This window comes from Melanerpes formicivorus, unplaced genomic scaffold (assembly GCF_026170545.1).
Source record: "Melanerpes formicivorus ecotype bairdi unplaced genomic scaffold, bMelFor1.0.p_v2 SCAF_2, whole genome shotgun sequence".
Lineage (NCBI taxonomy): Eukaryota > Metazoa > Chordata > Aves > Piciformes > Picidae > Melanerpes > Melanerpes formicivorus.
Genome location: NW_027142354.1, coordinates 25,893,686 through 25,965,774, shown reverse-complemented (window position 1 = coordinate 25,965,774; position 72,089 = coordinate 25,893,686). Strand labels below are relative to the sequence as shown.

At 40.2% G+C, this 72,089-nt stretch overlaps 1 protein-coding gene across 1 annotated transcript; it reads right to left on the bottom strand.

Moving 5' to 3' along the window:
- Positions 1-17,068: 17,068 nt before the first annotated feature.
- Positions 17,069-70,157, bottom strand: FAM120B (family with sequence similarity 120 member B). Its single transcript, XM_068153751.1, has 11 exons — positions 70,120-70,157; positions 67,268-68,310; positions 65,418-65,598; positions 58,840-58,935; positions 52,722-52,894; positions 48,761-48,853; positions 29,527-29,733; positions 25,713-25,821; positions 24,352-24,465; positions 22,084-22,162; positions 17,069-18,961 (listed from the first exon to the last, which is right to left on the bottom strand). The coding sequence occupies exons 2-10, from the start codon at positions 68,282-68,284 to the stop codon at positions 22,101-22,103; spliced, it is 2,052 nt and encodes a 683-aa protein (XP_068009852.1). The 5' UTR covers positions 68,285-68,310; positions 70,120-70,157; the 3' UTR covers positions 17,069-18,961; positions 22,084-22,100.
- Positions 70,158-72,089: the final 1,932 nt, after the last annotated feature.

Genomic DNA, 72,089 nt, shown 5'->3' with positions numbered 1-72,089 from the left:
GGCATCTCTATTGTGCACCTCAAAGCATGCTCACAGCCCCTGAAAGAGAAACAGGCCCCAAACTACTGAGGCAGATCGTATGACAGGATTACTTGCTTGTTGTTCCTCTTTCTTTCTTTTTTTCTTCTTTAAAGGACTTCTATTGGACTACAGGAAGGAATTACGTGAGGGGGAGACCGTATTACATAGTGACAGCTGGAAAACTGAGAATTGCAGACTAGTAACAGAGCTGGGTTCCTTCTGTGCTGGCTGGACACCTACCTAAGGCATCTTTTAATTAATTTGTGCAGAGAGTGATCTCCAGAGTCTCAGCAGTGCGGAGCAAATCCTCATGCAACTGATGTTAGTGGCAGCCTGCCCCCTGCACCACAGGGAGGACAGCATTTTTTCACAACACCACACACAACCACTCTACTTTGCAAACTTCAGAGAACAGTAGTGCAAGCAAGTATTTGTTGTTCGTACAGGATCCAACCATACAGATTCAGGAAATGTGTTATAGACATGATTAAGCAGAGTTCTGAATCCCTAACACTCCCGCCGCAACAGTGATCAAGTTCTTGGCTCTTAAAACCCAGTATTTCTTTAATGATGTCAATAGACATTGACTGGCTGAGGAACTTCCTTGTCAGCCCAACAGTGTTTCTGTAACTAGTTCTAAAACCTCCATCTAAGCAACATTAAACAGGCAATTTACATCTGCCCCTCTGCTTTTTGCAAGCCATGGCCATGTGTACACGTCTCACAAACCTGTATATGTGCTTGCAACAAAACATCTAAAGTTTGCTTTCCAGTACTTTAGACAGGCACAGCAAGTACTTTAGACAGGCACAGCACCATGGACTTTCACCACCATTTAAGAGCGCAGTAACCACTACATAGCTAGTCATGAAGGCAAGGGCACTGCTATCTGGAATTCCAACATGACCCTTAGCTGCTATACTCCCCTAGAAATGGGCAAACACCACAAATTTCTGGTAAACTATGTGCATAAGCCTTATCTCAACTTCTTAGTAGCTTCTCAAGGCTTTGAAACACTTTAATTTGCCACTCTCATTGTTCAAGTACCACTCTGTAAAGTCATACTGAAATCTATCTTGTCAGCCACATGTAGAAATCAGTGTAATCATTTCAGCTGCACAAAACATGCAGCCCTGTCCTGTGTGAAAATATCACTCGGGAGCTGCAGAACCTGCTGGAGGCTGGGCAGATAGTGGCTCATGCTACCACTTTTCCTTCGTGTTTTTTGATTGAGGGAAAATCAAGTTGCCTGATCTTAAAGCAAAGTGTTAAAATCCTCATTGTTTTGAGTCAAGATGCATGGTATTCAGGGCCCGTAAAGACAGCAAAATCCCCAAGCTCTATGGCATTCTTGGAGGGGAGAAAATACTTGCCAAATTTTCACCTACATACCGGCACATCTGCACCGTTCTGGCAATGCACAAGGACACCAAAGTAGATTTAAAAACAGACTGGCATGAAACAAGTTGCCACAAGAGAGAGCATAAATGTTGATTGCTCAGGCTCCACTGTGGTAGTTGCGATAGACTGCAGATAAATGCTTTTATCATAACCACAACAAAAGCAAGGTAAGAGGCCAAGCTTGCTCCTCGGAAAAAGCACACACCACAGAGTGAGACCCAACACTCAGACACTCACCACAAAGCAGATGAGGCAATGTAAATCGCTGGTTTAGTGGTAATTTGTTCTCATACTCATCCCCAGGGTAAATAAACCCAGCTTATTGTGCCAGAACATTCTGAAATAGCAGAGTATGATGAAGTTGTATATTATTATTAACACCTACAATTATGTCAATGTGCTACATATCTTATCCAGCTCTACCACACACATCATGTAGTCTCTGAGCATGCAGCATTACTGTACTATTCAGTCATTTAATTAAAAGAATAGTTGATGAAAAATAAACAGCCCCTTTTCTGAAAAGTTCGCAACATAGTCTCATAGAAAGATTGGTGTAGATGTCTGACAGGATACGTTAAAAAAAAAGGGAAGAGGATTTTGGTGCTAGGAACAGAAGAGATTTTCAGTAACATGTCAAGCAAAGGCAGCTACCAGAAAGGTCAGCCAGAGTATGATTGACTGGCCAGGCTACAGGTATGATTGTCAGAGGACTGTGGTAGGAGACAGAAAGGATAGGCTAAAAAGTTCTCTTTTACTACCTAGGGACGGCACAGGTACAATATACCTGAGAAAAGATTTTGGGAAAAGATGGAAGGGGCAAGGTTGGACCGAGGAAAGTAGAAGGGTGATGGGAGAGTCTTTGGCCAAGAGACAGGGGCTAAGATATCATGTAAGTGACTTCTGTCATCTGGGGACCAAAACCCCAGAGTAAAAGAAGAAAACACCAAGAAATGACAGCACAGAAAAAGGAGAGACCAAGACATTCCAAAACTTTAGAGCATTTAATCATACTAAGCATCCAGATTTCCCACATCCTAAAGACCATCACTTTTCACCCTAGCTTTTGTAGTCGTCTTCATCGACAAAGTTCATTTATCAGACACTGCTCTATTCCTTTCACATATAAGATGGAAACAACTACAGGACACAGTCTACTTGGCTCTCACGTCTGGTATGCAGCTCCTCTTGGCACCATGGCTGAGCTGGGGCTCTTGGTGTGTAACGAAGGGCAATATGGTCTAGTGATCTCAGCAGGCAAGGACTGGGAGGTGTGGGCATGCTGCACTTCTTGTGCCAGCTCTCACACTTTGCTTCTCTGTCTTTAAAATGGGAATACCACCTGCCAGCCCCACAGGCTTGTCATGAGGATTGATTAACGTTTGTAGACATTTTTAAAAGAGGGGGAAAGATCACCAGACAAAGCTCCAAAAAGGCTGCATGTGGACAAACGGTTTTATTATCACTGCTGTGGCTTTCGCTCCACAAACTGAGGCCTGCCATAGAGGCATGGCTACATTTGGATTCAGTTATGTCTGAAAGGTTTGTGGCTGTCAGGCACAGCTACAACACACAGCAATTACAGAACAAGTGACACAAGGGAAACATTGCCCAGCTCTTGCCTTTTGCTTGGATCCAAAAATCCCCCTGGTCACCTTACACAACTTCATGTGTTTCTGTGTAATTCAGTCTCATCACACAACCTTTCTAACAGCCACCACACATGCTCCCTTGACCCTGGGCTCCCATCAGAAATTGTGCTTGCTCCTGTGTCCATGCCTGTAATGCCAAAAGTTTACCACAGGCATGTTAATTCTGCTGCAGGCTTTTACATTTGCCCTAAAACTTGTAACTCAAATTTTGACTGCACTCCCCCTGTAAGCTGAGGGAAAAGGCATGGCTGGGGTAACCCACACCACAGCGGGGCTGCCATTCCAGAGCACAGATAAAAGTGAAACCTGAGCGGAAAATGTTTGCAGTGCCACTGGCAATCAAGGACCGGGTTGTCCCAGCAACGGGAACACTTCATCAGCTCAGCTAACAGATGGTCAGTGAGCAACAGGCAGCATATGTTTCAATAAGCACTGACATCAGCACAGATGGAGGGTGGGCAGGAGGCTGGCCCTGAAACATAACCTGACATTTCCTTCTCATTTGGTGCTGCATTGTTGTAACTCACACAGGAAGATTAGCAGGGAAAAGTGAATAGCATTAGGGAATCTGCTCAGGAACCGATTACTAACACTTCACTGCAGTTTTAGATTTTTACTTAACCAGAGTGCAACATTCAGGGGCAGAAAAAGAAAATGCAGTGAGTTTTAACGATGAGGCTTTATTTTCATCACATCTTGGTTTTCCCAAGAATGGTAATTAACAGATTGCCACCTTCCAGGACTCTAGATCTCCAGTTCTACTGATTTCTACAGCTTTTTCTTTTACTCCTTACAGTCTTCCTCCAACAGAATGCACCCAAATACCCCACAGGATTAAATAAAGCCCCACAACATGTTGTCACAAAGGGTATAACTTCCCTTAGCTCACAAATGAACTTTAGTTGTTGCTACAGGAGATAGAAAAAACAGCCACAAAAGGAAATAAAAAATAAAAATAAAAATCAAGCTTATATCCTTGCTGACAAGCATTCAGTAAACACTAGGAACCAAAGGAGACTATAGTCCCTGAAAATCAACAACAGGTTGATTTGGGACACAGGCAATCAGTATGCAAACAAGATACACACAGGTTCTGTATTTATAGACTTGAACTGAAGATAATGGGAAAGCATGCTGGACAGCTTCAAAATATCTCTTTGTGACAAACAGGAACATGTCAAGTAGATACATCCAAATGATGTAAGCATACTGCTCTATCACAGACAAATATTAAAGAAATGCAAACTATGCAGCAACAAAGTTCTGTTACCTTCTGAGATACCTTTAGGAGTCTCTTCCTTTGCTAATGTGTGGGAAAGTTAAGCAGGCACCTCCCTTCAATGCTAATGGGATTTGTATGTACATCCATCTCTTGTGTCAGCAGAAGAAGCCTCCAGTAAAGCCAGGTTACAGTTCTGGGAGACTGTCAAGTTGTTTTGGGAATGGAAAACCCACCTCTGTCCTCTGTGCCTTTCTTTGGAAAGCATGAATTTCATCAGAGATTTGCACCCTGGATAGCCCGCTATTTATTCATACCATTTCTTCTGTGAAGCTTTGCCTAGGTACTATGCAGTCCTATAGCCTGTTCACATAAGGATCTGCCCTCCTAACTATAATCTCTGAGAGATGAATATCATCCCTTCTCTTTTAGCAGAGAGCAGCACAGGCAGTCAATTGCTATTTTCAAGTGGTTTCTAGTTTTGCACACCTCAGCATCTGGCCTCAGCATTACAGAGTTATCAGGGGTACTGTTCAATACATTTATCAACAACCTCTGACAGCAATCAGCACCCAGTGGAGCTGAGCTTCACAGAGACTTCTAAGGTGGCAGGCTGTACTCCAACAAATGATAGTTGGTGTCAGAAGTTACTTTGACATGGTCACAGTTAGTAAATGACAAGTCTAGAAGGGTGTAGAGGAACTAGTCAAGTTTCCTAAGTCTGTCCCTTATCCTATCAATTAGACAGAATCCTCCTACTGCAGGCCAGTTTAGATACTCAGCAACTCTGAAAACATGTTCAGTGAGAACTCCCTATAAAACAATGCATGTCAATAAGCAGATAGATAATCACACACAAACTGCAGATTTCTACATCAGTAGCAAGCGGTCTCAAGCACATGCTCTCGTTGTTAGCTTCCAGAGGCTAGCGCTGCAACTTTAGTAAAGCCATTCAAGAACACTTTTAACTTGAAAAGACCAGGTAGCTGAACCATTTTGATTAGTTTCCAACACAAGGATGCCAAACTGCTGAGAGGTGCCCATTTTATGCTCTGGGCTTTATGTGTTACACTATCTGTGACTTTCAGTGTGTCAAAAAGGCAACCTGGAATTGTGGGATTATGCTGTCAGAAACCCAGCTATTTCAGTGCTGTTTGGGGGACACTTCCACTCATAAAAGATGTTTAGTTTCTTTCTTCCACCATATATAAGCTAAACTTGTACACACTTACAAGTCAGGATCCAGAAGGATTGGTCTGGTTCTGTATAATGTGCTCTTTAGCAGAAAAAAATCTTATGTGCCTCTATCTCCACTGGATAAGTTCCAAAATATGAGGCAAGTAGGCCATTTAGTTATCCAACAAGACAGGCACTAAGTGTGCCCTTTCTCTCCATGTATGTATCTGTATGACACAGTATGGACAGAGATAATTCATCTAGTAAAATCAGCAGCCTCAGGTGGTTAACACTACATAGATCTCCAGAAGATCCCTGCCTCTGTGTACATTCATTAAAGAATCAACCTGGCTAAGGTACCTGAACACTCCCTTCCAATGATTTCCTTAGTTCTCTAGAGTAGTATGGATAAGGGCTTGTGCAGATGGGTAATGTGAACAACAAAGCAGAAAGAGGGGAGCTTATTTCTACCTTTCCTTCACTCTGCAACGTCCCAATCCTCAGAATGAGCAGAACGTTGCTGTTTATTGAAATATTATTGAAAGCTTTCTCTCCTGTTTGCTGCCTTCATTCTGATTCACTGTAGCCATCAGTCATAAAGCTAGGCACACCTGTCAAAGGTTAATCTATATTTCTGAAGACAGCAAACTGGGTGGTGAGATGGATATGTCAGAAAGGAGATAAATCTTACAGAAAGACCAGGACAGGCTGTTAGAGCATGCTAGCAAGAACAGTATGAAGTTTAACAAAGTCCTGCACCTAGGCCAACATAACCAAAGTGCCCAGTACAGGCCAGGATCTCTGTAGCTGGAAAGCAGCCTTGCTGCAAGGGACCTGGAGGCCCTGGTGGAAACAGGAGTCAACACTGCACTGCTGCAGCAGCAAAAGTAAACTGGATCCTGGGCTTCATCCACAGATGCATTGCTAGCAGAGATAGACATGATCATCCTATTCACCACTTGTCAGGCCATGCCAGGAATACCATGTCCAGTTCCAGTCCTTATATTTCAAGAAAGACAGTGACAGACTAGAGAGGACCCAAAGAAGGCTGTGAAGGTCATTAAAAGAATAGAATAGAATAGAATAGAATAGAATAGAATAGAATAGAATAGAATAGAATAGAATAGAATAGAATAGAATAGAATAGAATAGAATAGAATAGAATAGAATAGAATAGAATAGAATAGAACTGAACTAGACCAGGTTGGAAAAGACCTTCAAGATCATGAAGTCCAACCTATCACCCAACACCATCTAATCAACTAAACCATGGCACTAAGTGCCTCATCCAGTCTCCTCTTAAACACCTCCAGTGATGGTGATTCCACCACCTCCCTGGGCAGCCCATTCCAATGGCCAATCACTCTTTCTGTGAATAACTTCTTCCTCACATCCAGCTTAAATCTCCCCTGGCACAGCTTGAGACTGTGTCCTCTTGTTCTGGTGCTGGGTGCCTGGGAGAAGAGACCATCCCCCCCTGTCTACAACCTCCCTTCAGGTAGTTGTAGACAGCAATAAGGTCTCCTCTGAGGCTCCTCTTCTCCAGGCTAAGCAACCCCAGCTCCCTCAGTCTCTCCTCACAGGGCTTGTGCTCCAAACCCCTCACCAGCTTTGTTGCCCTTCTCTGGACACGCTCCAGCAAGTCAACATCTTTCCTAAACTGAGGGGCCCAGAACTGGACACAGTACTCAAGGTGTGGCCTAACCAGTGCTGAGTACAGGGGCAGAATGACTTCCCTGTTCATGCTGGCCACACTGTTCCTGATCCAGGCCAGGATGCCACTGGCCACCTGGGCACACTGCTGGCTAATGTTCAGCCTACTATGAACCAGTACCCCCAGGTCCCTTTCTGCCTGGCTGCTCTCCAGCCACTCTGACCCCAGCCTGTAGCACGGCATGGGGTTGCGGTGGCCAATGTGTAGAACCTGGCACTTGGATGTGTTAAATCTCATGCCCTTGGAGTCCACCCATCTGTCCAACCTGTCAAGGTCCCTCTGCAGAGCTCTCTTACTCTCTAACAGATCAACACCTGCCCCCAGCTCGGTGTCATCTGCAAATTTACTGATGGTGGACTCAATGCCCTCATCCAGATCATCAATAAAGATATTGAACAGGATGAGGCCCAGCACTGATCCCTGGGGGACACCACTAGTGACTGGCTGCCAGCTGGATGTGGCACCATTCACCACCACTCTCTGGGCTCAGCCTCCAGCCAGTTCCTAACCCAGCTCAGAGTGCTGCTGTCCAAGCCATGGGCTGACAGCTTGGCCAGGAGTTTGCTATAGGGAACAGTGTCAAAGGCCTTGCTGAAGTCCAGGTAGACCACATCCACAGCCTCCCCCACATCCACCAGGCAGTCACCTGATCATAGAAGGAGATCAGGTTGGTCAGGCAGGACCTGTTCTTCCTAAATCCATGTTGGCTGGGCCTGATCCCTTGGCCATCCTGTAAGTGCTGTGTGATTACACTCAAGATGACCTGTTCCATAATCTTGCCTGGCACTGAGGTCAGGCTGACAGGTCTGGAATTCCCTGGCTCCTCCTTCTGGCCCTTCTTGTGGATGGGCATCACGTTCTCCAACTTCCAGTCATCTGGGACCTCTCCAGAGAGCCAGGACTGTTGAAAAATAATGGAGAGAGGCTTGGCCAGCTCATCTGCCAGCAATCTCAGCACCCTAGGATGGATCTCATCTGGTCCCATTGACTTGAGGGGATCCAAGGCTGAGGAACTTACACTATGAGGAAAGACTGAAGAATTAGGTCTTTTCACCCTGGAAGAAAGAAGGCTCAGGGAGGACCCCATCACAGTATTCCAGTACTTAAAGGACAGATACAATGAGGATGGCAGCTCTCTCTTAACAAAAAGCCACATGGAGAAGACAATGGGCAATGGGTACAAGTTACATTGGAAGAGGTATTGTCTCATTACAAGAAGGAAATCCTTTACAGTAAGAACAATCATTCACTGGAACAACATTCCCAGTTATGCAGTAGGGTCCTTGCCACTGAAGGTTTGCAAGATGAGACTGGACAGGGTGCTAGATAGTCTCATCTAGTCTCCCTTTCCCATGAAAGGTTGGGCCAGATGGTATTTCAAGACCTCATCCAACTTGGTCTGTTCTATGATTCTCTATGTCTCACTGCTTAAAAAATAATAATAATTTTTAAAAAATACAAACAAACAAAACCCCCCCAAGCCCCCCAAACTTTTGGGAAGAGAGGCTGGGCTTGCCTTCGTGTGGAACAAGTCCTTCCACTAAAGGGAAGGTCCTGTGTTCTCTCACACGTTCCCAGTTACCAGTTTCTGCCTCTTATTTGTGCTGGCACAAGCTTTTGAGCAGCCACAGCTGACAGATCAAAAACTTGTGTTTTAGTTTCTTGCGCAGGTTAGCTTTCAGTGAAGCCAGATGTGAGACTTTGTAAACAAGGCATGAGCAAAGTAAGTCTGTGGACAGTAGTTTTCCATTTGCTATAAAGTAATCCACTGGAAATTTTCAGGACGGAGGACAATAGTCAGCTGACTTAACTTCTGTGGACAAGTGGCCACAAAGACATCCATTATTCAGTGGCAGACACTGGGCAGTGTGGGTCTTGTCTTTTATTTTAACCACTGACGCTGCAAAGTCAAGACCTATAGCAGACGTGCTATCCCTACAAGTAAAATCTCTGACGGGGCAGAGAAGTGAAACCAAGTCAGATCACCAATGGCTTCCTGAATATTTGCCTTTGGGACACAGAGAGCAGGGTCCATGAAATACAGAAGAATGCTTACCAAGAACAAATCCTGAAGGCTATGAAAGAGAGCCCAGCAAACGATGTAGTTGCTTCACTTAACGCTCCCATCAATAAGAGGACTTCAGTGATATGCTAAAACATTGCAAATAGAGTGACACCAGAAAAATTTGCTCCGAGGAAGCATAAACGGAGGAGTTCTAACGAAGCTTATGCAATGCTAGGAGCATATTTGTGCAGAGACTGCCAGTGCTTTACAAGCAATTGCAGGTGCCTGATCTTAATGTCAGCAACCGCTTCTTTTTGTCTTTACTGTAGCCAGGACTTGTGAGTGTGAGAGAGATTGAATGCTTTGTAATGAAGGTATATTGTAACATTTCTCTCCAGGTGGCACTTTGTTAACAACAATTAGATCCTGATTGATCTTTGAAGGGCTAATTCTTATGTGGTTTGCAAGGGTCCTACAAGGAGCAAGTGTTGAGTGGGGGGCACTTTAAAAGTATTAGTGAGAAAAAAAAGAAGAATAGTGCCATAAGAAATTTGCAATACAATGCCCTAGCCTCTTTTGCACCCCATAGTAATTTGTTCTTATTCCTGTTATTATCCCCTCGGGCACTAATGGTCACTTTATTAATTAGTTGAAAATTGCATTCTAGGTCAAATGGCAGCTTTTTTCCCCTCCCATTGTTGCAAATTGCTAGTGGTATGGCCCTGTAAATGGCAGTGTTACTGCAAAATGGGAAAGATCCTTTGCTTTTCAAGATAAAGCCCGTGGACCAGCTGCACTTTCCATGACATTTCTAAGCAGAGCGTTTCCCTAGGCCTGCTTTTAAGCATTTAGAAATTAAACAGATCTCACTGTCATTGTTAAGATTTCTAATCATAGGCTGTTACTGTATTTGCTCTCACTCTCTTCACCCTCCCCCCAGCCATTTTAATTCCAGCTAAGTCTATTTTCTAAGGTGCATCTCTGCAGTTCTTACGCCCATTTTTCAGGAAAGTACCCAGTGTGTTTAGGTGCCTTCGTTTCTGGTGCTCTAATGGGAACACTTTAGCGACATCTGCGTTAGCAGAAGAGGGCAGATTCTTAGCCATTTCTGAGAAATAAGGTCCTGTCTGTAGCATCTGAAGTTAGAGATTCAAATCACAAATCACTCTTGAAACTATTCGCTGGCTACTGAATGTAGAAGTAGAGCAACCCACAGTCTCAGAAAACAAAACGGAAAATCACAGATTCTGTGAAAGTTTTTAGTAAAGAAAATTCTTAGTGAGGACAATAGATGTTTAGCCTTTAAACCAGAGGATCAGCCCACCAGAAGTGAACATCAAAGCAGTCTATTTTCCATTAACTACTTTCTGCAGCCTACTGTGCTGGATGCAATCTGTCATGCGAGTTTGTAGTCAAGCAGTCAGGAAAGCTACCAGCAGTCAGAAGGCCTGGGCTAATTTCCCAGCACTGTCAGGGTAACACATCTAAAAGGGTTCAGTTGCACAAGCCATCTAAGAAAAAGCACAGCCCTTAATTTCTATTTTTTCAAACAGTTCTGGCCACATATCCTCTTAATCTTCTTCTGTAGAGTTACCACTAAATTGATTTACCTCCTTCTGGGGTGGGCCCAATTAAAAACCTACAGAAATGGGGGGGCGGGGGGGGGTGGGGTGGGGGGGTGGGATCCTTCATAGATTTAAATGAAGTCATTTTTTTACAACTTCATAAAGGAAACTTTTTGTACGGGAAAAAAATTCCACAGAGTCTCTTACAGAAATTTCACACATGCTACTCTCACATATCTAGAAGCACAACTGTTGACACTCTTCCCTTGGATGGATAGATCATAGCCAGAGAACGGAAAGGCAAATGCATCTTTATCCTCCAGCAGGCTGGATGCTCATCCTCTTGAACATTAGAAGCTGCAGGCTGGCATCAGCTGTAGCCCTAAGTGAGCCTTATATAGGGCACTTAACCCCCTGAATCACTGCACTCCTGGAGCATAAGCAACAGAAGACAAGCTTCCCCCACTAGCCCCCGGCCATGGCCCCATTCTGATTTCTGAAACAACCTATCAGCCTTGCTAAATTGGGCTCTCCCTACAGACAGATGCGGGGTGTTTATCAGGGAGAGGGATGGTGGATTGATTAAGCAATAATACATTAGCGGGGAAAAAAAGCAAAATGACAAATTTGGGATCTTTTCCTAGTCCCAACAAGTCAGCACTAGGACACATAATCCCACTCCTATTAGCACTTAATATTTTTGTAGTTTGATGATATTTTTTACTGTGCTTGGAGCAAAAGTTTCTTACACTACTATTTGTTGCCAAGAATTCATACAGTAATCAGCAATGTAAAGAAGTATAAGAATTCCCTCCTAAAAGGATGAATTTGCAGTTTATTATTACTTCTTTTGTTCAAGTACTTCAGGAAATCAAAATGTAACATTTATGTAAAGCATAAACCACAATCCCTGTCTGAATTTGCAGAGGCACCACACACAGTTGCAAAATAAGCCAAGATACGCAGATAGTAAAAAAACCCAACCAACCAAACCCACCAAAACCCAAGCAACCTGCAGGAAGTGTGTTACAACCATGATGGAAATACTGTGTGCTCTAGTTTTATTTTTTGAAACTTAGAGCTCTTGGCGTAGATGCACTGTCTGCCTTCTTAATGCTCTGTGCTGCTGTGCGTCATCTGGGTAGCTGCTCTCCCTTCTTTAGAAATGTGTCATTGCAATGGGATCTTTTTTAACGTCTCCAATTAGGTTGGATATTAGAAGAAACCACTCCAGCTAGGTGGCTGAATCCCCCATCCCTGGAGGTGTTTAAAAGACACAGAGATGTGGTGCTGAGTGGCATGGTTTAGCACCAGAATTGGCAGAGACAGATAATGGTTGGACTTGATGATCTTAAAAAGATTCTATGATTCTATTTGCTCCTTTGTAGAGCCTCCCCTCTGCATAGGGAAGGTAAAGTAGAAATTAAATCACACCTTAACACGGAGGCTTTGTTAAAGAGAGAAGTACTGCAATTTGCCCAAAGATGGTTAAGATTCTAAGCCAGCCTTATCACCGTATTTAAATGCGTTGATCTTTCCTATGCAAATTACATAACAAGAGGTCTGCTTTATCACCAGAATGCATCAAACCTGGATGAACTTTATTCAAATTGAAAACCCTCCAGCAGAATGCAGATCAGAACTGAAGGATCTGATGGGTAATTAAACCAGAGGGCAAAGATGATTATCGAAAGACAGCACATTATACATTGACATCCTTTCAGATGAGCTGCATCATCATCACAAATGAAAATTATTCTCAGAAAGTAAATACAGAGCCTGCTGAGTCTCTGCCATCAACAAACAAAACAAACCTTTGCCTAACATAAAGCTGGATCTGATAAAGCTAATCCCTTGACTTAAATTTTCCAAATGCCATAAACAACAAGAAAGTTTCTCACATTTCTAAAAATTATGACTGCTTTCACTGAACAACCTTTTGAACTACCTACAGCATAATCAGAAACCACATCCAAGCCCAGAACAGTTCTTACAGTACAGTTTTGCTCTTGTTAAGAGTCCAAAGGCCAGCTGTATACTTGGCTAATTTTTCAGACAGGAGGCATCATTTTCTATTGAAATTCTTTCAGTTACCAAGCATTTTCAGAGGGCTTATATCCAGGATTGGTTTCTGTGTGTAGCATTTGTTGCATCTTGTGGCATAAAAAAGAGAAGATTAATGCATTTGAAATATCAACATATTTCCTATCAAAATTAATGCCTAGATTAAATATATTAACATTGAATACATCCCTTTTATCTATACAATCACTGCTAATAATTGCTCATTCAATATGTGATCTAATGACTAACTGTGGAAGAATAAAAAGAAAAAATCATAAAGATAAAAGCCTAAAAATATTGAACGTTGTAAGCATCCTTCATATTCTGTCTCCTCTTTGCTTCCCTAGACCATGTAATCTTGAGGTTTGTGATGGTATGAGATTAGCACACTAAGTAAGCAGTAGTTGCAAACACAATCAAGGAGGAGAGGGGAGTCTTTTGGTTACTTGATGAAACACAATTTTGATAACAAATATGAACACTCAGGGCAGGATGCAACATTCCATGTGACTGAAATTCAGCAGAGACCTTTTGCCCCAGTTAAGTGTATACAGATATGGGGAGACAGAACTTGAATTTACTGGAGCTGTTTGCCTGCCTGCACTACAATTTCAAGTGTGTTAGTTTTCAGTTGTGTACTATCATAATTCCTACTCATGCAATGAGCAGCACTCAGTACAAGATTAGGGCCAGTGCTTGGTTTTGATTCCTTACCTAAACCAATGTCTATGACTGTTAAGTTGTTTTTTTCAATACAATAAAGATATATTTTCCAGATGACACAAGCAAACCCAAACATTAGTCCTTAATTTTGTAGTAAGATTAGGATGTCCCAGGACAAACCAAGAAGTCAGACTGGCAAGGCTAGGGCAGAATCAGCAAGATACCGGACTTGAAACACGCAAGGTCCAAGGGCAAAGGCTCAGGCTTAAATGTAGATTTCAAGACAAAAGACCTGCCATGAGACATTCCACAAGTCACTCACATCTGTTCTTTCTCGCACACCAGCTGGATCCAAGCTCACCCAGCTGCAGGCAGCCAAACCCCTTGGGGGCCAGGAGAGGCTGGTAGAGCATTCAGGTTACAGGCTGTCAGGCACCTCTGCAGCTGGGGCAGTAGGATACACCAGACCTGTAAACTCACCATCACTGATCTCTGTCCTGAGCAACCTCAGCAAGTCTGAATGACCTACATTCAGAAACAAGCTTACCGAGTCATCAAAATATATCTAAGAGGGCAGCCTCAGCAGCCTAAAAAACGTCTGGTATCCCTAGACTTACAAGGATGCTATATCAATGTGTCAAAGAAGGCAAGGTTTCTGTTTATTTACAGGACTGCCCATGATCCTGTATCACCAAAAGATGCTCTCTAGAAAGCAGGCTCTGCATTAAAGAAGAATCTCCCACCGACTTTCCCAGAGAAGGAGCATATACTAGCCTATTCCCCAGCTTAGCTGAGCAGAGAGAGATGATGTTTAAACATGGACATGTAAACTTTTGACCCCCAACATTTAATTAAGACTAAATTTTCAAAAGAATGCCACATGTCTGATTATAACTTTGCTCAGACAGCATGGAAGAAAAAGATTTAAAGAGCTTTAGCACTGCTATTTCCCTTTGCTTCAGCACTGTGTTTGCTAATGTAGCAAAGCAACAAGAACTGTAGTTTCCTGCTTTATAAAACTGGCATCACCATGCAGCAAAGCAATGAAAACTGTAGTTTCCCACCTTACAAAACTGGTATTTTGATACAGTACCACAGCATCCCAAGATTAACTCAGTGTTTCAGTGTTCTGTAGTTCAGATTCAGATGGTATCACAAATTATCAAAGTAATGTAAGATGAAGAATAAAGAGGAAAGCGCACAAGTGTCTTCTTGTTGATCACTATCTCTCTCACAATGACCATGTCTTAATTTCTGTTGAGTCATAGTTAACTCAGTTATTGATGTTTGTCGATGTTCTCTGAATTGCCTTCCAAAAGAGCAATAGTAAGGCTAATAAGTAAATCCACAATTGCAGTGAGTATTTGATGAAAGGCAGACATCCAGCACACAGGCTAGAAAAGACAGTCAGCAATGTAGCCAAGCAAGAAATAAGAATGCTTTTCTTCACAGACATAGGTTCATAGTTTCATAGTTTCATAGTTTCATTCAGGGTTGGAAGGGACCACAAGGATCATCTAGTTCCAACCCCCCTGCCATGGGCAGGGACACCCCACACTAGATCAGGCTGGACAGAGCCTCATCCAGCCTGCTCTTAAACACCCCCAGGGATGGGGCCTCGACCACCTCCCTGGACAACCCATTCCAGGGCTTCACCACTCTCATGGTGAAGAACCTCCTCCTCACATCTAGCCTGAATCTCCCCACCTCCAGCTTCATTCCATTCCCCCTAGTCCTATCACTACCTGAGATCCTGAGAAGTCCATCCCCAGCCTTCCTGTAGGGCCCCTTCAGATACTGGAAGGCCACAATTAGGTCACCTCGGAGCCTTCTCTTCTCCAGACTGAACAGCCCCAACTCCTTCAGTCTGTCCTCATAGGAGAGGTGCTCCAGCCCTCTGATCATCCTTGTGGCCCTTCTCTGGACACGTTCCAGCACCTCCACATCCCTCTTGTAATAGGGGCTCCAGAACTGGACACAGTACTCCAGGTGGGGTCTCACCAGGGCTGAGTAGAGGGGGAGGATCTCCTCCCTCGACCTGCTAGCCACACTTCTCCTGATGCAGCCCAGGATCTGACTGGCTTTGCGGGCTGCAAGTGCACACTGAGAGCTCATGTTGAGCTTTTTGTCCACCAGCACCCCCAAGTCTCTCTCCTCCGGGCTGCTTTCCAGCCAGTCACTGCCCAGCCTGTATTTGTGCCTGGGATTGCCTCGACCCAGATGCAGGACCCTGCACTTGCTCTTATTGAACTTCATGAGGTTGGCCTGTGCCCACCTCTCCAGCCTGTCAGGGTCCCTCTGGATGGCCTCCCTTCCCTCCAGCGTGTCTGCTGCACCACACAGCTTGGTGTCATCAGCAAACTTGCTGAGGGTGCACTCAATGCCACTGTCCATGTCACCCACAAAGATGTTGAACAAGACAGGTCCCAGGACTGATCCCTGAGGGACTCCGCTTGTCCCTGGCCTCCACTGGGACATGGACCCATTGACAGCCACTCTTTGGGTGCGGCCATCAAGCCAGTTCCTTATCCATCTAGTGGTCCACCCATCAAACCCATGTGTCACCAGTTTGGAGACCAGGATGTGGTGCGGGACAGTGTCGAAGGCTTTGCTCAGGTCCAGGTAAATGACATCAGTCGCTCGCCCCTCATCTATTAATTTTGTCACCTGCTCATAGAAGGCCACCAGGTTGGTCAGGCAGGATTTGCCCTTGGCAAAGCCATGCTGACTGTTCCCAATCACCTCTTCACTATTCTTCAAACTCACATTTGGTTTTCCTCTGCCCAAGGAAACTCTATATTAGACTGCCATCTTTAAGGTCAAGTTCTTGTGACTTCCTTCTACAGTCCATAAACTTTATGATACTATATGATACTTTATGACCAATGTTAAGTTCAATGTAAAGTGACACAGGAAATTAATGTGTCTGTTTTCACTCTGTGATTCCTGGTGGGGAAAAATAAAATCTTTTGGATTGGAAATAATAAGAAGCAGCTTTTGCTTATGGTCTAACATTAGGAGGAAAAAAGAAAACCTCACAGAAAAACTAACAATTCTTCAGTAGTCAGGGTAATTATTACTAACAATTCACAACATACCACAACAAGCACAGCAAAACTTCCACTCTATCTGTACTTGTTTACTGAGGTGAGCAGAAATCTTTTCTCATATTAAAGGGCAGGGGGTGGAATTACCAACACATTCTGGCACACAGTTGCATTCTTTTAAAATACTCTATTACACGTTATAGAATGGTAAGGGGTAGAAGGGACCTCTGGAGATCATTGAGTCCAACCTCCCTGCCGAAGAAGGATCACCTAGGGCAGGCCCACACAAGAACGTGTCCAGGCAGGTTTTGAAAGTCTCTAGAGATGGAGACTCCACAACCTCTTTGGGCAGCCTGTTCCAGTGCTCCATCACCCTCACAGTCCGGGTGTTTTTCCTGATATTGAGGTGGGACTTTCTGTGTTCCCACTTGTACCTGTTGCCCCTTGTTCTATCACAGGGCACTACTGAAAAGAGACTGGCCCCTTCGTGAAACCCACCCTTCAGATATTTATCAATACTAGTAATATCCCCTTTCAACGTTCCTATATTCCTCTTAAGTCACCAGTCCCTTGTTCCACATACTGTGAACTTCTTTCTTTGGTGTATGTTTTTCAGCAACTCTTTGATCATCCATGCATCTTATCTCATCATGAGATTTCTGAAACCTGGGAACTTTTCATAAAACTCAGACCACATTATTCTAAGAAGTTTATGAGGAAAAGAACAATAAAGTGGTAGTGCAATTACAATCAGTGACAATACCAAAAGAAAGCAGGAAAGTCCCTATCATGACAGGATCCCTGGAAGACAAATCAGACACTGTATTGTGTAAAAAATGAACTAGAAATCCTGTATTGCTGACAATTTATTTAATCTGTACTGTTGCTATATAGAGAGTATAAAAGATAGATTTATTGGGTTACAAACAGAAATATACATGTGAGGAAATTACAGTGTTATGTATGTCTGACAACGCCATTCACTTTGAAATAATTTTTATACTATATAGGAACTAATTCTGCTGACAGTTAACTCAAAATTGAGTTACCTGCACTAGGCCTAAGAGATACTATTAACTGAACAATAATGGACTAAACCAGACAAACAGAATTTAAATTGGTAATCACTGTACCATAAAGGTAACTGCAAGCAGTACAATAGCTACAGTACTTCTTCTGAAAATAGATTTCAAAATTAGGGGAACATTTTCCTTCTGAAATATAAAAACACTGCTTTCTCCTCATGCTAAACACTTCTAAAGACATTTAGTTTCAAGTGTAATTATGTACACTTTATATTCTAAAAACACATATATCTCCAAAGTAGTAATAAAGTCTGTGTGATGAATAATAGATCAGTAAAAATTAGCAGAGGAGATGGCCTGCTGCCCTACCTGTATGCTGCCCATTTACTTAAGATCTCTTGAGACCACTTTATCAGTATGTATCGAGTGAAACCATGATGACACTAATATCTGCATAAGATGCATCTATCATGTCAACAGGGAAAAATTTTACTCTCTGTGATTTAAACAATTGTCATGTAGGGGGGGGAAAAAAAGAATGCATACAAAATGTCTGTTACTTTCCCTCAGATTTAGTATTTCCTCCAAAATCATACTGGCCATAGGCTTACAGGATAAAAAAAAGAGGATAAAAATAGATGAATAGATGTAAAGTTTAGCATAAATTTTAAATGTTTCATAAATGACTCACTATGTATGGAGGAAAATACAAGGAATTTCAGAAGAGTTATTCCAGATTTGACTCAGATCTGAAAGGCCCCAAAATAATAGGATATTAAAGCTGTAGCAGTTTTGTACCAAAAAACCCCTCCAAAACAAACACACAACCAAAACCAAAAAATGATGACTTTCTGGGATGTTTAGCTACCCTTTTATCATTCTCTGAGAAAGAGGAACTAAGAAAGTAAGCTATGACAGCAAAGTAGTATTTTTTATCCATTATAAGATTTAAACACTTCAAAAGTACCCTTTCTTGCTCAAGACTGGGCACTCTCAGCTTCATAAAGGTTTAACAGAATAGACACAGTGTTTCTCACAACAGAACCAGATGAATTAATTAAAATTTTCCAGCCTTTCTCAACAGCTAGGATTGACTTAGTTTTTTTAATGATTGTTTTTCATAGTGATGTAAACAAGTGGTCCAAGCAATACTGTCTGGAACCTACAAATTGTATAACAACTGCTTCACAACATACACAACTTAATTCCCTAAACTAAAGGCTAGAAACCATAGGGATACAACATCAAATGGAATTGAAAATTAGGTATGACGTATTTCTGGTTACAGCCTTCCCACCATTTTTAAAATGCTGATGAAGTTCTTATGATCTTCAGCACACAGCATTTTGTAGAAATGTGTCTTGTTCTCTTATCCATTTTCATCCACTTCCTGTAATGAATAAGGTCACCTGGGTGATGTAAAAGACAGACAGTTCTGATAAGCCAAACACGAAGCATGAGCATCAATCAACACTGAAAGAATTTCAGAAGTTATGGCCTGTTGCAGGGTAAGATTTTGTGATCTGCATTATGTAGGTGATTAAACTACCAGAAAGACACATTCCGGGTCTATTAATTATCCAGATCAGCACTTACGTTTTGAACCTTAAGTTCTGCAAGTCTTAATGCAAGCATTAAGTTTTACAGCGTCTCCTACTCTCTGTTAGTATGAGCTGTGAGATAGTTTTCAGACATATATTTGATTTTCAAATGCTTATAAAAATAAATAATCCTGGCAGTACTATAATTGGGCAGAAGCCCAAGACTGATATACAGCTTCTGTATCGGTAAAACCTGGAATGATGAGATCTGCATTAACAAGACACTAATCCATAGAAATCAAAGCAACAAAGAAGAATGATCCAGAAGCGGTGACTTTCCAGCACGATAAACATTAGGGCCACAGTTTTCTGTGTAAACACAAAGTTTTGTCCACATGCAACACTGCTGACTTCACTGTTTGGAACAGCCATCATCCTCAGGATCTAGACAGGCGTGTAGTAAAATCTGCAAACTGCATCAGTTTTCAAAATTTGCTCTAAGCATTTTGCCTCTGTCTTTGGGTATCTTCTTTTTTCTGCTGCTCAGTCTTTTTTGAGAGCAGGAATGGGATATCAGGATTTCATTTCTCTCTCATCATACACTTCCTTCATGAGAAGAAGAGAGGTGATTATATAACATCATGTACTGAAACTGATTAAGTAGAGAACTACAGATACTTTAATTCCACAGCACATAGACAGATGAAAACTCATCAGCTCCATAAGCATCCAGTTAAGAGAGCCCCATTCAAAGTCTGCTAGAAACCTAAGAAAAGCATGAAATTGCTGAAGGTTGCATAGATGGAGACAATTTTCTGTTAGGTTGAAATGTAGAGGAGTAAACATGTAAACACAGTTCTAAGTGTGTCACCCACTTTCTTTGTGACATAAGAGATGCTGACACTTTTTTCCTCTACTGCAATTTTTACACTTCATGATTTGAAATTAGATTTCTACAGAATCCCTAGTCAGTAATTAAGTAAAGTACCTCTGATTATTTTTAGCTGAATGAGTATGCAAATGGAAAACATAAGAACATTGTTGTAATCTCTAAACCAGCCTGTTAAAAACCACAAGCAATGACTTGAACAGGGGCTTTTATGGTACCACTTTACCAACACATGACCATATGGCACTGTTAAAAATCACATGTGCTGCCCAGGGAGGTGATGGAGTCACCATCACTGGAAGTGTTTAAGAAGAGACTGGATGAGGCACTTGGTGCCATGGTTTAGTTGATTAGATGGTGTAGGGTGATAGGTTGGACTGATCTTGAAGGACTTTTCCAACCAGGTCTGGTCTGGTCTGGTCTATTCTATTCTGTTCTATTCTATTCTATCTCTTTAATATTCTTTATAGTAGCTCTGTTTAAAATCAATTAATTTTATAATTAAAGACACACAACACTGAAACTGAATCACAAAGTCAAATACATAATTTTAAAGAAATAATTCTGAAAACAAGTGTTATTTAAAACACTTCTCTTCAGAATTACTGGACAGGAAAAATACTTAGTTCTCATACGTATTATTTATTAATAAAGCATGGCAGATTATTTCTCTCCTCATCAGTGATGTGGTTCACTCCACACAGTCAGCTGAGAGAGAGAAGCTGCTTAACTAGAAGTACCAGAAGCAACAGTAATTTTTGGGTCTTGTAAATTCACAGAATCACAAAATTGCCAGGGTTGGAAGGGACCCCAATGATGATCTAGTTCCAACCCCCCTGCCATGGGCAGGGACACCTCACACTAGATCACGTTGCTCATTCCCAGATCCAGCCTGGCCTTAAAAACCTCCAGGGATGAGGCTTCCACCACTCCCTGGGCAACCTGTCTCAGTGTCTCACCACCTTCATGGGGAAGAACTTCTTCCTAATGTTTAATCTAAATCTACCCTTTTCTATCTTGGTCTATAGTTCCCTGGGTTGTTCTTCTTTCCCTTTTTGAAAATGGGAGTTATGTTTCCCCTTTTCCAGTCAGTGGGGACCTCCCCAGACTGCCAGGACTTTTGGAATATAATAGAGAGCAGTTTAGCAACCTCATCTACCAGTTCCCTCAGCACCCCTGGGTGTATCCCATCAGGTCCCACGGACTTGAACACTATCAGGTTCTTCAGATGGTCACGAACCTGATCTTCACTGACCATGAGCAGTTCCTTCTTCCAGTCCCTGCCATTATCTTCCATTATTCTGGGAGTGTGGCTGGAGCCCTTGCTAGTGGAGACTGAGGGAAAGAAGTCATTGAGAACCTCAGCCTTCTCCATGTCACTTGTCACCAGTTCTCCTATCTCCTTTCTGAGGGGGCCCACACCTTCCCTAGTCTTCTTTTTACCATTAATATACCTATAGAAATTGTTACTGTTCCCCTTGATCTCCCTGGCTAGATTTAATTCTAACAGCTTTAGCTTTTCTAACCAGGTCTCTTGTTGCTCAGGCAGCTTTCTTATATTCCCCCCATTCCAGCTGTCCTTTCTTTCACTCCTTGCAGTTTCTTTCTGTGTGACAGTGTGTCCAGGAGCTTCTTGCTCATCCAGGCAGGTCTCTTAGCATTCTTTTCTGCCTTCCTCTTTGTTGGTATACTTTGCTCCTGGGCACAGAGATAATCCACAATTAAGACATAAACCACAATTTAGCATGGGTATGCCACATTATTCATGGTGAGCAAACTCTTGCAATATACACAACTGCAACAACAATACAGAAAACTTACAGTTTAAGTCTCAAAACACTTCAGACTTTCCTGTGTCAAAACCCAGCTATACTGGTATGCTACTGTGTTTCAGATGGTATCTTTCACTTGAGGTTTAGTGACTCTGGACTCATAACAAACTTAGACCTAACATGACAAGTTATTAGCACACTGAATACCACAGCTTGGAGTGATTTCCTGCACCATCACATCATCAGTTACTCTGTAAAGTTCATAAAAAGAGTCTCTCATAGACAAAAAATATTTCAACGGTAATTATCCTGTCATCTCAGCTTGCTACCTGGGCATATGCACTCATTAGTGAGGAGGAAGGTGGAATCTTCTCCTCCAGTCTGGATGTCTCAATCCATATTCTCTACCTGGAGGAAGTAGGAGAAGAATTTAGCAGTTTTACTTAACATTAAATCAATAAAACAAGAACTTATTCAGATAGTCTGTGGGAAAGAAGTGTATTTATGCATCTTCCAAAACCAGAACAAATATGGAAATAATGGCTAGTATTTTGAGGCATTGGAGAATAAAGTTCATTGTGCCATTGTTCTTCTTAAAAGCTCTTGGACCACTGTAACTTTTGAAACCTTGTCCAATGGTTTAGGATAGTGAATCATACACTGGGGTTGGCAGATCAGACTGTGCGAATTCAGGGAGGGAAAATTTAGAACCAGACATAAGCTACATTAACAAAAACTTTGATACTAGTTTAAGTCTGCCTATGTCCAATAATGCTGTAGTTACAGATTCCTATAAACAAAGCAGTACTCAAACTGTAAATGAAGTATTTTTTCAGTACTGAAGTGCTATGAAATCCCACCTGCATTACAGTTCTATCAAAACCCTGTTAACTGGAAATATGTTTGAACACAGAGTATGCAACGTGACTGTGGAAGCCCTGATTAAATACCTAGCAAATTAAAACTTGCTGCAAACTCAGTTCCTTCAGTGTAGTTGTATTATGTTCAGCTACATGGTTTACAGTGTGTTAAGACTGAAGTGAATGCATCCTTTTGATGCAATTGCATTCTAGGAAGAAATGGGACTCTGGGTAATTCCCTTTTGTTTTGGACAAGAGAGCTTCTGTTGAGTGATACATAGCTCCAACAATTCTGGTTTTCCCATATAATTCCCTGACACTCATCTTTCCTTTCCCTTGAAAAACTGCTTTCAATTTTCCATGAAAGTTTTTCTTCCAGACCTTGTTTTTAAGGAAAAATAAATCACTTCTGAAAATGTGATTTACAAAACAAAAGTTTCCTATTTCCTTTTTTTTTTTCTCCTCCAGTAATGAGATGGAAGAAAAACAAGGCAAAGATGCATGGAAATAAAAATTTTCTTAGGCAGAACATAGTTGATCTCCAAATCTAACAGCTTCTAAATTCAAGTATGAAACTGTCAAAATGCTTCACATTTTGTAGAATGAGGTAATGATGTGATTCCAACAACATACTAGTGGTCTTAACTGTTAATTAATGAAGTTTGGTCTACCAATAGGCTATATGGCACATGATGTTTCTGCCACAAATCTGGAGTCCATTAAGTCATGCTTTATGACAGAAATTTCTCCTACCTCAGGCAAGATATTAAATGCAAAGCACATAGAGTGCAAATACCTGGCATATAAATTTCATATCTCAATAACAGAAAGCTAATCTTAGATTTAAATTAGATACCTACAATCTGTTTAACAAGCATCAGAATGGACAGACACTCAGAATGGGACACACAAAAGTTAGCATGTTAAATAAAAAGTCTTTTACATTAACAAACAAGAAACACTGAAGGAAAATCTATCTCCTGGTGATGCTCAGATGGCCTGCTCTGAGTTACATGGACACATAGCCAAGATATTTATAACAGAACCTAAAATAAGTAAATAAAATCAAACACAAAAACCCCACAACCTCAACAACAAAACCAAAATCCAAACCCCTAAAACCCCCACAGCTGAATTCCCCCTTCTCAAAATACAGCTAGAGGATGAGAAGTTAATTAGAAGAGATCAGTGGTTAGTATTCACCAAAAAACAAGGGATGCCTAAGTTAAATTATTTTTCTGCCTGAGGGGATTCAAATCATCATGTCAGAGAAATACCAGTGCTTCTTAGGTTTATGCTTTCTGGGTAGAGGCACTCTTTCCTCCATAGTGAGACATTGTCATGGAATTCTTAAACGTTAACTGATAAGAGCGAGCAAAGCCTGACTAATCATTAGGTATACTCCTGTGGTTACTGTTCCATTACTTTTTAATGCATTTTATCCAATGATTTATATAAAATATGCAAGAGCAGGAAACATAAGAGTATACAAGGAAGGTATACAAAAGTTGGGATGGATAAATAGGTATCAGTAATTTGATTTCAAAATTTCATCATGTAAGTCATGCATTTCACCTCAACTTGCAGAGTTAGTTTTTCTAATGGTAGTACCCAGCTATAACTGCTAACATGTTTTGCACTGACTGCTGTGGCCACAGGGTAACAGCATATGGACACAGTGCTGTGATACTGTGATAGGGATGATTCTAAATACACACACATGCAAACATTTTTTACCTTGTGGTTGAGGATTTCTTGATAGGAAACCTCTTGCCTGATTATGATATGGAGGAATGAAAGAACTTTTGTGTGTTTGTCGGAACCTGGGATTAAATTCTCTTTGTTGTGTTCCTGAAAAAAAAAATTGTTTACTAAGCAACTCTGACTATACATAAAATGAAATAAAGACAAAGAGAGACATCGTGTTCTTTTTTGGGAAACAACATTCCCTAGTTTTATGCCAAAATACTTATGTAGAATTATGATTTTCCCAAACTATACTAAGTCTAATAAGCATGGTTCTTGTCTTCATTTCCATCTATGCACATTATGATTACAAGCTGTTAACAAGTGCATTTAGAAACCAGATCAAAATTTTATGACACAGATTTGGAGACTGCAGTCATTAAAACAAAACAGAAAACCTGGCCAAATTGGAATTACAAATTATAATTAAAATGGTTAAATACAGCTCTCAAGGAATAGCAGATGCTAACAAGGTCTGGTATCACAAATCACCAACAGATACCCTTAGTTTGGCATGTCCAGCACCAGTATGGTGTAGTATCACATCTAGAAGTATTGCTATCACGTAATGCAAAGTACTGAACTAGCAGGAATTCATTCTGTCTGTTGTCATTTTCTCAAGAAATTTTGAAGCAGTAATTTTTATCCTCACTGACATTAATAACTGATCAGATATTAAGCAGGTAAAAACCTTAATATCAGTATAAATGCTAAGATTCAGCATGAATTATTTTAAAGCCTCTATAGCTGCAACATTCAGGCTGATCTGTGAGTGATACTGAAAACCTTTTAGATGTTGTTTGTTTTTTACCCTGAAAGTGAAGTATATCTGGTGGGAAAACAAAAGTCTTTCGCAAACCAAGCCATAAAGTTGGAGGAAAAAAGCACATGGACTTAGGCAAAAATCCCTACCACGCTGCGGGTCGCCCAAAAGCCTTCTTGTATTTGAACTCTATCAGTCAATCCAATCAGGAGTATTCTCTCTTCAATGCCTCACCCAGACCTACCAGCTATCAACATTAAAATAGCCCCTCTGAGTCATCTAATTCCTTCTATAAGAACAATTTTAGTCACTGAGTAAATAGCAGCAATGTTTTTGTCAATCAATGGTATTTTTACTGCATATATCTTACCATGCAGCTTGATGGAGACATTATCCAGACTTGCATAATCAAATTCACATGAATTCCTAAAACCCAGATATATTTTCTAAGACCTCTCCTTGTTTTCTTGGAAAAAGACCTTACAATTTACTTATCTTGATGGGCACCCTATATAAACAGCTGTTGCTGAAGGATAATTGAGCTCATCAATATATAGACTTTATTGAGAAAAATTAACACAATGCCAACCTGTGATAAATCCATTCCCTCTTGGTCTGCTCTGTATTGTTCTTTTCTTAGCCATGCAAGCATTGCAAATCAAAGTCTTCAGATTCTGGAAGGGTGTGTACAAAGACTCCTGGAGACAACAGGTTTAAAAATCAATGACTGTTTTGCTTTTCTCTCTTCAGATGATCAAACACATATAACACAACTAAAAGACTTACACTTACACACGTATTCAGGAAATTAAGTTCAAACATTTCATATTAAAAGTGGATCTTTGGAAGGCTGAGTAAGGGTACAGAAGGAATGTTTTCCAGTTCCTCGGTATTTTGTTTTGTTTCTCTGTGCACATCTACAAATCACTTTCTTTCCCATTCTGTTATCTTCCATCTGTAGATTCACTTAACTAGACTTCTATCAGCAATACCTCAGGCAGCAATGGTTAAAGCCTACAGATGAGGACTGATGAACTCATGGAAAGCACACCAGTGAAAAATCAAAGTATCTTAATCTCATATATTAGGAACAAAACTTAAGTGAATAGTGTTAAAGCAAAATTTCTGGCTGATAAAATATAATCAAGTCTAAAGAGAAATGAGGAAATTAAAAAAGTATTTACCTTGGGTAATTAAAACTTCTGCTGTCAAAAGGACAAGCTAGAGCTATCTAAAGATGCAATTCTGAGAGAGGTGATATATCCTTAACTTTCACGGATTTCAGTAAGCTTTGAAGAAGTGTCAGATCTTAAAATCTTTTTCTGTTTCACCCATTTGTACTGGGCATGTGGTCAGCAGTACAGAGTGAAAAGAATTCAGACAGATTTTAAAGCAACAGCATCATTTGCAATTTTCACAAAACTGATTTTTACAGGCTGACAATTCCTTTCTGTAAACACCAAGGTGGAGGGGGAGAAAGAAGCAGTTAAATTAGAGGTAGAGTCTGAATCCCTGAATCCATTTTTTAATGAACCACTTTCCAGATCCTTAAGCAAACCACACTGATTTTATTATTTTTCACACAAACTGAACACAGTCTGTGACGAACACCTGCTAATGAGAAAAACTCTTCAGTGTGCTCTAGGGAGAATAAATTCCGAATATGTTTATGAAGGCTGGGTGAAAGGCATTTTCAGAGAAGGATAAACCATACTACCATGCTGATCCCACTAGATAATTTGATTTTAATTAAAAAAAAATGATCATTAACACACTTGTTAGTGTTAAGCATAATAAAAAGGCTAATAAAGTGATAATACCACTGCCTCACTGCTTTATGAGACTATTATATCAAACTTTCTGTGCAGATAAACAAACTAATATTATCACTGTTACAAAACCTGAGAACTAACACAGTATGAACAAATGAAAAAACAGGAAGGCTGGGGAAGGACTTCTCAGGATCTCAGGTAGTGATAGGACTAGGAGGAATGGAATGAAGCTGGAGGTGGGGAGATTCAGGATGGATGTGAGGAGGAGGTTCTTCACCATGAGAGTGGTGAAACCCTGGAATGTGTTGTCCAGGGAGGTGGTCAGGGCCCCGTCCCTGGGGGTGTTTAAGAGCAGGCTGGATGAGGCTCTGTCCAGCCTGATCTAGTGTGGGGTGTCCCTGCCCATGGCAGGGGGGTTGGAACTAGATGATCCTTGTGGTCCCTTCCAACCCTGAATGATACTATGATACTATTATTATTTTTTTAAAGCAAGCTGGCGCTATTTTGTTATTCTTATCAAAAGGTTCCCATTTTTCATCCTTAACAGCTGCTAGGGCACAAAGAGCTAAGCCACACAGAAACTTGCACAAACACATTAGCTGTATTTAATTTATATATTTTTTGTCTTTGGGTACAGGAATAGGTGGGATGTAAACTCCAAAATGTTCCAGATTTCCACTATATATGTAATATTTAACCAAGACTCTATTTCTGCTGCAATTTTCATAAAGTGATTAACTATATTTTAAAGTGCATCATAATCAAAACAGCACTGACTTTGAGATCTCCTGAACTCCCTGAAGTAATGCAACTGTCCAGATCATAAAGAAGGGATCTTAGGAGTTAGGACACAAGCACCAAATATCAAAAGGAGCAACTTTTTCTTATTACTTACCTTTTCTGTAACAAAATACCTCAAGTAGAATAACTTTTTTTCTGAATGCTGTTGCTATCATCAGATTAGATTTATGGTGCTCAAAGGTAGATTGTTAAGAAACAAGGGCTGAAAGACCTTGTCTCTTTGTGGCACATTAAGCTCTGCCAGGAACTAAGTAGCAGTTTTACTAATTAAAGTTGAACTTGTAATAATAGGAAAAGCCAATCACATTGGCCGATCACATGCTTGTTGCCTTGCCAGTGTCCAAAGCCAGACTGGCATCTCTTGGCAATTCTCCCCAAAACAGATTTTTGCCTCAAACTGATAAGATGGAAAGCTATTTCATTAGTCTGAGAGCTAGCTCTACCTTATATGTACCATAAAATCATACCACACAAAAAAAAAAGGGTATATTTAAACTACTCTTTATGTTCATAGGTCTGTTATTTTTCCCCATAACAGAGCAGTTTATCTAGCAGTTTATTTACACTAGAGTGCTAGGCGTTTTAAAATTGTAACCAAGTCATTTCCGTCGAACAAACAAATTACCAACTCTGTTCTAGGGATCTAAGAATCTTCCTTCTAAGACAGGTTAAAAGAAAACTTTAACATGACCACACCAAGATTGTCAAATATTAGCTAAAACATAATACCTAACACATTTAAAAACACCTCTCAGCCAATATAAATTTTGTACTGCTTTAGATATATACTGTAGAAGTTATTCACTAAGGTATATTCTACACAAATAGAAAAGGAGTATCGATTTCACACAGATCTGTAGAGTTTTACATTTTCCCATTTATTCTTTAGACCCCTCCCCATCATTCTGAAAGAGTCCTACATGAAAATCTGGATGAAACACTGACCCAATCCAAAAATCTACTGAAGTCAGTGGACCAGTTAATGGGAACCACAGGATTTGGACAGAAGCTATAGTCCTAATCTCATGATTGATTATTCTCCTCCTCCATGTTGACAATACATACATTCCACCCACCCAGACACATTCCACGCATCATTCCAGATCAGCATGGTATGTAACTGGACAAAAAATTTAAGAAAGAGAATTCATTACACAAACACTGGTATTGAATGCATGAGATTAAGCCCATTCAAAACCATTTTTTTATTTCTATATAATCACTTTTGTTTATTTTAACCTCAAGTGATGTATGTAGCAGCAGGTTAATGCATTTCAAAGGTAACATTTTCAAAAATTATACAGGACTTTCTGTTCCATGTTGAAAGTAACCACAGTAATTAATGGTTGTAAGAGCTATCTACTCAGTTGAGTACAGGTCGATCCAGGCATGTGTCCATGTATTCTGCGGTGCAAAGGCAGCAGCCAGGTCTGGTTTGCAGCTTCGCTAGTGCATTAATACAGCCTTGCACTCAGTCCAGTGGAATCCACCTCTGAGCCTGGACAGGATGCTATCTGAAAGCATCAGATATGGCCCATTCCTAGCAAGCATCTGCTGATATCCTCCTATATTTGCCTAAGCAGATATACATTAACTCATACTGGTGTTCTGGTAACAGAGCAGCCCCAGTTGCTGAAAAGGAGAACTGACAACAGGAAGGTACTTGTTGAGATTCTTAGCTTTTTGCCAGAAAGGATGAAAAAGGAATAAGGAAAAAAGGAAAAACACAAAGAAAGGGGACCAGTATAAATATGAATATTTAAAGAACAACCATGGACAGGTACATTTTTGAAAGAGTACAGGACTGTCTAAGAGGATACAATTACTCACATTGTTTTCCAAAAGCTCCTCCAAAGAGCAGCCTTGATGTGACTGCTGATACTTCACTTGAAAAAGTTTTCCATCAAATGCTTCCCAAGGCATCAAATCATCCATTCTGAATGGAAAGCCACAGGCACTATTGGCCATGAGCAAAGTTGTAAGCCCACGAACAAAGACAGCACCAAGATGCACCGCTCTGGAGTCCACTTGCGCAAGCTGTTAACACAAACCAAAAACAGTAGGCCTCACATGAACAGCAGAGCAAACGATAAACAGTCCCAGAGCTGTGACAATGATGGTCCTCTATAGCACAGCAGAATTCATCAAAGGATTCTGTAGTTTTATTCAGTGAAGTAACAGAAGTTTGTTTTAACAAATACTGCATCTCGTTTGAGCTTTTAAGAAAGATTAAAAATGAAAACAGAGACACAAAATAGATGGGTATTCTCCATAGCATTTCTCAAGCATTAGCAGTTTCCCACAAAGAAGTCTCTTAATGGAATGCAAAATATGAACTGGGAGTATAAAATGATGTATACAGTGATCCATTGACCTTCCACAGTTGGATCAACTGGGAAATGCTGCAGCACTTAAGAGATAATTTAAATTATAAGATATGACAAACCAACATTTATTGTGCCCAGGCTTTCATTTTAAGCACTCTAAAATTTCCTCTGGCTGGGGTCTGAAAGTCAGTTTATTTCACTTCAACACGAATGTCTCCTAAAGAAATACTGGAATAGTATGACAATACCCAGAGAACGGAAAATAAGAAACTCAGTATGACAATTAAAACTCACGGACAAAATAAACTTGAGGGATGAATTTAACATCCTGCTGTGGCAGAACAGAGCAAGCTGTAAAAGCTTTGAGTTCAATACAGGGAAAACTGTAATTTTAAGCACTGTGTAAACAGTACAAAGCTCCTCAGCGGGGAACGTCTTTTCCACAGTCTGTATGAACCAGGAAGGATTCATAAATGTGGTCATCAATATTGCAATCTGTGGCAGCTCTTGTACCTTTACAGTACAGTTTTCCTTACAGTATATCAGAAATGGAATACCATCCAAAACAGAACAGAAATAACTTGGCCAAATGTATACCAGTATGATTTATAGCACCAATAATCTATTATATATGATAATGGTTTCAAACTAGACTGAAATTCCCTGTCACACAACTGAGTATCTTCTGTCACTATCAGTAAAAACTGACAATGTCAAAAAATGCAATTGCTGAAAACAAACTGTCATGAGGAATAATGAAAAAAAGTATTTAAAGTGCTGAAAAGCATAAGTGCTGTTATCTGCAGCAAGCAATCTCTCATATTCTGATTTAATAGCTATGTATTATATGGCTATTAATTCATACTTTTCAGTCATTTTGGTCACAAAAATGTTTTCAATCCCGCTAGTACCAAGGACACAAAACAGCTGTTAAAACAGATGACTAATATTGTGTCTGGATGGTGGATACAATCTGAGCTATAAATCTTATAATAAACATTTTCTATTGTTACTTAATTCTGAAAACTGTACGCATATACCTTATACAAATATATATAAGGTGATGCACAAAATAGCAAAATACAGATGAGGACTTTGAGTGATATATCAAGCTGGGTACAGTGTAGTACTACCATCAATGCCAATTGCTACTTCTGCCTGAGTATGAAGTCTGAGCCACCAATACAACCCTGGCTCTGCTTTTTTCAACTACACTAAAGACATGCTGCTTAAACAGATAAAATAATGTTACCAGTGACAGCCTTTATAGTAGGTAGAAGACTTCACTATCTAGGGATACCAATCCAAAACTTTCCTAAAGCACTAAAGTATCAGGGGTGGGGTGTGTGGATATCAGGTAAGCCTTTTTAACAAAAATCAATATTGGTAAGAGCATGGCAAGAACTATCAACAGTGATTTCTTTATTTTAATAAGGCAGGAAATACATTCAGTATAGGGTAGTTGTTGTTTTCCATGTTTAGCAATGAAAAACAAAGAAAATGAAAGCACAGGGAATGTATAACAACGAGCCTGTGCACATGGCAAACCACAGACTTGCTTTGCCATGGGAATGCTCACAACTGCTTGGTGTCTCAATGCAAAGACGTCACGATGAGAAGTGGAAAATTCCAAAAGAAAAGAAGGCTTGCCTTCCAGGGCATTGCACCCTAGAGATTACTTCTTATTAGAAATTGTGTCCTTTTAACTATTTTTATAAACTCAGGACCCCAGTGAATCATATGAGATATACCCCTGTGATCCCACTGCTGCTACTCCTACCACCGACTGATGACATTTGTGTGAGAGAGACAGGGAGTGCGTGAGAACAGCTCCTCTCGCACCAGCTGCCTGCGCTGTGCCCCTGCTGCTGCTCCTACCAACAGCAGCTCCCCACTCTCTCAGCATTTGGGAAAAGAGATTACCTTTCCTCTTTGCCAGATTAACTGACAACCGAGAAAAGAACTCAAAGTTCACAGTCCTCTAGTATTGTTGCAGCAGAGATTACTGATATGCTTAGAAAGCCTGAGCTGAACTGGGTAAGCCTGCTTGCGAAGAATGAGAGAAAGGCTACAATACTCACATCACTAATATACAATGTTTTATTTCTTGCAATTTGAGAAATGTCTGTGCTAGAAGAGCCATCATCATTGACTTATCTTATGCCTTTCTTTGCTCTATAAACACAGGGCTTTAGCCTGTAGGCCACAAGTTCACACTGACCTCAGGGCTCCCGTGCATACTCACTGGCCACAGAAAGAGGTTTTGCAACAAGGAAAGTGTTTGCTTATAGCATTTTGCAAATGTAGACCCAGATACTGTACATCCTGCTGAAGAGTTTTCACTTATAGGAAGAAAAATGCATGGATGTTGTATATGAAATGCAAATTTCCAGCTCAAACAGCATTTAATTAAATAACAATAATAATAAAAGGCAAAAACACCTTTATATTTTAGGGAAATACAAATAGTCCTCTGAATCTTCTTTGTGGATTCAAAACTGATTTTTTGACAGAGGTGTAAGCTTTATCCTATGCACTTTGAAAGCTGCACAACACTTCATGACTCCTTTACCACTTTACTCTATGGAATTTAGAGGGTTCCAATTCTATTAAAAGGATGAATAGGTTCTATGGTACTTGAAATGTAAGGGCAAGTATTTGAGCATGCCAGATGTCTGCAGACACAAATGAAGACCAGAACCATACCAAATGGCAACACCACCTCACTATCTTAAGTTCTATAAACTAAGGGGAAAGGTAAAGATCATTTTACAATTCTTTGCTTGTGCTACTTTACATGTCATCTGTGTTTAAACAACATTCTGGGGACATTTTTTCATTTGAAACCCCAATTGTATTAATGACTATTACTTTAGTTGAAGTTTTCTCATGCATTTTATTTCTTCTCTAATCTGTTTCCTCCTTCCTATAGCTGAGCTGAACACAGAAGATCTGACTATGGCTAACATTTTGAAATATAAATTTATAAATAAATAACATTAAAATTACATAAGGTACTCCTCCTCTTCTCCCTGCTTCCCCATGCCACCCATCCTCAAAAGAACATAACTGTTTCTGTTACAAAAAACAAAACACAATACTCAAAGACAGGCTACCATTTTACAGGATTATATGATTACAGGATTTAATACTTTCTAGTTAAAATAAAGCAGTTGAAAAACAGCAACTAAAAATCAACTAAATTTTATCCAAGCAACAAACAATGATGATGATGATGATGATGCTTTCAGCAAACTACTTCTCAAACAGTTCCAAATTATTGGCTGCTGGTGCAGCAGCTTCAAAGTACCACAATCTTCTTCTGGACTGCTGTCATCACTGGTTTCAGTGGCATCCTCTGGAGCACTCACATTGTCCTCAGATTCTTATTACCCTCTGCTAGTCCTGGGGAATGGCTTGATCTCTTTGCATTAGAAACTGCAGATCAATATCTGAGTACCTTACTAGTGTAACCAGTTATTTTCAGATCCATCTGAACTCAGTCAGTCCCTCAAGACCACCTATTCTTAAATAATCAAATATTTAACCACCCCTCCCTCAAGCCTACCTACAACTTAAATGATCAAGCATTTAACTATATGAAATTTATGCTCAAACCCAGCAGCAGGTAAATTCTATCCCAGGAACTGTCATTAAAACAGTAAGGCTTCGCTTTGCCTGGGAAAGGTAAAGCATGTTATGTTCCAAATATATAGAGATGAACTGTCAGTTGATGACAACTTCACTGAAATTAAATTTTCTGTAATGGAAAGTATCACTAACATTATTTCAACCAAGGCACCGAGTCATTTCTTGAATTCCAGATCTTCCGGTCTTCAGCCATTAATATTCCCAGGGTAAACTGACAGAAGATGCTAAAACTCCTGTGAACTGGAACTATATGCCCTGTTCTTGAGCAAATATAATCTGAAGCAGTGCAACAGAAGTAAATTTAAGGAGTGTTATCCTCCAGAGATGGGCTGGTGAAACAGTATGTTTACTTGGCATCATGTCAGGTTTAAGCAATAGGCTGCTGGGTGCATCACCTGCTTTCGTGACCTGTGAAACTCAGGGGAGAGAGGAGCACCAGTATTTTGAAAACACATCTAAGGTTTATTCTGATAAGAGTATGGCTTAAATTAAGCTCTTCCTGCTTAAACAATGTTTGTGCAAAGAAAAATGAGGATTGAAAAGAGATCCTATTAGGGCATCTGCTGCAACAGAAACTAGAAAAACCTGTTTTTAAACACTTCTTAAGAATTCACAGTAAATATTTAGCAGTAAACAATCCAATTGTTTAGTGTTTAAATGTTGAGAAAAGTTTATTTACTGACTTTTATCAGGAGTTTGATGTAAAATGATATGGCTCTGTGAAACAACACTGTTATTTACATTAAGCCAAAAACTCCAATGAAGTCAGCCTAAAAAAAAACCCTTCAAACTAGCTCTTACCTTTAAGCTCCCTACAAAACAACAACACAAAAGCAACTAGATAAAAATCTCCCTCAGTTCCAAAAAACACTAGTTCTCATTAGTTAATTAAAAAAAAAAAAATCAGAACTTTTCAGAGCTTTTAATCATATCTACAACAAAACTCAGCATAAATGACATTTCTGTCTTGATGAATAACATCAGTCTAAAAAAATCTAGCCTCTTCTGCTTATTTGCAGAGTTATGTAATTCACAGAACACTACCACTGGCAACATAATTAAATAATCAAAATAGCATTACTTTTCTTATTTTAGCCACAACTGCTAGACTGATCTGAATGATTACTGAGCTAGTAATAATGCATAATATATGTGACATTTACAGAACAGTACATGTATTTGGAGTTACAGTCATCAGGCTAACCATCTGACTGTAGCCCAGCCAGCAGCCACATCCTTTCTATAGAAGTAAATGGATTCACTGGGATTTTAAGTTTTACTCTCTTAAACACATGCTCATGTTTTGACCACAGATTTATCTTTGAACCTCCTCACCTTTTCCTCATGCAGATAATACTGGATTTAGTTTGTAGCAAAACATATTTTATTTGTTTGGGACTCTGAAATCTCTTATGATCACATTTTTGTCCTGTCTCTTTTTTTTTATATATATATATGTGTTTTTTTTTTAAGTGGTAGCTCTATATACCTTGTAACTATGCCTGATGAAGGACAAACTGCTGTCAGACTGCTGGTATTTCTGCACCAGGAACTGATGGGCTCTTGTACATGCTCTGTCACTGGCATCTGAAATGGTTTGGGTTTTTCCCATGCCTGTAGCAATGTCTCCCTCTCACATGGATGTCCTAATAATGTGATCTCACATTAAAACTTCCTCCTGTTGGGCAGTTTAGAATGCCTTCCCTTTCTCCCCAGCTGTCTATTTAAAACAACTGGCAGTAATTTTTTTCTCTCAGAGACTTCTTTATCTTTGTCAAATGCAGTTGAAATTAACCAACACGTTCAAAAGTTAGTAGAGGACACAGAGAAAAAAGAATTAAAACATACAAAAGGTCATTCCTCTCTCTGAGTTCCAATAACTTTCTGTTGTTTGTAAGCCTTTGAAAATCAAACTTCTGCCGCTCCTTGGACACTGACTAGGTATTTCTGTATTCTGCTCTACACTGCCTAAATTCCTTTACCAACATCTTTAAAATGAGGGGTTTCATTTGCCACTACCTGCATCTTGACCGGACCTGATATGAAGTCCTTATCCACACATTACTACAGCCCTTTCCTTTTGTTTAATCAGAGGACTGGTCCACGGAATAATGTTTGAGGAGTAAAAATTCTGCCACCTTAGCTACCTATGCTAATACAGTGTGTCCTTTCACAGTTGCAGACTATTCTGGCAAGTGGTAGCTTGTCAGGCATGCATCTGCCCAGTGTGCTGCTGTCTGTTGGCCTATCTCGTGGACATTTTTCACAGCATACTGTGGGACAGTCGCTGTGGATTGACACCACAGACTACAAAGAAATTTTGATAGGTGGGAGGTCACTGCTAAAACTGTCCAAAACTCAGTAAGACAAGCTTAAAAACTACTTTGTTATTTGTTTTGTTATGTTTTTTCTCAGCAGAGTAGATGTTCAAGATCTATTTAATTATCCTAATGTAAGGCCACTGTCTCTCTTAACCTGTTTTAATACATACTTTTTAATGGCATGACTTATTTCCCACTGAACCAACAAAAATACCAGTGAACTTCAGCACAATTAGATTAGGCAAAATTTAGTATGTCTGAAGCTCTGCAGCTTGCAGAAACATATACTGCTGATGACTGTTAGTAATGTCATGTCTAGTATATACGTCCTCCAAATAAAATTGTCATTGAAACAAGGTGGTTAGCATAGATTTCATTGTTGTTCTTTAATCCAAGGGTTTGTTTGTATTGCAAAGCAGCTGCACAGTAAGACTGCTGATAGTACAGTTCACTTTTTGAAGTTACATGGTTCAAGGTAAACAGCTACAGCTAAGGAATTTTCCAGGTGTATAGGCCACATGTTGATGAAGAAAGGAACTTATCTGCTTCTATTTCATGACAATCCTGAAAGCCAAGACAAATCAAACTAGGAATTAACACATCAATATCTCAGATGACCTATGAAAGGAACTGCCAACCTGCAACTTGTGATCAGGTATATTCAAGATACCAGGAACTTATTTGCAATTAAGTTGCAACAGAGTATCCACTTCCAGAACACCTAATTCCTCCGTAGTGGAAAACTACCATAAACAGCTTGAAAGTTGCTATGTTCTAGCACAAAAACATGAACCCTATGATGTAGTTTACATGAACATATAGAGTGAAATTAGAGAACCTTTGTTTGGTGCATATAGCTGTTGAATAAAGACAGTCTTCTGAGCTCTTCAAGACTTGATAAGTGAAGGTTTTAAAGGAAATAACATTATTTACATGTAATATTCTGTATCTTCTTGTGCCAGCACTGTGTCATAGCAAATTGAATGTAAGTTTGGAGGAAGCTTATGTCAGAGTAACTTGGCCATTTTTAAAGGTGTACTTAGCAGGAAGAAGAATGCTGTTTAAAAGAAAATGCATGCTCTGTAATATGCTAAACTTTGGGATCTCAGCGCTTCAGCGAGCATTGGACTCTGCAGGTACTTTGCTGATGAAATAAGCATTCACTAACATTCCAAGCCTCAGGAACTGATCCATAGACATTTTAAAACAAAAAGTACTTTTTTCTTTTTTTTTTTCTTTCTTTTTTTTTTTCCTTTTTTCTTTGGGGGGGTGGGTGGGGGGTGGGGTGTGGCACAAGGTATGGTCCCAAAATAAACTTCCAGCAGAACTATTACACTACACTTTGAGCCTCCTATGATTGAAAAATATTACTTGCCATTGCTGCTAGGTTGAAGTATGCCTCTGTTGCACTAAAGCCTGAGTGTACAAATACAACATATAATTGTGTAATTTTGCTAAAAAGAAAACAACACTGAGCAGACTGAGGGATTATTTTTCAAAAGTGTATTGGCATAGTTCTGCTTTTATTAAATTCAACAGTAAAGCTTTCATTGGAACTTAATGGAACTTTGATCCTAGCATAGAAATATTTTCTGCCAATATGTATTTTTGTATGTATGTATTTTATGTATTCACAAAAAGTAACTAGAAAACTACAGCTAAGTAGGAAACAATAGGTATGTATTAACTGCCTTTGCTAAAACAAATGCACAATTTTGGATATGGTAAGGAACTGAACGTCTCTGATATTAAATCTATCAGGAGAATATATAGCAGCCTAGATGAATGCAACATATCTTTTTAGTTAATGTGCATATGCTTCCTACTAGTGCTGGTGTGACACCAGACACACTGATTAGATTCCTAAACGATAAACTAAATCTTCACACTGATTTTGTTTGGAGGTAACACCCAACCACCTTTATACACCTGGTATTTATTGTCCCTGTGTTTTGTTTCCTCATTCATAACATTGAGACAGGTTTGTCTTTACAAGGGACAATGTCTTGAAGTTCTAAGATATAATGTTATATATGTACATGTAGCACTCTTCTCTTAACACAGCTCCATTTCTTTATAACAAGCTCTTTTAACAACATCTCAGTGAATGTCAAATGAAACAATCTCAAAATAAATGTGAGGAGTCTGGAGCACAAGCCCTATGAAGAGAGGCTGAGGGAGATGGGGTTGCTTAGCCTGGAGAAGAGGAGGCTCAGGGGAGACCTTATTGATGTCTACAGCTACCTGAAGGGTGGTTGTAGTCAGAAGGGGGTTGGTCTCTTCTCCCAGGCAACCAGCACCAGAACAAGAGAACACAGTCTCAAGCTGTGCCAGGGGAAGTATAGACTCGAGGTGAGGAGAAAGTTCTTCACAGAGAGAGCTGTTAGGCATTGGAATGGGCTGCCCAGGGAGGAGGTGGAGTCACTGTCCCTGGAGGTGTTCAAGAGGGGATTTGACGTGGCACTTGGTGCCATGGTTTAGTAGTCATGAGGTCTTGGGTGACAGGTTGGACTTGATCTTTGAGGTCTTTTCCAACCTTATTGATTATATGATTCGATTCTATTCTATTCTACGTCATATGTTGTATGTACAGGTAGCACTCTTCTCTTAACACAGCTCCATTTCTTTATAACAAGCTCTTTTAACAACATTTCAGTGAATGCCAAATGAAACAATCCCAAAATAAAGGTGAAGGAGAGGAGAATATATGCATGACATTAACAGTAACTTTAGGAATATATAAAAAACCCCTCACATTTGGCTAAAGAACTGAGTTCTTATGAGTAATAACTAAAATATGAGAAAGAACTAAACCATTTTACCAAAATCATAGGAAGAACATAAGATAGGAAGTGGACACTGCCTTAACTTTTAACCTCTGGGCAGTGACAATGTCAATCAAGGATACAGTTGAAGGAAACAGAACGGTTCTTGGTTAGCCTGGCTGTTTCCAGTATCTTCAAGGTGAACATTTCTATTACAGTAATTTTCACATTTGCAGTACATCCTACAATGTAGCCATATGCCTAAAGGCTTGCTTTATCTTGCTTCTCCATCCACATATAGATGACTTATTAGGTTAAGAAAACATTTTCTTCTCCTAAGTTACACATAGCTATCTACTTCTCCAAAGAAAGCCCAGACAGATTTGCAGCTTGCACTCTCTCTCAAGCATGGCAGAGGCACGCAGGCAGAGGAAGGCAGCCCTGAGCAGATGACAGGCAGGTGCCACTGCTTCCTGATGGCATGCTCCCTTTCCTCCCTAGCTCCAGCCTCTGCATGTCACCTGCCCTGTGGGAACACAGGTCAGCCCTGAAAGGCAATGGCGAGCAACCCCACCTACACCATGTAAACACCACTTCCAACCCTCACATACTGGTAGTTCCTTTCAAAATACAATGTGCAAGGTAGTGAAAAGTATTTATCACATTAGTAAATGTACACTTTGATCAATATAAGCTTGGCAAGAAAATGGCAGTTGATACCAGAAATTATTTTTTTCCTTGTCTATAGTAAGTTATCTCTTTTTCCAAGCTGTCAGTTTGCTTAATATTTTGGGAGAGGTTTATTACCCTCACTACCAATAACTACATTTCACTTTCTGCAGTTTTATTGAGCATGGATTAAAAATTAACAGTAATTTTGTTATCTCAAATTCCACAGTGTCTTTTACCTTAAACAAAAGGAAAAATTCTTTATTGCCTAAAAGCAATTTATAACTGAAACATTGCTTCTGTTTCCTTTTTGTTGAAACCCTGCTAATGTACCATGGCAGTAAAGTGAAAAACTCACAGATAAGCAGAGCCAACTCATAATTATGGAGAAATACACAATATTATCTTCATAGGATCATAGGATATTAGGGGTTGGAAGGGACCTTCAAAGATTATCAAGTCCAAACCCCCAGCCAGAGAAGGACCACAGAATCTAAGACAGGTCACACAGGAAAGGGATATTCCATGAAAAGGAATATAAATGTTCTAATTTAAGGCCCTTGCTCAACACAGTTACTGAGGATGAGGATAAAGCTGAGGTCCTGAACACCTTCTTTGCCTCAATGTTTAACAGCAAGGCAGGAGTTCAGGACGAGTGGTCTCCGGAGCTGGGCGTTGGGGTTGGGGAGCAGAGTAATACCCTGGAAATCCATGAGGAGTTAGTTCGGGACCTGCTGAGCCACTTGGATATCCACAAGTCCATGGGACCAGATGGGATCCATCCTAGGGTGCTGAGAGAGCTGGCGGATGTGCTAGCTAGGCCACTCTCCATCATTTTCCTCCAGTCCTGGCTCACTGGTGAGGTCCCAGATGACTGGAAACTGGCCAACGTGGTCCCCATCCACAAGAAGGGTCGGATGGAGGAACCTGGAAACTACAGGCCAGTCAGCCTGACCTCAGTGCCAGGGAAAGTGATGGAGCAGATTATCCTGGTGGCAATAACTGCGCACCTGAAGGATGGCCAAGGGCTCAGGTCCAGCCAACATGGATTCAGGAAGGGCAGATCCTGCCTCTCCAACCTGATCTCTTTCTATGATCAGGTGACCCGCCTGGTGGATGTGGGGAGGCCTGTGGATGTGGTCTACCTAGACTTCAGCAAGGCCTTTGACACCGTCCCCCACAGCAAACTGCTGACTAAGCTGTCAGCCTGTGGATTGGACCACTACACTCTGTGCTGGGTTAGGAACTGGCTGGAGGGCCGGGCCCAGAGAGTGGTCGTGAACGGTGCCGCATCCAGCTGGAGGCCAGTCACCAGTGGTGTCCCCCAGGGATCAGTGCTGGGCCCTGTCCTCTTCAACATATTCGTTGATGATCTGGATGAAGGGGTAGAGTCAGTCATCAGCAAGTTTGCAGATGACACAAAGTTAGGGGCAGATGTTAGTCAATTAGAGGGTAGAAAGGCTCTGCAGAGGGACCTCGACCGACTGGAAAGATGGGCAGAGTCCAATGGGATGGCTTTCAACAAGTCCAAGTGCCGAGTGCTGCACTTTGGCTATGGCAATCCCATGCAGAGCTATAGGCTGGGGTCGGAGTGGCTGGAGAGCTCCCAGACAGAGAGGGACCTGGGTGTGCTGATCGACAGCCACCTAAACATGAGCCAGCAGTGTGCCCAGGTGGCCAGGAGGGCCAATAGCATTCTGGCCTGCATTAGGAATAGTGTGGCCAGCAGGAGCAGGGAGGTCATAGTGCCCCTGTACTCTGCTCTGGTTAGGCCGCACCTTGAGTACTGTGTCCAGTTCTGGGCTCCTCAGTTTAAGAAGGACATTGAGACACTTGAGCGTGTCCAGAGAAGGGCAACAAGGCTGGTGAGAGGCCTTGAACACAAGCCCTATGAGGAGAGGCTGAGGGAGCTGGGATTGTTTAGCCTGGAGAAGAGGAGGCTCAGGGGTGACCTTATTGCCCTCTACAACTACCTGAAAGGTGGTTGTAGCCAGGAGGGGGTTGGCCTCTTCTCCCAGGCAACCAGCACCAGAACAAGGGGACACAGTCTCAAGCTGCGCCAGGGGAGGTTCAGACTCGAGGTGAGGAGGAAGTTCTTCACTGAGCGAGTCATTCGGCATTGGAATGGGTTGCCCAGGGAGGTGGTTGAGTCATCGACCCTGGAGGCGTTCAAGGGGAGATTGGACGTGGCACTTGGTGCCATGGTCTAGTCATGGGGTCTGCGGTGTCAGGTTGGACTCGATGATCCTCGAGGTCCTTTCTAACCTAAGTGATACTGTGATACTGTGAAAATACTACAGGAGATTTTCTGTAGGCAAACTGCGTCAAACTAAATGAATGCATTTTTTTTCAGAGGGTAGAAAAACTCATCTAATCATGCTGGGGTTTGTACTTGTGCCAGTGACACATAACAGCATTCACAGTTATGTGAATTCTGATACTTGAGCTTATGTCAAATGTAAAAAATATTCAGGGAAACAGGCTCAAATCATACTAACAAACATACCCAGTTTGGTAAAGAAGAAAATGGAGGAGAGTGAGACAGAACTGCAATATTGCCTGGAAGTTGAATATATTAGCATATGAAAGATTTTTAACACGTTTATGAACCAACAGGAACAAAGAAAGGTAGGATAGGATAGGATAGGATAGGCCAGACCAGACCAGACAGGTGCCTCATTCAGTCTCTTCTTAAACACCTCCAGTGCTGGTGATTCCACCACCTCCCTGGGCAGCCCATTCCAATGGCCAATCACTCCTTCTGTGAACAACTTCTTCCTAACATCCAGCCTAAACCTCCCCTGGCACAACTTGAGACTGTGTCCTCTTGTTCTGGTGCTGGGTGCCCGGGAGAAGAGACCAACCCCCACCACCCTGGGCTACAACCTCCCTTCAGGTAGTTGTAGATGGCAACAAGGTCTCCTCTGAGTGTCCTCTTCTCCAGGCTAAGCAACCCCAGCTCCCTCAGCCTCTCCTCATAGGGCTTGTGCTCCAGACCCCTCACCAGCTATGTTGCCCTTCTCTGGACGTGTTCCAGCAAGTCAACATCTTTCCTAAACTGAGGGGCCCAGAACTGGACACAGTACTCAAGGTGTGGCCTAACCAGTGCTGAGTACAGGGGCAGAATGACTTCCCTGTTCATGCTGGCCACACTGTTCCTGATCCAGGCCAGGATGCCACTGGCCTTCTTGGCCACCTGGGCACACTGCTGGCTCATGTTCAGCCTACTATGAACCAGTACCTCCAGGTCCCTTTCTGCCTGGCCGCTCTCCAGCCACTCTGACCCCAGCCTGTAGCTGGTAGAGCCAGTTGCCCATGAAACAGGACCAAGAAAACTCTGGAATTTCCTCAGAACTTCAAAAGATTATTATGAAAACAGCAACAGACTTAGTGATGGGACCTTCAAAATATAATGTAAACAGTTACTAAGTTCAGGTCCTGAGATGTAATTTTATTTGCAGTGATGAATGGAAGAGTCGTATCTGCCACTTCAAAGTTATTGGAGAAAATAAATAGGTTCTGCAGTACTGAACTAGGCAAGCAAACCTGGGAGGCCAAAACACATTTACCAAGAGAATAGTGAAGTGTGGAAGTCTGAATACATTCAGTCTTAGTATAAAAATTAAATATAAGCAGGCTCACTTGATGTAACTTTCTCTTGATTAATTATGTGACCTTTTAGAAACGTTTTAAACCAAAATTAATTTAGCACCTGGAAGACTTGAACTGTTTCTATTTGGACAGTTTTAAATTATCCTGAAGAAATGAGAAGTATTGCTGAGAATGAACTGGGACTGGAACAATCTCAGCTTTCAACCACATCTCACACTGCTGACACTTGCTTCAGATTATCTCAGAACATGGAGAAAACCTAAAGATTGCAGACGAAAGAACTGCTTGAGAAGCAATGTCAAGATAAGTAAACTACCTCAAATCCCCCACCATGCTCCATCCCCTGTCAGTTACAATCTCACTTATAGTTTAAAAACCACTTTTGACAAATGCAAATTTTGTGGGAATATAAAGCTCCAATTCAGTAAAACATTTTGGGAATTAACTCAAATTCCCCTTCAATCAATACTAACATACATCACAGAAACAAGTCATCAGCATGTAAAAGAGTTTTATCTTTGAGATTGTTACAATATTCTTCCTCAATCCAACTGGACTTCAAGCAAGTGTTTAGCAGGAAACAGTCACACAAGCATGAGAGGTATACTGGAGGAGAAGGGATTTTTTTAAACAACAATTACATTTTGAAAAAAACAGATAGCTCATAAAGACTGTTTGGAGCCTGCCTGAAAAGCATCATATCTAATGGTGCTGACAAATGTAGCTTGGCTTGCCAAACAGGTCAAAAGACTGAAACTTTGGAATGTTCAGAATCTGGTGATTATTTATGCTTTTCTGTCTGCATGGATGGACGAAAGAAGACTGAGTTTAAAAATAGTGAACAGATTTAGCAACTTCCTTCTGAAATTTGTGGGACTCTAATCAAGATATCTACTCACAACTTTAAAACATAGTGGGTTTTTTTTAATGTATGTGGCCAAGTATCATTCACATAAACATTCAGAGAAAAATGTCTTGTGTAATATTGGTCTAATACTATTACCAAGCTAATTCTGCTTCCATGACACTGTACAATGGAAAATATCCAAAGGGTCCATGCAACTACAATTCTTGCTAAAGTTACTTCTGCCTGTCTGAATCAGTAAACTATTCTGCTGAGTGTTTGTTTTCCAATTATTATTATTCCAAAACCTGACACCAAGCTGTGTGGTGCAGCAGACACGCTGGAGGGAAGGGAGGCCATCCAGAGGGACCTTGACAGGCTGGAGAGGTGGGCACAAGCCAACCTCATGAGGTTCAACAAGACAAAGTGCAGGGTCCTGCATCTGGGTCGAGGCAATCCCAGGCACAAATACAGGCTGGGCAGTGACTGGCTGGAAAGCAGCCCTGAGGATAGAGACTTGGGGGTGCTGGTGGATGAGAAGCTCAACATGAGCTCTCAATGTGCACTTGCAGCCCAGAAAGCCAATCAGATCCTGGGCTGCATCAAGAGAAGTGTGGCCAGCGGGTCAAGGGAGGTGATCCTGCCCCTCTACTCAGCTCTGGTGAGACCCCACCTGGAGTACTGAGTCCAGTTCTGGAGCCCCTATTACAAGAGGGATATGGACGTGCTGGAACGTGTCCAGAGAAGGGCCACGAGGATGATCAGAGGGCTGGAGCACCTCTCCTATGAGGACAGACTGAAGGAGTTGGGGCTGTTCAGTCTGCAGAAGAGAAGGCTCCCAGGTGACCTAATTGTGGCCTTCCAGTATCTGAAGGGGGCCTACAGGAAGGCTGGGGAAGGACTTCTCAGGATCTCAGGCAGTGATAGGCCTAGGGGGAATGGAATGAAGCTGGAGGTGGGGAGATTCAGGCTGGATGTGAGGAAGAGGTTCTTCACCATGAGAGTGGTGAAGCCCTGGAATAGGTTGTCCAGGGAGGTGGTCGAGGCCCCATCCCTGGAGGTGTTTAAGACCACACTGGATGAGGCTCTGGCCAGCCTGATCTAGTGTGGGGTGTCCCTGCCCATGGCAGGGGGGTTGGAACTAGATGATCCTTGTGGTCCCTTCCAACCCTGACTGATACTATGATACTATTAATACGTACTTTGTGAGAGTTCACTTGCAGTCAAATTGCAAAGCCTGTGTGAAGCTTACAATTTAAGAGTTAAAATGACTGTGCTCATTACATATGAGTAATATATTTAAAATAACTGAAATAACTTTAAAAAAAAAATGAAGAAATACACTTTAGCACTTGACTTTCTTATATTTCATACACAGCCAAACTGTTCCTTTTACAAGTGAAAGAAAAGATGAAATTACTCCAAAGTAGGTATTTGGGAAATCACAGGATCACAGAATGTTAGGAGTTGGAAGGGACCTCCAGAGATCATTGAGTCCAACCCCCCTGCCAGAGCAGGACCATAGAATCTAGGAATGCATCCAGATGGGTCTTGAAAGTCTGCAGAGAAGGAGACTCCACAACCTCCTTGGACAGCCTGTTCCAGTGCTCTGTGACCCTCACAGTGGGGAAGTTCCTCCTCATGTTGAAGTGGAACCTCCAGTGCTGTAGTTTATATCCATTACTCCTAGCCTTGTCACAGGGTCCAACGGAGAAGAGCCTGTGCCCTCCCTCTTGACACCCAGACCTCAGATATTTATAAACATTCATCAAATCCCCCCTCAGTTTTCTCTTCTCCAGACTACACAGCCCCAGGTCTCTCAGCCTCTCCTCAAAGGGCATGTGGTCCAACCCCTTAATCATCCTGATAGCTCTCCGTTGGACACTCTTCCTGTTCCTCTTGAAGTGGAGAGCCCAAAACTGGACACAATATTCCAGGTGAGGTCTCACCAGGGTAGAGTAGAGGGGAAGGAGAACCTCCCTCAATCTGCTGAACACACTCCTCCTAACGTATAAAATACTGAATATTTTATGGTAAAGGTAGGAAGAGTTGGCAAATGCCATAAATTCCAGCAGTGATGTGTATGTCCACTACATCTGTTACTAACTTTGAGTTCAGGTTTTTTGACCTACATTTCACTTTTAAAAGCAGTTAACAAGACCTAAATTTCATTTATCAGTTTCCATGTGTCTTTTCTTTTTAAGCAATTTTTCCTCATTTCATTTTTGGCCACAACTTTCAGAAAAGATGTGATTTACTTTTTTACATCTCCAATATAAATTCTTCATATATTCACACTTTGGGAGATATCTTAGAAAAAAATGCATTTGTGTTTATAAGCCATTACGGCCTCATCTTTTTGGGCAGTATTTTACAAGCATTACAACTGAAAGATGATCTATAATAGCACTTGTAAACAACCAGGGCCAGCACAATATGAGATACAAGACTGCAAGCATGACTGCTGGTACCTTTTTTCCTCTACAATGGCCTCAAAGCTAGACTGATGGCTCTCTGGGCTTTTTGCCAAAACCACCCACCAGATTACAGTAGAAAGAAGGGAAATAGCCAACATGGAGTACAAAATTAAATCCTGACCTTATGTATAAGCTCTATGGGAGGTTTGGACAAATCAGAATGTTAATATAGTATATAAGGGGGGAACAAGGAAACTAGAAAAAAAATCCTTATGAGTAAAAGAATGCATAAAATCTTTACTGCGTGTGCATTTTTGGTATTTCAAAACCATCAATCTTGAAAAATAATCAAATCTTCATGTGTAAACTTGTTATTCTCAGAAAGTAATACTTAATGTGCTTTTTAGTTATATTTTCACAGTGCACTTACTTTCAGCATGAGATAAATTATCTTTTTATGGCTTTAACCCACTTTATTCAAACCACAGACATTTCTGTTCCATAAAGTTGAAATATGGATAGTATATCAGAAAGCAAATTCAAAAGTGAAGGCTGAGAAGTTCTCTTCATCCTATCAGACAAACAGGCTGTTTACATTTTCTCTCATACTTCACTGGAAATTTTTTTCTCGTAAAACATATATGTGGACTCCTTTACAGAAACAACATTTTTTTTAAATCAAATCAGTGCTCTTCACAGAACTGTTTAGGAGGCATGAACATTTTTTTCTACATTTCAAACAATAATACAGTCAGAGAGGGACCTGGGGGTGCTGATCGACAGCCACCTGAATATGAGCCAGCAGTGTGCCCAGGTGGCCAAGAGGGCCAATGGCATCCTGGCCTGCATTAGGAATAGTGTGGCCAGCAGGAGCAGGGAAGTCATTGTGCCCCTGTACTCTGCTTTGGTTAGGCCTCACCTTGAGTACTGTGTCCAGTTCTGGGCCCCTCAGTTTAAGAAGGACATCGAAACACTTGAATGTGTCCAGAGAAGGGCAACAAAGCTGGTGAGAGGCCTTGAACACAAGCCCTATGAGGAGAGGCTGAGGGAGCTGGGATTGTTTAGCCTGGAGAAGAGGAGGCTCAGGGGTGACCTCATTGCCCTCTACAACTACCTGAGGGGTGGTTGTGGCTGGGAAGGGGTTGGTCTCTTCTCCCAGGCAACCAGCACCAGAACAAGGGGACACAGTCTCAAGCTGCACCAGGGGAGGTTTAGACTTGAGGTGAGGAGGAAGTTCTTCACTGAGCGAGTCATTCGTCATTGGAATGTACTGCCCAGGGAGGTGGTGGAGTCACCATCCCTGGAGGTGTTCAAGAGGAGATTGGACATGGCACTTGGTGCCATCGTCTAGTCATGGGGTCTGTGTCGATAGGTTGGACTTGATGATCCTCGAGGTCCTTTCCAACCTAAGTTATACTCTGATACTGTGATACTGTGATTACATCCAAAACAGAAAACGAGCAAACATTTTCATAAAATTTTGCAGATGCTGCCTAAATTTAACATAACTTCCTGGAAATGTGTTTCTAGGAAACACATTTAACTTCTCAGTGGAGAATAAAAAGTATGGTAAAAAGAGACTAAACTCCATTCTTCTGTATTCATATTGTAAAGCTCTGTAGTAGTGTAATCAATTGCACTTGGATCCTTTGATTTTAAAAACAAGGTAAGAAAATTAATATGTTCAATACCTATTGATACTCTATTTTCTACCTATTAAAGTTACAGCAGAACTCTATTTTGTAGAACTACTAAATAAACACAGTAATGAGGAAAAGCACTTTAAGGTATTCTGAGATGGAATCTTGACAATCAGATGCCTGAATCACAATGCTCAGAAAGTTGCTTTATTGATCCTTATTTTTAGATTATTTATATAAGATAATCTATTAGTACCTCCAAGTGCACCTACAAATTGTTTCAACGCTTTCTGCTTATGCTTGAATTCCTTTAGGCTTTTACTGAGCGACTGCCACAACAGGCTTGACAAAATAACAATCCTCTCAATGTAAAGTGCAACACTATGTGTAATAACATTTTTGACAGAAACAAATCCTCAGTTTTTGCTGTTTTCCATTTTCCCTTCATATCATTGCTTCCTGCTTGTTGTACAGATCTAACACCTGACCAGTCGCAGAACAAATGTGATGAATTTGGAAAAATAATATAGAAAACTGGACTTTATGTGTTATAATTAATCAAATAATGAAAAGTGGTATCACACCAGTCTTGGTATTTTGGTCCCTGCACACTAGAAACAGAGTAATAGGAATGGCTGGCTTACAGCTCTAACATGGACTGTTCAAAGTAACAGAGAATTTATTTGAAATATAAACACGATATTCAGAATGAAGGTACGTTAAGGTTCCAACAATTTCTAACCCTTCTCTCCTTACTTTCAAGTAAACTCACAAGTTACCATGAACATTTTGCATTACTCAATTATTCCAACTCATACCTGCAAACCTGCCAGTTGAGCAGCAGACTTCCCTTTGAGGCAAAGAATGAGTGCCACAAACGCATTTAAGTCCTCCAGAGACAGGGTACTGACCTAAAACAGATGCATAAATAACACATTATCTGAAGGCTTTGAAGAAGAACTTTCTGAAAATGGATGCCTATTGGTCAAACACATCAAACTCAAATCGGTGACTTTATAAAGTTATGATCACCATGAATGAATCATCTAGGAAAAGACACTTAAGAGAGCAAAACACTTACTTTCACAACTTTAATGAAGTACATACCCCAATATCCATGTATAGGGTATATTCATACACCAAACAAAAAGCCTACCCTTAAATGTCTTCCCTTCTCCTCCTCCCTTGGAGTTTCTTAATAGGAAATTTCTTCATCTCAGTAACACTAAGCATAGTAAAAACCATGAGATCAAACAAACTCACAAACAAAAAACAACAACAAAAAAAACCCCAAAACTCCTCAATGCGCCACAGATTTGATGATCATTAGGATTTCTTTTAAATACTTACAAGGTTATCTTTTGGAAACTTTAAAAATAATCTAAAATATTTCTATTACCTATTTCATTTACATTTCAGGGTTTAGCAAATCATATTCAGATTTATTTTTTTTAGGCTACATATTGAAGTGGGAACTCAAAACTATAAGAAAACTAAATCTAAAACGTTCAAGGAGGAAAATATAAAGAAAAATCTTAAATTCCAGTAGTAGTTCACCTTAATGCTTCTATCAAAAAAAAACCCCACCAAAACACAAAAACCCCACAAACCAACAAAAACAAACAAACAAAACCCAACAACAACCAGAGAATGAGGGCATTTACTGTTGTAAAAAATTATTCTCAGATTCTATCCAGGCACATGATCACGTCAGGAGAAAGACAGCATCACTAAGTAATTTGAATTGATTCCCTGAGAGTCCCTTGTAAGATTATACATGTGCACCAAGACCAAATATCTGTTGCAAATGTTAGAGCCATAAAGAGGTCTCTAACTCAGATCCACAAAGAATTACAAGTCTTTTATCAACTGGAACTTGAGTGAAGGTTTCTCTTGCAAGGCATGGAAATGTGTGTTATGGAATTATGATACAGTTAAAAGGCTGCCTAAAACTCTGCATTGCCTATTTCTTTAACAGCTTAGTATTTGGGGGCATTTCAGTCTGTTAAGAGTTTCTATTAAGGCTCTTAAATATGAAAAAGTGATAGAAAAAGAGAAGGAGAGAAAAAAATATAAAAATATTTATGTAAATCAACAGAAAAAGAAAAAAAAAAACACACCAACAAAACACACCAAGAAGCTGTCTATAATTACTTTGTTCATTTATTTGCATAGGAATAGTAACACATTTTTTCTTCCTCAAGGTATAAATTATTCAACTACTAATGAGATTCTCCCCCCCCCAGTCACATCTTGCTTCTTGTCCCACTGCAAAATACTTTCCCTTCTATGATGCTGGTAAAACCTGAACAAGAATGTAAGGGCTACTAGAGAAGTTTTAGGCTTTCAAAACACTTCTTGGCATTCATTAAGTCTGCCCTGCAGCTAAGACCCTTTATTTCAAGTCAGGTGTCACCTTTGTATAGGTAGCAACAAGAGAGGTCTACTCAACCTACACATTTTTTAACTGCAGTAACAGAAAGACCAATTCTTAATACTTGTGACATTTTGTCCTAAAAAAACAGGCAAGCCAAAGATCACTTGCAAGTACAACAGCAAGCAAATGCCCCTAACAAAGCAGATGAGCCAAAATACTTACAATTATCAAACCACTTCTTTAGAGAAATATACTATTCAGTAACTGAAGTTGGCAAGTTATCACACTTTCACACACATGCTGTCAGACTCCTTCCAAAATGCTAAGAGCATGTCTGTGGAGGCTCTGTAGTTTGAACACATGAACTCCTTTCCACAACTTTAAAATCAGACTTAATATTTTACAATTTTTCTCCCAAGTTTTGTTCTTAATTTGGATATTGGAAAATATTACTCTTCAAGTTGACATTTTATTTACATAGTTAAGATTTTCTTATTGGAAATTTTTTTCATTCCTTTAAAAATATGCAGCTAAAATTTCCATTAAATTATTGTGCATACATTTTGAGGAAGCCAGACTGGCTGGTCAGTATGCTGCATAAGCTTAAGTTTTAGGTTAGATTAAATGATAAGTAATGAAGCCTTGAAGAAGTTACTTCTCCCTTGTGAGCTGAAGTAAATGATGTTAGCCCTCTTTGAGGCAACCTACAATTGCTCTAGTTAAATCACCTCTCTCTCTAATAGAAATACAAGACTGAAGTGCAAAGTAAAGAACTAGGCTGCAGCTAGACAAGGATTGTTTTTTCAGCAATAAAACAAATGGAAGCAGTATGGCCAGCCCAAAGCATGACTGCTGACACTCTTGCTCTCAGGTTTTCCTCTCAAACACCCCAAGAAAACAAATGGACAGTATCAGACAAGGTTTAAAATAACTCACCAATGAAAAAAACATTTTAATCCAAATCAATTCCCTAGTCTCATTCACAGGGTATTTTTTAGCAGTGCAACTCAGAGGACAGAAGCAAATTAGGAAAATGGGACAGGTGTTGAGAAAGTGGCACTGCTATGAAAAGCCTTCTGTGAAGCTAAACCCTTTGCATGATCTCTCTGCAATTTTTCTTGTAAAAAACATGAGTTTGCAAGACAGTCTTTGAAAACCACATCCCTAATGAGCACTTCCCTCCCCCCATTTTATTAATATGCTGTGATCAAGGCTCAATAAATCCACATTTCTGGGTTCTGGGCAACGTCATCTAACAATTAAGCTACAAAAAGGTATACAGGATAGCACAATAAATGAAATGGTGAAAACAGATAAATAAATGAAATTGATTTCATACCCAAATGTGAACAAACACAAAGTATTTTAAAAGCTAAGTACATAATATGTTATCTTGTTGAATTGAAACCACAAAGCATGAAACTATGTTTAACAAGTTTCATCCTCAAAAAACTTTCCATTTATATTCTGCTCTACAAAAATTAAACAAAAAAGAGGTATGTGGACCATTTGTGTAATTCCCATATATACTTCTGCAATGCATCTTCTATGCATTCTATTTACTTCAATGCATGAAGTAAAAAGGTCAAGTCAAGGAGAATTTGTTTTAGTGTATCATACCCTAGTACAAATCTGTTACTGAGGAACGTAAAGTCTGAGAAAGCAAACCAAAAGATAAAATGCAGTTCATTGTAAGCAAAAGTGCAAGAGAACTTATCAGATTAGATAAAGGCATTATAATTTTCTCATCCTCAGAGAGGAAAATCTACTTGGGAGATCAGAATTTGAAGGGTGGCTAGTGCAAACAACATATTAAATACTGAAAGAGAAATGTAAATAATGAAGCAATGTTGTATTCATCTTGTGTTCCTTTTAATTATAATTAAGGTAGTCTGCCAAATGTTTGGAATTAGAAATGCTACTTAGTGATCTGTTATTACTAAGATTTTAATAAGAATAGCCATATCCTTAGTTCTGGCTTGAAAATGATTGACAATGTGGTATGAAACAGTAGGGAGAGCTGACTAAATACTTATATTGTCTCTTGCATAGCCTGCAGAGTCACCTGAAAGAATGTCTTCTTTTGATGACACAAGGGAAACAAAAAAAAGAGAAGCTTCCATTTGCAAGGTCCCAAAACCTCTGTTTCTACTCTCTGTTAAACTGCCCAAGGGGCTTTGTCATGGGCATGTGAGAGTTATGACTAACTACTTAAAAAACCTGAAGTACTTTTTGAACAAGATGATACATGTAAAATGGAGTAATTAAAAACACTGTAATGCAGTACTATTGTGTTTGATAACTATGCCTACAGTAAAGATTAAGAGAAAAATTCAACAAGAAAGTTTATTAGTTAATCTATCAGGGCTGACAGCTGAAGAAAAAGGAACTGTCCCAGTTACCTGCATCATAAGATAGGCCAGCAAGCAGCAGAATGCAGCAACAGGTGTTTCAAGAGCTTGGAGCTCTTCCATTCTGTCCTGAAGGTGAAAGCATGCCAGAAATGTTCCATACCGTTGCTTTTCTACATCAGGTCCTTTGGCAAACCACAGAGTTTTCAAATTAGGAATTCCACCTACAAAAGAAATACATTATTTTATCTTGGCAGCAACAAAATAAAACATGTCTACCCCATTACAATCTGAAAGGAAATAACTGATTTGTGCTTGGCACTTGCCAGGACCACAGAGTTGAAGATAAATGTATTTGACACAACTTGGCATTGGAAAAAAAATTAAAATAAAAAATTAAGGCTTGTAATTTGAACAAATTGTACTGAATACAGGCAGATATAAGCAGAGTGGGCTGAATTAAACTGTTACAAAAATATGGAAAACTTTGAGACAGCAGGCTTTTACCTTTTGCAAGAACAAAGTTTGCTTACAAGTATTTCCTTTCCCTCAGGGAGCCTTAGCATTAAATGAGGTTAGCTTAATTATAAAACAGTGATTCATCAGAAAACAACCATACCTGTTTCTTCTCTCTCTCTCCTAGAGCTAGAATATCAGGCTCCTGGAAGGATCCTCACATTGCTCCCTTACAATCACCCATTTTAATGAACAAACCGGTCACTTTGGCCAGCAAATGGCATAACATTCTCTACAAAACACTGTGCAAGTATGACTCCTCTGCAGCAGTTTCTAGTTTGGGAAGAAACCCCAAAGATTATCTGGTATTTTTACATTCTCCAGGCTACTGTATAACACACTGTTGCAAACACAAACAAAAGAACTGTCAACGGTTAGGTATAATGTATCTTTCCAGACTTTAAGGTATCATTCACTATGGTCTCCAAATCCTTAAGGCTGCCATCTCACTACTTGTGACATGTGTGAACTAATGTAAAATTTGCTCCACATTTAAATTCCATTTAATCTATTATCAAAATAAACACTAATGCACATGAAATAACAGAACAGCTAACTGGTTATGCCTAAGAATCCCAATTAAAAGACAGAATTGTCCCATAAAGTATTCTTGCTCTTCTAGTTAAACAAAACAAGGTGTGAATTTTAACTGTGGACTAATTAAGCTACATTTGGTAACACCTTTTCCTTTTTTGTGTGACATGTAGCAGCTGTAGTCCAGTTAGGAACACTTGGTGATAATAAATTGTTACAGTGACAAGGTGATGAAATCTACATAGACAATGTTTATTTAGGCAAGAGAGCCCATTAACCAAATGGTACTAATTCTTTGGAGAGGGGGATACTAGAAGCCAGTAATTTCTTTCTAAATCTCCCCAAAGGATGTTTCTTTTACTAACTTTAAGACTAACTCTCCCATCCAAAGTTTTAACCATGTAATGAATTAACATCATAAAATGTATATATTTCAAAGCTTATTTTGTAAGGAAATGCAGATATTAAGAAAATATACCAGTTGCTTGACTGGAGTTAGAAATGGAGATTAGTGATCACCCAAATACTGGCAGTGAGTGGGCCAGTACAGACAGTAACACTCAGATTACTGGTTTCTACACTGGCACTTGCTGCCTTAAGGAAAAAACAAAACAAAACAAACCCGCAAACTTTTCCTACCAAAGCTAAGCAACTTGAATATGTGAGACAATTGAACAAACTCAGTTTTGATGGTTTCTACTTTCCAGAAGGTTCCAAAACAGCTGCCTATGAAGAGATACGCCAAGAATCAGTTAAAGTACTCTTTCCATCTATACAGTTTTGTTTTGTTTTTTTCTAAATTAATTGTATCCAGAGGTACACCTAATAATAGAAATCTTCCTTTCTTCAGAATAAACCCATGAACTACATTAATAATCAAGATTACATATCTATATTGAGAAAGCTCAACAAAAAATTCAAGACATTTCTTCCATAAACAATTTCTTACACTTTGAGAAACATCTACTTCTGCCTGGGAAAAAGAGGTACTGATGAATTATGAGTGATTTACTCTGGGAAAGAAAACGTCACGCTACCTCCTTTTGGAACATACAAATGAAAAGCCTTATTTTCCTAAAAGGATCTCTTCTACAAGTAATTAAATTTCACGTAATACTCAAGAGAGATCCATTATATTAATCCTTAAATGCAAAATAAGTAAAACAAGAACAAATACACTGAAGCTTAATGACTCTCTCATCATGCGTACAGCCAACAAGAGACTTAAGATTCATATACAATAGACCCTCCAAACTATTCTCTGCTCTAATTATATCCTCACTACATATGTCAATTACAAATCTCTGCTATAATTACATACTCACTACATACTTTATGTCAATTAAAAAAAACATTCCTTAAAGAAAGAAATTTACTCAAAAAGGGAAGAGAACTATTTTACTTTCTGGACACATGTAAGTATTTATTATCCTTAAAAACAACAACCAAACTGAGCAATAAAAAAAGCCAAAACAAAATACACACACACACACATATATATATATATATAAAAATATAAATAAATATATATATAATTGATACACCTTTACTGTGAGGATGAATCAGGAGAAAGTTGTCTATCTTACTGGGGTTATAGGAACCACAAGGTCCTATGAACGACAAAGAGATGCTCAACCACTGCATATGCTTATTCACAACCTGCACAAAACTGGGTGAAAAATGCATTCAGTACTAAGCAAACTGTAGTCCTTGGAAACTTCAAGAAGAACATCACAAAACCCCTCCACAGAGGTCAAGAGGTACTACCTGCCTGAACACAAAAATGGACAACCAACAACTTAAGAGAAAAAGCATTGGCTGAATTATTTTTTTCCTTTTCATGCACACATTTAAAAACATTGTCCTATAGAAAGCATCACAATAAACAAGAGCACTTCAAGGGTACACATGCATATTTAATTTGTTTAATCTTCAAGAACTGATTTATGAATACACGATGCATTAAAAACTTGTGGAATGCCTGAATACTATGGTATCACACGTAAATACTGAGCAATAACTTTAAAAACCGGTATTTTCTGGGAACACTCAACATGTCAACAACTGTGGCAAACTTCAAGAATGCCATAAATCCAAATGCCAATTAAATCTGACCATTAATGGAACATTTCAGAGACAGCACTTTGAAAATAAATGTATTCATGACATATTCCTGTAACATATAATGATTAGAATATTGAAAGTAGATCCAAACTCTGTGGTATGAAGCCACAATATCCTAAACATTTTCAGAACTAAAATGAAAAGCAGAATCCATACAATTCCAGTAAAGACTTTAAAACTTCCCCTGTTCCACATAATCTGCATACATCTCAAATACAGCCAATGCTTTCACATGATACGGATGTTATCAATATTTTTTTGGATCACAGCTATTCTAACAAAATTCATTTATAAGAGACATTTTTTTATCAAATAAGTGCTGCTCTGTCAACATGTGGGAATCATCATGAACACATTCATTCAGCAGAAAGGAAACACTTCAGAAGGCAGAAACAGAGAATGAGAGTAGTGCAAATGCTAATTCAGAAGACTGCTTCAAATCAATGCATATACATAATACACATGGTATTTTAAATATATTTTAAGTTATCATCTTAAAGCCTTCAGGATTCAGGATTTAATTTCAAAAGAAAAAAAAAAACAAACCCTAACATTCAATTTATCACCTGCAAGCTTTTCAGAAGCAAGACAGTTCTGCAGTTTTATATACACACAAAGTATCAGTGGGAATTTTATCTTTTTAAAGATTAATACAAAATTTAAAATATTGATAGTTGTGCTCATTAGAGTTCAAAGTCCACACAAGGTATTCTTTCTTCAGCCTTTTTCATTTAAATCAAATTCAGTAGAGTCAAAATTCCCCATATATTCTCAGTACACTTCTGAAGTAGTTGTGATAATGAGGTTATAATGTTTTCCAAATAAGATGAAGCAAAGAACCCTTTCAGATTTTCAAATAGTTTCTGGTAAGTTTTTTTGTCTTTTTGAGTAACCTGATCTTGATTGACAGCTCTGAACTCTAATTTCCTATAACTTCTTTAAATTTAGCTCTAAATATGATCCCTGTCTGAAAAATGTGATGCACTGTTGAGAACCTTATTTGGTGAATTACAAAGCCATGCTGTGGAAAATAAAGGATGCATGACCGAATGCAAGGCATACAAATATGGACTGCAAAAATTTTAGAAAAACATTTGTTCACTGAAGGAATGACAACAGAGCACTAAAAATAAACACTGTAAGTCGTCCTCCTCCCCCCTCCTAAGAGTCTGCTTGAACAGCCTTTCATTACTGAATTAGTGAAGATTACGGCTGAGAAACTGCTCTTTTTACAAACCAACAAACACAGTGGTTTTAATTCCTGCTTATTGTCATCATGAAGGTAGGTTGTATATGTAGCATGTTTTGCAGAGCAGCAGAACCGGAGTACATGAGATTAAGCGGATTCCTCTCCAGAAAGAAAGATACTGAATTGTTTGGGAAGGAAAAATTCACAACAATAAATACAGTATACTTGCCATGCAAATTGAAATGCAACTGCATAGGTTATTCCTTTGAGTTTCGTTTGCTTGTTTTACAAATGCATATTCCCAGAACACTGTATGCTGAAATAAAACAGTTGCATGGCACAGATCAACTTTTACTCTGCATATTCATATCCATTTGGAAAATTACAGAGCAATTTCGTGCTATCATCAAGTCAATTAGATAATCACTCTCCTAATATTGTATAAGGGATACTGGACAGTGAAACTAATGTATATCAAATGAAACCTTGTTTGTAATATGTCTGTATAAAACTCCTTTCTTTCCAAACAGTTCCTTTCAAAAGAATTTTGAGAAGGCTGATATAAAATAAGCAGCTGCTTTCCCTTCATGCCTGAATTTGAATACTCTCCATATGAAGACAAATGTACAGCCTTAGGCTACCTTAAGAAAAACTTATGATAACATAGAAACTTGAAAACAAGTAGGCTCTAAAGCAATCCCTAACAGAAAGATACAAAACAAAACAACTAAAACCAACCAACCAAAAACCCAAACCAAAATGATCGAAAAAAATTAAAAATAAAAAAGTGTATGCATTTCAACAACTTCTGAGCTGGTATTTAGACCATATCAGAACAAGGACTGCTACAGAAGCTCTGAATGATGAGGGAAGCAGCACTGGTAATTACTCTCAAGAAGTCAAGTAGATAATTTAGATAATTTCAATTAACAAGATATTAATGGTATTGTATATCAATAGAACTAATTAATTTCATATGAATGACTAACAAAAGCTCTGAGCTCCTGATTCATAAAACAGCAGATGACTAGACAGAAAGAGTTGTGAAGTAAAGATGAAGGGGTTATGACTACAACAGCATGGGAAAATGAACAATTTTCCCTCTGAAATAATCAAAATTGCCACAGTACTGTTTGCTTCCTATCCTAAATTTGTATTGCATTATACATTTAATGATAAAGAGATGAATAACATATACAAGGCTCAATCTTTTCACTAAAGTATATGATACTCCCTCATAAATGTAATACATTCCTCATAACACTAATTTAATGAAGAATGTTTCCTTTACTAAAGAAAATAAACCCACACAAAACACTTTATGCTTAAGACAGTAGAAACAGATTCACAGAAACAGGTGGCTTAATTATTTTTTCACTGAAAGCTGGATTCTCTTTTTGGTTGTCAAAGGTGATAAAAAAATGACCCTATTTTAACATTCACTATCAGTCTCATTAATATATTATCTCAAACAGCTTAATAGAATAATTTTAATAAGGCTCTCTGCATTCCTTATCCTGACCTCAAAGCAGTATTTAGAACCTCTAAGAAACTGTTAGTGTTTTAGTATTGATGTTTGAATCAGCACTGGGTTTAACAAGAAGACATTGTGATAATGTAGCTCAAAGCTCACTCCTATTATAATCACATAGGACAACTGAAAGCAATTTCAGGCATGCAGCACTTCTACTTTAGCTCCTTGTTCTCCACAGTTGTTTCGGATTCCACACCAAAATATGATGATGGACTGTATAATCTCATTTTAGTGATGGTATCAGTTCAGATTTAAACACCTTTTTATTCTACCTGGAACAGGAGGTTCTACAGGTTGTATCAGCTCCGGCTGCTGCAGAGGATTTCCAAAATAGACAAACCACTCTTTTACGAAAGGATAGGCTCCACCTACAAAACACCAAACAAACAGTAAGAATTGGATCAGTAAGTCCAATGCAAGTATTGACACTAGTGTAAAAACTGGAATCAGTACTGATCAAGATGCTAAAATAATAGAAGGCACTTCAAAATTACTTGTTTGCTTAGCTTCTTTAAAAAGAAAACAAGAGAAAATCATTTTAGTTTCTTCATGACAAATCATCAGAACAATTTAAGAGAGCTTGAACTCCAGCTGGGTCAGGGCAACTCCAAGCACAAATCCAAGCAGGGTAGAGAATCAATGGAGAACAGTGCTGAGAAGGACCTGGAGGTGCTGGGTGATAAGCTCTGTGTGAGCTGGAAACGTGCTAACAGCCCCAAAGGGAAGAGCCCCAAGTTGCCCCAGGGGAAGTCTGGGTTGGACGTAAGGAAATATTTCTTCCCCAAAAAGGTTGTCAAGGCCAGGCCCAGGCCTAGACTGCCCAGTGACAAGGTGGAGTCCCCAACCCCTGGAAGGGTTTCAAAGCAGTGGAGATGTGGTCCTGAGGGCCACAGTTTAGTAGTGGACTTGGTCATGCTGGGTTAAGGCTTGGATTTGATGATTTTTGAGGTCTTTTCCAACCAAACCGATTCTTTGATTCTGAATTATGTCCTTATAAACATGAGTTTAGACTTGGGAACTGCAGCCAAAAAAAGTGTGGAAAGAATTCTAAAACGGCTTCAGCCAATTTTAGGCCTTCCCATTCCAAGGCAGTTCGGGAAGCTCTGGAGGCATCTGGCATATTTTAAGGACCTACATGAGCTACCTCAGTCTCTCAGAGCTGTCACATTGCCACATATGCAGGCAGTCTTTAACATGATTCTCCTCCCAACTTGCCCTGACATTTCCTGTGTCAAGGTTTGAGACGTAATTTTTATAATAGCCTTGATGGTTATTTGAAAGCTGACAGCAACGGAATCATCCCATCATCATATGAGCTTTTACAACCCATTGTTCCAGACTCTCTATATCCTATAAAGAGATTGTTTATGTATAATAGCTCAAGTGGCTTCCAACCCTCTAACCCCAACTCTGTCCTGCCCTCCAGTAAAGAGCAGGGTGCCTCTTAAAATGTCACTCCTTAAATTGTGCATCTAACTACCCAATGCTTTAAAAAACAAATACACACACACCAAAACAAAACCACAAATGAAAAAAGGATTTGAGAGTTTTTGAAATTAAGTCTACCAATTTCTGGAAGTCAGCGCACAGCCATTCCAATGCAAGTCTTAACAAAAAACCCTAGAGTTATTACTGTTGTTATAAATGGTGCTTCTGCGTTCTGTGGAGATTATGCTTATGGTAACCAACTCATTGTGCCCCAAACTTCCAAATTTCCCAATTCTGTACCTGTTAAAGGGCACCAAGCATACAGATTCAGCTGTCTCTGGGCACTTGAAACAGTGTTTGAAAATCTTTTCCAGGCAAATCACAAAGCTTTTTTTTTCCCCTTTCCCTTCCCTTCCCTTTCCAGATTCACAGAACTGCAACTCTTAATTGCTCCCAGCTCTCATCCAAGTGCTGAAGGCACTGTTCTTAAAATTCCTGCCTTTTACCATCAATTACATGACACTACACTTTACTGCCCAAGCATTACTGATCCCACATTATGAACCATAATTAAACACTGCACCTAGCTTAAACCAAAACAAACCAGTCTCTCCAAAACTCTTTTTCCCTTCCTTCCATTACTCCAAAGAGTTTGGTCACATTATTTCCTGATAGCTCAATATTGTCAATGACTGCTGAAATAAAAGAACAAGCAGTGTGCTATAGTGCAAGGGCAGGTCCTCAGATGTCAAGGATGAGAAGAGGAAAAGCGCATGACAAAATCTGTTTTATGGCTTTGCTTCTCTTTCCTTCCTTATTCGCGGACCTGCAGCACAGACTTCCAACAAAGTTGAGGGACTGAATTACCAATAGCTGAACTATGAGGGACACCATTTCATCTGGTTTGCCTGCTTGACTGTTCAAAACCTAATGACACTAAGAATAATATTAAAACTGTCTACATTGGGGAAAAAATAAAAAGTCTTAAACTGCCCATTCCAGTAGCTGAATAGTCCCACATCTTGATTATAAATAATTGCCTATGATAATGCTATTTGATGAACAAACCTCTTCAATTTAATATTCCGAACTCACTTTCAGAAATGTTCTGAAGTTTTAGCATTCTAAGATTATTATGTAAATTACCCACTCTATACAATCTATTCCACTCTCTCAGCCTCCCAAATTTTAGCCTGGCTTCTTAAGGAAGGATGTCTAATATAATTAGGATATCTGAATTATCATTAATCCATGGATGCATGACTCTGTTTCAACTAAATCTGACAGAGACTTCAAATTCCTAAGCATTTTCTGAAACTGCTGACTCAGCTGACAGGATCCTATTAAGGCACTAACTGAAAGGAAGGCAGTTAAAAGTCAAATTACCTGTTGTATCTGAACACAAATCAACACACAAGTAGCTATGAAAGTTAGAGATGAATAAAAAAGTAGATAGGATTTGAGAAGAGCAGGGGGCAACAGAAAACATACTTGAGAACCTCATATATTGCAGAAGATAGCTGTCAGGGACATGGGGAGAAGTTAAGAGGATGCTAGGAAGGAACATTAAGGAGGAATACTAAAAGAAGGAATATTAAAAAGCTCTGCTGAGGGGATTCTGGCAGGAAGAACCTATCAAAATGACCCTAGATTCCAAATGTCAGTGAAATACTAGTTTTACAGCATCCACTGAGTTCAAGCACAATAAAAGGTAAGTCAATTGGAAACCTCTGGTTTTGTTCTTTTAAGTATATACAAACATTGATACAGAATGCAGAACCACATTAGCTGAGTTCTTTTCACTCCTGTAGTCTATTCATAACAAAAGCATACTACTGTTCACATAAGTAACCAATCAAATTTAGCCGAAATCAATGTCCTGCAAACATTAACAGCACATTAACATACCAAGAGCAAAATGGAGAAATGACTACTAAACACCAACCCTCCCTGAATCAAAATATCCCTAGAAAAAACAGTGATTTTTCAAGCTTTTCCCCTCAATGCACATACAAAACCTCACCAGCTAATTCAAAAAAAGAGCACTTATTTTGCTTAAACAGAGTCTGAATGACCTGTGGAAGCACTGCTTAGGCAGGCTATGGAAATCTAAATTATGTGCAAAACATGACCTAGCTAGAAACACTCTTATGTGTGCTCTTCTACACTTCCAACAAAGCCAGCCCTCCTATGTGGTCTCTGGTGGTAAGTGGCAAAATTCTAACAGTCTAGTTTTGACAGCAATGGTCAGTCTCGCCTGCTAATGTTAGTACTGGGAGTGATGCCAAAATTTCCAGGAGCTGTTCACAGATTTAGCCTACATTACACAACCTCCTAATTGTCAACAGTCACAGAGTGCAGGTGCCTCCATGGACTGCACTAGTGTCAAAACCTCTCAGCTTTGTTCTGAAATCTTCACACACAAAAGAAAGAGCTTGGCTGACCTGTCAAGGTGCAATATTTACTGTTATCTTCCCCTCCTTCTTTAATTTTTCCAATAATATTGTTTTTCTAGGACCTATATTAAAAGTTGACAATTTATTTATTGCTATATAATACTGCTATATGCAATATTCCAAGTAATGATCAGAAATAGCTCGATTAGTTACAAAGATACTTTAAAAATACACAGGTAACAAATGCCACATTATCTGGATCACTATCAAACCCCTGTTTTTGTCGTGTAAAAAATATGGCTGTGATTCTAGTATTATTTCCATGAGTAAAGGTATGCACATCCTTAACAAACCACACCAAAAGCGTATCTTCACAGGCAATTCTTTCAGCAGCACTGCCGACTTTCATAGACAGCCACTGATTTGCTCATTCCTACTCCCTGACTTCCCTCAGGCTGTTTTATCACAATTGTTTGTGGCTACATAGTGTCAGATGGGGAAACAGGACCAGGTTAGTTACCTAACTGCATGAAAGGGAAGGAAGCAAGAGATGCGCTATTTTCAGTTTTACAAACTAGGCCACCATGCAGCTGCACAAACAGCTGCACCAGCACCACTGAGAGGATTAACTGGTACCGAAATGAGTGGCTGTGCAAGAGAATTAAACTAGCACTAACATCAAAAGAAATGCTAATCACACTGTTGCTCCAGGGGAAGTGGCGTGGTCTAGGTGGGTGTTTTCAAAGAAAATGGCAACATCCAGCTCCCCTGGAATCTTAGGTGCATTAGGCAACCTTGGAAATCTCAGCCTATACTTTCAAAACTAACAGTTTCTTGTTTCAGAGTCTCACAGAATCACAGAATGTTACGGGTTGGAAGGGACTTCTAGAGATTATTGAGTCCAACCCCTGCTAAAGCAGGATCACCTAGGGCAGGCCGCTCAGGAACGCATCCATGATGGTTTTGAGAGTCTCCAGAGAAGGAGACTCCACAGCCTCTCTGGGCAACCTGTTCCAGTGCTCGGTCATCCTCACCATAAAGAAATGTCTCCTCATGTTGAGAAGGAACTACGTGTGCTCTAGCTTGTACCCACTGTTCCTTGTCCTATCACTGGACACCACTGAAAAGGGACTGTCACCTCTATCTTGACACCCACACCTCAGTTTACATTATTTTTAATCTGTTCCTACTAAAATTGTAATTGCTTGGCTTTCTAAATGATGTCTGCTTTGCTATGCCTAATAATAAATAAGCAGATTTGCAAACTGCAAAAAAGTCAGTTTCCAATACAAGTATCTTGTAATTTGGGGATCAAATGGAATAAAAAAGAAGATCAAAAATATATACATCTCCACTGCAAACTGGAACATTGTATAGTTAGCCAAGTTACCTTCAAAAGAGTCACATTGATTATATCACAATGGCAACAGACTCCACACGCACTATTTTAACTGTTTTACTTCTTCCAATAAGCTAATTTTTAATACTAACCCAAAGTAATTATGTATTATACTACAACCTCCATATAATGTAGGTTATTTCTTCCCATTCTACCCCTTCCTACTAGGAAGTGACATAATTAAAGCAGAAATAGATACATGCGTTAAAACTAGAGGTTTAACAAGGGTGCCCACACAGACACACACTACCTTTCTAGAAGGGTTATGAATTGAGAGTGCACTATGATTTACTTTTCTAATTATCTCTATAATTTGAAGCACGAATTGAGGACAGATAATATGGCTGTGTTATCTGTGGTCTTTAAAATCTTTCTCAAAACACCTCCTTCATATTCAAATTTAATTTTCAGTATGATTCTAAATTAATGTTTCTGTATTGCAATTCTAACATTCTTCATCTCAGTACTACAAATACTGTCACACAAATGCAGATCTGGCTATTACCCTGACATCTTGCAACAACAGTTGTAATTACAAGTTTTGGTCTGCAATTTCCTGAAAACATTGATGAATGTCCTGCTGCCTAGAGGAATAAGCAAAAGCCAATCAATTGTCTACAAAATTTAGAGGCAGAAGGCTGAAAAATTAAATATGACAGATTTGCATGATTACTGCTGAGAGTTTTGTTACTCTTCAAATGACTTAAGTCTGATTTATTTTTCCTGTGGTGTTATTTTTTTTGTTTGTTTGGTTTTCTGTTAAGGCACAACTTCAACCTCTAGTTACTGAAGGAAGTCAGGTACTTAATTACCTTTCCGTGCCTTTCCAAGCACATAGTTTGAATATTAGGTTTCACGGTGGTGCACTTTCAGCAATAAAATGTAATTAGCAAGGAGACATCAACATATGAAGAAGAATAAAAATTCAACACACTTTTAATCTTCAACTCACTGCCTAGAAGTCACTGTAAAGATAACATTTAACTAATAGATAAAATTTGTCCAAAGATGTGAAGAAAGAATTCTCTGTCTTGAAGCAGAGGAATGGAAGCACAGATATATATATATACACACCCCTGCTAGAGATAAAGAAGTCGGGGGGGTTTTGTGCTTTGATGACAGAATTGGTATAACTACCTGCATTTCTATTACAACAGTAACTATATTTGACTATCCACTGTTCTTGAAGTTGTTGACTTAAAATCAACAGAAAGCAAAATTGTGACGGTTCATAGCCATTTTTCAGAAATGTGTTACAACTCATGAATTCTTCAGGAGCTACACTTAACAAAGCAATGCACAGTTTCATATCCTAACTTTAAAAACAGCTTCTAAATGTCATTGTTTTGCTCAATCATTAACAACTTCCACAACTTTCAATTTAACAAGGAAAAAAATCCCAAATTTAAAATATTTCTTTAAAAGCACCAAAATTGAACACCATGTAGGAAAAAATGCAATTTCACTGTCACATGTGCTTTTGATTCCTTAAGAAGTACACTTCAGCTGCCCAGAGTGTTTATGCTAAATACCATGCTGATGTAGCCACTGAAACAATGAATTCAAGATTTAATATTTCAAATTTGAAAGTATACTTGAATAGTAATGCAAGTAGTTTAATCCTTACCTTTCCCAGATTCCAACAAGACAGAATAAATATGCTGACGAGCAGGACGGTAGATAAGTGCCTGTCCAGGAATCTCAGTATCACATTCATCTTCTAAAGAGTTGCTGCAATCAAGCTCTCCATTACTCAGAATATTGAAGATTGCATAGTTTTCAGATTGGATATGCTGTTCTTTAGCTAACTGTTTGTTCAAAGAAGGAAGAAGGCATTATCTCAAAACTAAGAAGGACTGAAAAATAACAAAATGTATTCACTATTTGAGGAAAAAGTACTTTCAGTGGAAATGGAGGGAATGGCCAGGGAGGGAATAGGTGCCTTTCCAAATAAATCCAGTAGTGTATTTTCTGTCATCTTTTTGTAGACAGGAAGCCCATCATTGCCTTTCTTATCCCCTGTCTTGAATTCTTAAAACTTTGCTCTTTGAAAAGCTATCATTAAACCCATCATGTAGAAATTAATTCTGAATTCAGACATAGAATGAGCTGTCTTTCTTTAGCCACCTGAAAATGCATCTTTCCTTTTTAAACAGTGAGTGAAGGCATGACAAAAACCACAAACAGCTCCATTTCTTTCCTGAGCTGACTTTGCAAACTTTACATTGTGGTGAAATTAGAATACTTAAATTCACCACACTTTCACTTTGCAAGAGCTCTTCCACAACAAAACAAATACAATCTGCTCTAGTGACAAATATCAAGTCTGCAGGCTGTGCCTGAGAGCATCACCTAGCCCTCATATTAACCACACACACTGGGTACAGATACAACTTAAAAGCAGCCTTGGTACCAACACAGACTGCTTGTCTGGAGCAGCCCAGATGCAGAAGCAAAAAGGCCGCTCTTAGGCAGTGCACAATTTCAGCCATTAACACTTGTAACGTAGACTGGCCAAGTGCAGACACAGGCTAACTTCGTATTTCACAGCCTCACGGCAAAACTACGGGGGCATTTAAACAGCTGCACAGAGTGAATTATTTCCATGGGGCATCACTAATAAATTCTCCTGGACATATACTGTATGGTCAGTAAGCTCTAAAGTTTCTCTGCTCTGCACTCCTTGCATGTGCCATGTGACCTATATTATTTGGGTTGCGCCATCCAGTTATCTCAGTCTTTTTCACAGGGAATTACCTGATGATTGGCCAGTGCAAAATTCACCATTTCTGCAGAACTCTAGTGTCTACCAGCCTGGGAATTAAGCAGGTCAAAGATGCAGTTGATCACTGGGACATTACAGATTAAAAGTAATTCTACTGAAATTTCATACTTTCAGAAGAAATTCTCAAGAGTATAAAATCAATTGAAAACTTCTGTGTACAGTACCAATCAACAGAATATTTTCCTACAGCAGTAAATTAGTGGTTGCCCTGGAAGAAATACTTTAGTATTCTTGATATATGTAAACAATGTAATCCCCTAAATCTATTTTTATATAAACAAAGTATTTCTAAGCATAATATGAAGTATTGAATTATTTCATACAAACCACTGTCACTTATAATTTGAAAATACTAGTTTCTTGCAATTTGCCAATAATCTACACATCCTTATGTACTGAAAAAATGCAAGATGATTTCAAAAGTATTGCTAAATAACAGCTATAGGCCTATACAGGAGCTGCTCCCCATTACTTGACCTACGTGTTGCTTCAAAAATAAAGGAACCACATTTAATTAATGTGCTGTATCTGTCCCCATAGGTTGGATGTAATATAGTTTTATGCATGACTGTACTTAACAGACAAAAGATTTTGCTCAAGTAAATTTAACTATAGTTCTGTGTACTTATTAGCAACTTCCACTAAGTAGTCAGAACAATAAAGTGACCGTTAAGTTTTTCACAAAAAGGTACCTGAAAGACTTCTTTATCTTGACACAGAGCTGTTTGTTGTTGAAGTGAGATCTGGCAATTTGTTACATTGGGAGGAATCCATGGAGACTGCTGCCCAGGCAAAAGATAGGACTCCACTCCTCTGTAAAGTAATGTCTTATCTGATCCCAAAGGTAGCATCTCTTCCAAGTGTTTCAGGCTGCTGTATAAGCATGGAACTTTTGAGATGTAATCTGCTACAGCTAGAAATATGTTTGTTCTTCTGCTATAGCTCTTATTCTTGTGGCAACTGATGGTTAAACATTTTTGCCAAAAGCCTTCCAGCAAGTTTTCTGGAATGACATCATTGCCCAGCAGGCAAGCAAAGAGAGGGAGGTGTGTCAAACTAAGACCCAATGCACGGCAAAGAGCTTCTCGAGAGTACATAACAGTGACAAGTCTGTCCAAACGGAGCTTTTCAATGGAAAAGTAGGGGCATGTATTATAGATGAGATAGTCACTATCTTGCCCAAGAATTCCTATGCAGTTATGTTGCAAACCATATGCAGCCACTTCAAAGTCTGCCTCCTGTAATGTGCATACTGTTTCTTGACCAAGTGACTTCAGGGCATAACGTGTAAAAGTAGGCAAAGCTGAAATAGCAGTGAACATTTCTCTTCCTGGCTGTTTCCTATGAGTCTTGATAAACTGAAATATTCTGGCTATTTCCTCATTATTCTTCATCCTCCGTTTGATCCATTCATCTCTCTTTTTCTTTTCTACCACTCCATCGAAGTAAAACACCAGCTTGATACCAGCTCCCATAAAAGCTTTAATAAAATTATCTAAACTGACAAGGTACTCCTGCCACTGGCCACCGCACACCCAGGATTCTGCTGTGTACCAGTATTTTACACAACTCATGGCATCTACTACGATAACAGGTGGGAAATTAGGATGATCAATGCGATGCTTTTCCGCCATCTCTCTCAGGTCTACTGCTGTGCAAACATCAGGGCAAACTCTCTCCACAAATCCCTGCAAACCTCTAATGCCCATGGCTGATCTCTGAAATTCACAGCAGTCTGAAAGAAGAAAAACAAAAAGGACATTCTAAAATGCAATACCGAGAAACTGAACAAAATTCTACAATGCAAGAAAAGCAGTTTGGAAACTGAGCAGTTTCCTAGTTTTGTCAATAGCTTGTCGTGTACTGGCCTTTAAACATTATGCATTACTAGAAAACAAGTATAATTAGTTCAAAGCTTTATAACATCTTAGCTGACAGTGTACAACACAGGAATAGCCTGGTTTTTCATACTAGAAGTATGAGATGATTTTAAAAGGCACACATGCAAACATTAGCTAGAAATTAAATAATTAAAGATTGAATAAGCCTATTTTCAGGGACCTTTAAACATCACCTAGCCCAAACTCCGTGCATTGAGCAGGAACATATTTATTTAGATCAGGCTGCTCAGAGCAATTTGACCTTGAATGTTTCAAAGAGTGGAGCATCTACTGCCTCTCTGGGCAAACTGTTCCAGTGCCTTACCACTCTCACAGTGAATTTCTTCCTTACATCTAATCTATCCTCTTCTGGTTTAAAGCCATTATTCCATGCTCTATCACCACATGCCCTTGCAAAAATTCCCTCTCCATCTTTCTGGAGAGGGCCATGTTGGACAGGGCTAGTTGACCTAGTTGAAGATGTTCCTGTCCATTGCAAAGAGTTTGGATTAGATGATATTTAAAGGTTCCTTCCAACTCACACTGTTCTATGAAAGAAACATTTCCCCACCTCTTCACAACTGTATTTGAAGCACTCCTGTTGCCTAACAATTTAAACAAGTCTATGACACAGTGCTAGTTTAGCTTAATCAAGTTCACATTCAAACATATAAGCAAGCTCCTTGGCCACTACTAGCATGTTAATAGAAATCATATTATAAAATAGATTGCTTCACTACTAGTCATACTACAGAAACCACTAACTCATCACCATTGCAGAAAAGAGAACAAGTAAAACCTACTATCTTGACAGGTCCTTTTGTCAGAGAAACCTCAATAAATTTGACACAATCAGGGATAAAATGTTTTTTATGTTGCAATGCTAAGTGGGAAAGCACATTCTGTGCAACAGAGGAACAGTTTGAAGCTGGATACTTATTTCCAGTGCTACTTCTGTGAAATGCCGACAGGTTACTGTACCATCTCAACTGTACTACTATCAAGTGTACTGCAGGGGGGAAATTTTGCACACAAACTGAAGCAATTATAACATTTTCCCACCCAGCTTTATACAGACACAGGAACTCAGAGGTGACCTCTACAACAGACAATGATACCATCAAAGTTTCAACTTTTTAGCACGGAACCACCACCACAAGTTTTATTATGTCCATAGTAATGTACAATATGGCAAAGTTCTGTCAACAGAAACGTTCACAATAACCGCTCCAGGCCCTACAACAGCCCTCTCGCCGAGGCCCACACAGCACAAGGCATGAGGAGCAAAGTCCGCCACTTCCCACGCACAGCATCGCCCAGGCAGGCCCGCAGCACCCTCCCACTGCCTTTAAGGGTCAGAGCCTGTCCCAGAGGCACGCAACGAGGAAGCCACAGGCAGGCCAATGGAGGGTCGGCGACGTCCTCCCACCGCTGATGGTTGGCCCGAGGCCTGCACCAGGCGAAGTGAGGGTCGCTGCACGCAACCCCGGAAGGGCCGAGCCCCTCCCTCGCGAGGCCGTGCAGCACCCGAGCTATGCTGCAAGCAAGAACTGGGATTCCACTCGCTCTCACTCCCGACGAGACACCCACCCCCCCGCTCCATTCCCGCGCAAGTACGCCATTAAACAACACACCGCACCCCCTTAACGGCACCCGACACTGACCCGAACCTGCGCTTCCGCTTCCCGCTGGGGCGGAGTGGCGCATGCGCCGAGCCAACGAGCCCGGCCGGGCCGAGCCGGCGCTGGAGGAAGCAAAGCTTGAGGGGGCGAATCCGCCTTTGTTTTTGTGTTCTGCGCCCTGACAGCTGGTAGCGCTGTTCCTGGCCGCCCCTCCTAGGGTAGCCGGCTGCAGGGGGCTCCTTCTTATGACAGCGGCGGGGGACGAAGCGTGGCTGGTTTGAACTGCGGCTGTCCCCGCACGCGGCCTGGTGTCCCCCGGCTTTGTACGGTCACAATGGGGCCGGAGAGGCCATTGTACCCCCGAACAAACTAAGCCGGGACGGGGTGGGACGAGAGGGCGTGAAAGCGTCGCGCACCGAAATCGCCTGAAAAACCCCGAGATTTCTGTCGCACCTCGGCTGCGCGGCCCGCTGAGCGGTGCTGGCCGTGGATGAACAAAGCGGCCCACCGCGGCCATGCCGGCGGCTCTTGCGATACCTGGCCTGGAGCGGGGAGGGAGTGGAGTTTGCTTCGTTTGGCAGTTGCCAGCGATGGCGAGCCCTAGGTTCCCCGGGGCGCACCCTGCCGCACGGCTCAACATAACCTCCCGGCCACTGGCGTGCTGGGAAAGCCACCCACTCTTTTCCACCCCACTAGCAACAGGTGGAGCACTGAATAACTTCACATCTTTTCAGGAGGGTGAAGAGGGACATGGAGAAGCTGATGGGAGGATTAGATCAGATGTTATTGCCAGTGAAAAATTAAAAGGAGCGGTGCTCAGGGGAGCACAGATTAATATATTTGGTGACTGCACGCACAAAGCCTCACCATTGTAGCCATGCCTGAATGCCTGTGAATAGGATGGAGCATATGTGGCCTGTCACTGCAGGTGCCCACATCTGTTCGTCTCCGGGCAGATGCTCTCAGAAAAGGAGAGAGCATTTCCAAAAGCTCAGGCCCGCCCCATCCATACCCATCCGCTTTCTTGTAATCACCTTCTGCAAAGGAGTTTCTGCCCACTCTTCTTTCACCCTCGCCTTCCCTGCCCTTGGAGAGATGCAGAAAGAAGATCAACGCAAATTGGAAGTGGCTTGGAAAGCCCTGGAAACATACAATCACACTGCTCCCCCCTCCAAGTATATTAGCAGCAGGTTTTGCGGTGCAGCCTGCACACAATGTGCAAGATGTGCACACTACGCAAAGGCGGCTGCAGGCCACAGAAGAACAGAAAAACCCCTCATGCATGAACAGTACAGTATGATGACACAATGTGCTGGTTGTCACAAGGAGAGAGTGGTCTGTGCAGCTACTGTCTGGAGTGGCATTTTGCAGCTACTGTTCTGGCTTAATGTGATGATACTAAAACGTGGGGAAAGGAGGGAGTTTACGAGAACCAGTGAAAGCAGCAAATACTGCTATTGAAGCTGGTAGCAGAAGGCAGTCTTTCCAGCTATCCAGCAAAATCTCATAGCTGGAATGCAAAACATTTTTCTGAAAAGTGCCATTGTCTTTTTTAATTCTGTATACATGATCTGAGCCTAATTGCTTGCACCAGCGCCCTTGCTCTGTGATGACGCTGCCAAGACAAGCCTAGCCTCAGCAGTACACGGGGTTGTGCAGAGCTTGTCTGATGGGGCAGATGGAGTGCTGGGGCACAGGATAAATCTCAGGATCATAGTCTATTTTGGGTTGGAAGTGGCTTTGGAATGTCATCTAGTGCAAACATGATACATGGTTTCTAGCTTGGCAAAGATCCTGAGTGTCCTTGGGGTTAAAGTGGGCCAGTTCTCTGTGAGGCTGAACTGCTACTCAGAGGGAGGCAGGCAGTGGCATCATTTGAAGTGCCCTAGCAGAGACCAAGGGAGGCAGCAGGGCTCAGCTGTCCCGGAGTACCCTTGGAAAGTTTTGGGGAAAGGTTCTGCCCTGAATAGGGAGGGAGCATAAGGGCAAGTAAGGCCGGAAGAATGTCTCTT

Bases quoted from the DNA above. Each gene is read 5' to 3' on its own strand.
- FAM120B (XM_068153751.1), bottom strand. From the start codon at position 68,284: ATGGGCATTAGAGGTTTGCAGGGATTTGTGGAGAGAGTTTGCCCTGAT. The intron at 52,895-58,839 runs GTAGAATAAAAA...TTTCTTTTGTAG, and splicing joins TGTAGAACCTCCTGTTCCAG to GTGGAATTCCTAATTTGAAA. The intron at 24,466-25,712 runs GTTGGCATTGTG...TTTTTTTTTCAG, and splicing joins AGGGAATGGATTTATCACAG to GAACACAACAAAGAGAATTT.